Raw genomic sequence first — 72,089 nt, 5'->3', positions numbered from 1 at the left:
ACCCCCAACCCCCCCACACCACCCCCACCCCCCCACACACATACCTAAACCAAAAATAACAAAAACTACATTAAAACATAGACATAAAATAATAAAAACGCAGACGGACTGCAGAGGCCGCTGCAGACGAGAGTCGCGCCGCCTACCGGATGGTAGGGCAAGATGGTAGGGCAACAGGGCAAGATTAGCAAGTTTGCTGATGATACAGATGTGAGTGGTTTTGCATATAGTGAAGATGGTTGTGAAAGATTGCAGCAGGATCTGGATCAATTAGCCAGGTGGGCAGAGGAATGGTTGATGGTTGCATGGTTCCTTGAAGGTCGTGTCGCAGGTATATCAGGTGGTCAAAACGTATTTTGGCACTTTGGCCTTCATCAGTCAGAGTATTGAGTATAGAAGTTGTGAGGTCATGTTGCAGTTGTATAAGATGTTGGTGAGACTGCATTTAGAATATTGTGTTCAGTTCTGGGCACCATGTTATAGGAAAGATGTCAAATTGAAAAGAGTACAGATATCCCCATCCTGGATTAGTCCAATCAGGGTTGTGTCATCCGCAAACTTGAGAAGCTTGACAGAGGTGTCTGTGGAGGTGCAGTCATTGGTAAAATCAACAAACAAAATCCTCACATAGGTCCACTGGTGGTCTAGGTGCTGGAGGATGAAGTGTAGGCCCAGATTGACTGCATCATCCACAGATCTATTGGCACCAATATGCAAAATGCAGTGGGTCCAGCAGAAGGATTGTGATATTTTTCAGCTTGGCCAGCACAAGCCTTTCAATGGTCTCCATGACTACAGAGGTCAGTGCAACAAGCCTGTAGTCTTTAAGATCAGTAATCCTTACCTTTTTGGGTACAGGGACAATAGTGGAGACTTTGAAGCAGGCAGAGACAGTGCATCTTTGCAGGGACTGGTTAAAAATGAGTAATTGGGTGTGAAGTGTTGGTGAGGGTGGGAAGGGGTCCACTCTTTTCATTACTGGAGTCTTGCCTTAAGTAGGTGTGAGGTGGTGAATGGGAAGGAGAGGGTGCAGGGTTCATTCTTTGCAGACTGGGGTCTGGCTGTGTTTGTTGGGGAGCGGGTACCAGGGTTACGTTTCTGATTTTCAAACCTGTAGTAAAACTCATTCAGGTTGTTCGTCAGCTGACGATTGTCCAAAGAGCGGGGGGGCTTTCCTCTTATAGCTGGTGATTTCTTGCATGTCCTTCCAAACTGAAGAAGAGTCACTAGCTGAGAACTTGCTCCTCAACTTCTCAGAGTACCTTTCCTTGGCAGCTCCGATTCCTCTTCTCAGCTCTTTATCAATTAGGCTATCTTTTAACTCTTTAACGATTAGGCTAATGGCATGATGCATATTTGACACCCCCCCCCCGATCTCGAAATGGAAATGTTACGTCTGTATATAATGATCCCATTAAAATGTATATTTATGTCACAAACTATGGAATTCATAGTTTTCAGTATTATTATCAAGGAAAAGAAAGCAGTTCCAATTGTTTGATATTATTTGATATTGTTTAAAATTATTCATATAGAGGAGAAAATATAATAGCTCTAAAACCTACCTTAATTTTGCAATCTGACTAAAGATAATCCCCCTTTCCCTCTTCCCTCCCCATCTCTCTCTCCCCCTCCCACATCCCCCCTCTTTCTGGCGGGGGGGGGACGAAGATGAAGGTGGCGTGGGCCCAGCGGGGGTGGCGTGGGCCCAGTGGGGGTCAGCGAGGGTGGCGTGGGCCCATTGGGGTCAGCGGCGGTGGCATGGGCCCAGTGGGGGTCCGCGGGGGTGGTGTGGGCCCAGCGGGGGTCCGCGGGGGTTGTGTGGGCCCAGCGGGGGTGGCGTGGGCCCAGCGGGGGTGGTGTGGGCCCAGCGGGGGTGGTTTGGGCCCAGTGGGGGTGGCTGGGTCCAGCGGGGGTGGCGTGGGCCCAGCGGGGGTGGAGTGGGCCCAGCCGGGGTGGCGTGGGCCGAGCGGGGGGTCAGCGGGGGTGGCATGGGACCAGTGGGGGTGGCGTGGGCCCAGAGGGGGTGGCTTGAGCCCAGCGGGGATGGCGTGGGCCCAGCGGAGGTGGTGTGGGCCCAGCAGGGGTGGTGTGGGCCCAGCGGGGGTGGCTTGGGTCCAGCGGGGGTGGCATGGGCCCAGCGGGGGGTGATGTGGGCCCAGCGGGGGTGATGTGGGCCAAGCAGGTGTGGCGTGGGCCCAGCAGGTGTCAGCAGGGGTGGCATGGGCCCAGCGGGGGTGGCTTGGGTCCAGTGGGGGTGGCTTGGGCCCAGTGGGGGTGGCTTGGGCCCAGCACGGGTGGCTTGGGCCCAGTGGGGGTGGTGTGGGCCCAGCGGGGATGGCTTGGGCCCAGTGGGGGAGGCTTGGGCCCAGCGGGGATGGCGTGGGCCCAGCGGGGGTGGAGTGGGCCCCGCAGGGTTGGTGTGGGCCCAGCGGGGGTGGCTTGGGCCCAGCGGGGGTGGCTTGGGCCCAGTGGGGGTGGCGTGGGCGCAGCAGGGGTCAGCTGGGGTGGCGGGGGTCAGCGGGGGTGGCGTGGGCCCAGCGGGGGTGGCATGGGCCCAGCAGGGGTGGCGTGGACCCAGCGGGGGTGGCGTGGGCCCAGCGGGGGTGGCTTGGGCCCAGTGGGGGTGGCTTGGGCCCAGCGGGGGTGGCTTGGGCCCAGCGGGGGTGGCGAGGGCCCAGCGGGGGTGGCTTGGGCCCAGCGGGGGTGGCTTGGGCCCAGTGGGGGTGGCTTGGGCCCAGTGGGGATGGCGTGGGCCCAGCGGGGGTGGTGTGGGCCCCGCGGGGGTGGTGTGGGCCCAGCGGGGGTGGTTTGGGCCCAGTGGGGGTGGCTTGGGCCCAGTGGGGGTGGCGTGGGCGCAGCAGGGGTCAGCGGGGGTGGCGGGGGTCAGCGGGGGTGGCGTGGGCCCAGCGGGGGTGGCATGGGGGGAAGATGGCTTGGGCCCCGGTGGCAGGGAGAGGCGAGGGGAGCGGGCCCTGCCGCAATGGCGGATGGTGTTGGGGTCACAGCCGCTGGGTTCATATTCAGCCACTACCGCCCGGCGACGGGAGGACGGTGTCCGTTGGTGAGGCTCCGTTGGTGAGGCTCCGACGTCGCGGTGAGCCGTTGGTGAGGATCCGACGCCACGGTTGGAGACGCTGGACCGGGCGCCCCCCCCCTGGGCCCAGAGAAATGGGCACTCCCTTATCCCGCGGCCCAGATTTCTTTCCGATTTTCTTTATTTACCGATATTTTTTTTTCCCTCGAGATTTTTTCTTACTCTGGGGGTAAAAAGTGGGTGCGGTTGCACCCAACGCACCCCCCTTCGGACGGCCATGTTACATTTATAAAATTATTCTTGTTTGTCTAATTTACAAGTTAATTTACTTAAGAGGAGAGTAGTGTATATAATGGTAACTAACTTTAAGAACAAAGTACTAGAATGGTATGATATGTGTCATGTGATATATTCAATGTCTGATCAGTCTCGTGAATATGTGTGAGTATGCGCAGCGTGCATTTGAAAAATAAAGACCCACACTGGCAACAGCGTGTACCTGTGCTTGTTTCTATCTACATGCTGAAGCCGTAATATCTTACAACCATATTTACAAGCATCTGCGGAGAATATGAATAGGCGACGTTTCACAGAATGCTGGAGTAACTCAGCGGGTCAGGCAGCATCTCTGGAGAACATGGATAGATGACATGTCACAGAGTGCTGGAGTAACTCAGTGAGTCAGGCAGTATCTCTGGAGATTATATTTCGGATCAAGACCGTTCTTCAGTAAAATTCATGATGTGACATGCATAGACATTCCTGAATGTTACCCAAACTATCGTGAGCCACTTTGTTACGGTGCTTGCCCTCTCCTATAAAGTCTCTACTGCCTTGGGTGATGCAGGACAGGACACGAGCTTTGGGACATGGTGTGAAGCTGTTGCAGTCTGTCCCAGCCTGGTAAAAACCTGGATGGAGTGGATGTGGAGAGGATGTTTCCACTAGTGGGAGAGTCTAGGACCAGTGGCCGCAGCCTCGGAATTAAAAGACATTCCTTTAGGAAGGAGATGAGCAGGAATTTCTTAAGTCAGACGGTGCTGAACTGTGGAATTCATTGCCACAGACTGCTGTGGAGGTCAAGTCAATGGAAAATTTTCAGGAGGAGATTGATAGATTCTTGATTGATACGGGTGTCAGAGGTAATGGGGAGAAGGCAGGAGAATGGGTTTGAGAGGGAAAGATAGATAGAGCCATAGAGTGATACAATGTGGAAACAGGCCCTTCGGCCCATCATGTCCCATCTGCACTAATCCCGCCTGCCCACGTTTGATCCATATCCCCCAACTACCTCCTCTGGCAGCTTGTTCCATACACCTACCACCCTTTGTGTGAAAAACATACCCCACAGATTCCTATTAAATCTTTTGCCGTTCACCTTAAACTTATATCCTCTGCTCCTCGATTCACCTACTCTGGGCAAAAGACTCATCCATATCTATTCAAATCATGATTTTATACACCTCTATTAGATCATCACTCATCCTCCTGTGCTCCATGAAATAGAGTCCCAGCCTACTCAACCTCTCCCTATAGCTCTGGCCCTCTAGTGCTGGCAACATCCTCGTAAATCTTCACTGTAGCCTTTCCAGTTTGATGACATCTTTCCTATAACATGGTGCCCAGAACTGAATACAATACTCTGAATGCGGCCTCACCACCTTCTTATGCAACTGCAACATGAACTCCCAAACTCCATACTCAGCCTGACCCGCTGAGTTACTCCAGCACTCTGTGAAACGTCACAGAACAGGGCAAGATTAGCAAATTTGCTGATGATACAGATGTGAGTGGTTTTGCATATAGTGAAGATGGTTGTGAAAGAGTGCAGCAGGATCTGGATCAATTAGCCAGGTGGGCAGAGGAATGGTTGATGGTTGCATGGTTCCTTGAAGGTCGTGTCGCAGGTATATCAGGTGGTCAAACGTATTTTGGCACTTTGGCCTTCATCAGTCAGAGTATTGAGTATAGAAGTTGTGAGGTCATGTTGCAGTTGTATAAGATGTTGGTGAGACTGCATTTAGAATATTGTGTTCAGTTCTGGGCACCATGTTATAGGAAAGATGTCAAATTGAAAAGAGTACAGAGATCCCCATCCTGGATTAGTCCAATCAGGGTTGTGTCATCCGCAAACTTGAGAAGCTTGACAGAGGTGTCTGTGGAGGTGCAGTCATTGGTAAAATCAACAAACAAAATCCTCACATAGGTCCACTGGTGGTCTAGGTGCTGGAGGATGAAGTGTAGGCCCAGATTGACTGCATTATCCACAGATCTATTGGCCCAATATGCAAAATGCAGTGGGTCCAGCAGAAGGATTGTGATATTTTTCAGCTTGGCCAGCACAAGCCTTTCAATGGTCTCCATGACTACAGAGGTCAGTGCAACTAGCCTGTAGTCTTTAAGATCAGTAATCCTTACCTTTTTGGGTACAGGGACAATAGTGGAGACTTTGAAGCAGGCAGAGACAGTGCATCTTTGCAGGGACTGGTTAAAAATGAGTAATTGGGTGTGAAGTGTTGGTGAGGGTGGGAAGGGGTCCACTCTTTTCATTACTGGAGTCTTGCCTTAAGTAGGTGTGAGGTGGTGAATGGGAAGGAGAGGGTGCAGGGTTCATTCTTTGCAGACTGGGGTCTGGCTGTGTTTGTTGGGTAGGGGGTACCAGGGTTACGTTTCTGATTTTCAAACCTGTAGCAAAACTCATTCAGGTTGTTCGTCAGCTGACGATTGTCCAAAGAGCGGGGGGGACTTTCCTCTTATAGCTGGTGATTTCTTGCATGTCCTTCCAAACTGAAGAAGAGTCACTAGCTGAGAACTTGCTCCTCAACTTCTCAGAGTACCTTTCCTTGGCAGCTCCGATTCCTCTTCTCAGCTCTTTATCAATTAGGCTATCTTTTAACTCTTTAACGATTAGGCTAATGGCATGATGCATATTTGACACCCCCCCCCCGATCTCGAAATGGAAATGTTACGTCTGTATATAATGATCTCATTAAAATGTATATTTATGTCACAAACTATGGAATTCATAGTTTTCAGTATTATTATCAAGGAAAAGAAAGCAGTTCCAATTGTTTGATATTATTTGATATTGTTTAAAATTATTCATATAGAGGAGAAAATATAATAGCTCTAAAACCTACCTTAATTTTGCAATCTGACTAAAGATAATCCCCCTTTCCCTCTTCCCTCCCCATCTCTCTCTCCCCCTCCCACATCCCCCCTCTTTCTGGCGGGGGGTGGACGAAGATGAAGGTGGCGTGGGCCCAGTGGGTGTGGCGTGGGCCCAGTGGGGGTCAGCGAGGGTGGCATGGGCCCAGCGGGGGTGGCTTGGGTCCAGCGGGGGTGGCGTGGGCCCAGCGGGGGTGGTGTGGGCCCAGCAGGGGTGGTTTGGGCCCAGTGGGGGTGGCTTGGGTCCAGCGGGGGTGGCGTGGGCCCAGCGGGGGTGGAGTGGGCCCAGCAGGGGTGGCGTGGCCGAGCGGGGGGACAGCGGGGGTGGAATGGGATCAGTGGGCGTGGCGTGGGCCCAGCGGGGGTGGCTTGGGCCCAGTGGGGGTGGCTTGAGCCCAGCGGGGATGGCGTGGGCCCAGCGGAGGTGGTGTGGGCCCAGCAGGGGTGGTATGGGCCCAGCGGGGGGGGCTTGGGTCCAGCGGGGGTGGCATGGGCCCAGCGGGGGTGGTGTGGGCCCAGCAGGTGTGGTGTAGGCCCAGCGGGGGTCAGCGGGGGTGGCATGGGCCCAGCGGGGGTGGCTTGGGCCCAGTGGGGGTGGCTTGGGCCCAGCGGGGGTGGTGTGGGCCCAGCGGGTGTGGCGTGGGCCCAGCGGGGGTCAGCGGGGGCGGCATGGGCCCAGCGGGGGTGGCATGGGCCGAGCGGAGGTGGCGTGGGCCCAGCGGGGGTGGCATGTGCCCAGCGGGGGTGGCTTGGGCCCAGCGGGGGTGGCTTGGGCCCAGTGGGGGTGGCGAGGGCCCAGCGGGGGTGGCTTGGGCCCAGTGGGGGTGGCTTGGGCCCAGCGGGGGTGGCGTGGGCCCAGCGGGGGTGGTGTGGGCCCAGCGGGGGTGGTGTGGGCCCCGCGGGAGTGGTGTGGGCCCAGCGGGTGTGGTTTGGGCCCAGTGGGGGTGGCTTGGGCCCAGTGGGGGAGTAGTGGGCGCAGCAGGAGTCAGCGGGGGTGGCGGGGGTCAGCAGGGGTGGCGTGGGCCCAGCGGGGGTGGCATGGGGGGAAGATGGCTTGGGCCCCGGTGGCAGGGAGAGGCGAGGGGAGCGGGCCCTGCCGCAACGGCGGATGGTGTTGGGGTCACAGCCGCTGGGTTCATATTCAGCCACTACCGCCCGGCGACGGGAGGATGGTGTCCGTTGGTGAGGCTCCGTTGGTGAGGCTCCGACGTCGCGGTGAGCCGTTGGTGAGGATCCGACGCCACGGTTGGAGACGCTGGACCGGGCGCCACCCCCGGGCCCAGAGAAATGGGCACTCCCTTATCCCGCAGCCCAGATTTTTTCCCGATTTTCTTTATTTCCGATTTTTTTTTCCCTCGGGATTTTTTCTTACTCTGGGGGTAAAAAGTGGGTGCGGTTGCACCCAACGCACCCCCCTTCGGACGGCCATGTTACATTTATAAAATTATTCTTGTTTGTCTAATTTACAAGTTAATTTACTTAAGGGGAGAGTAGTGTATATAATGGTAACTAACTTTAAGAACGAAGTACTAGAATGGTATGATATGTGTCATGTGATATATTCAATGTCTGATCAGTCTCGTGAATATGTGTGAGTATGCGCAGTGTGCATTTGAAAAATAAAGACCCACACTGGCAACAGCGTGTACCTGTGCTTGTTTCTATCTACATGCTGAAGCCGTAATATCTTACAACCATATTTAATGGTTTAAAACTAACCAGATGACAGCAGTGCTGTGAGACATCAGCCCCCACATGCTGGATTGGCCAAGGGTCAAATATTGTAATCATGATCCCCAGATAATACTCCTGCAGGAAATTGAAATCTTTAAACACAGGGCCTTTTATTCTGGTATCTTATGACTGTCTTTATGAGAACACAATCCATTCTTCCAGTGCATGGAGACAGCTCAGTGGATCATAGGCAAATCTACATACCGAGTCATAGCGTTTCATACAGTGTGAAAACAGCCACATCTGCCAAACTTGCCCACACCAACCATTATGTCCCATCTACACTCTACCCATATCCCCCCAAACCTATCCATATACGTCTATATGATAAGAGGTAAGAGGCTGCACAATTTAGCCAGGATTAACATTTTGATCCACTGACATTCGCCTACTGCCACAACAGGTCCACAGCTGGTGACATTTCTCAGCCACTGTGCTCATAGAAACATAGAAAGTAGGTGCAGGAGGAGGCCATTCGGCCCTTGGAGCCAGCACCGCCATTCATTGTGATCAAGGCTGATCATCCCCTATCAATAACCCATGCCTGCCTTCTCCCCATATCCCTTGACTCCACTAGCCCCTAGAGCTCTATCTAACTCTCTCTTAAATCCATCCAGTGATTTGGCCTCCACTGCCCTCTGTGGCAGGGAATTCCATAAATTCACAACTCTCTGGGTGAAAATTTTTTTCTCACCTCAGTCTTAAATGACCTCCCCTTTATTCTAAGACCGGGGCCCCTGGTTCTGGACTCGCCCAATATTGGGAACATTTTTCCTGCATTTAGCTTGTCCAGTCCTTTTATAATTTTATATGTTTCTATAAGATATCCCCTCATCCTTCTAAACTCCAGTGAATACAAGTCTAGTCTTTTCAATCTTTCCTCATATGACAGTCCCGCCATCCCCGGGATCAATTTCGTGAACCTACGCTGCACTGTCTCAATCACAAGGATATCCTTCCTCAAATTAGGAGACCAAAACTGTACACAATACTCCAGATGTGGTCTCACCAGAGCCCTATACAACTGCAGAAGAAAGAACTGCTCATCGCTAGAAGGATAAGAAGGACATCTATGTCAAACCACTATTCTTACACTGCAGCACTACTTTCAACACCATTATCCAATCCAAGCTCATCTCCAAACTCTTGAAACTTGGAGTCAGCACCTCTCTGCAACTGGATCCTCACCAACAGACCTCAATCAGTGAGGATAGGTGACAAATCATTGTCCATGGTGAACACTCGGCACTTGTGCCTCACAAGGATGCGGTTTCACTCCCCTATTATTCTCCTTATACACTACGGACTGTGCAGCTAAATATTAATATAACTCAATTTGGAAATTGATACCAGGCAAATGAACCGTCCTCTCACCAGCTAGAGAGCAGTCCTAACCTCCCATCTATCTAACTGGAGACCCTCGAACTATCTTTAATCAAACATTGGACTTTACCTGAAAATAATTTTCTTAACAATATAAACAATAACTGCTGTTATTACTCTGAAGATCAATTCAACATGAATATAAAATCAGATCATGGAATGTCAATAATTCATTTCAATAGCAGAAGTTTATATGCAAATTTTCACAACATCAAAGATTACTTAAGTCATCTAAACAAACCATTCAATGTGATAGCCATATCTGAGACCTGGCTTAGTACTGAAAAGGGTGTGGATTTTGAGTTAAATGGATATGAACTGAATTACATAAATAGGAAAAATAAAAAAGGAGGAGGGGTGGCTTTGTATGTAGATAAAAGATTAAATTATAAAATAGTGGAAAATATGACAACTAATATTGATGATGTGATGGAGATTATTACTGTAGAAATCTACCTGGAAAAAAAGAAAAATGTAATTGTAAGTTGTGTATACAGAGCACCTGGTTCCAATATTGAAATATTCAAGAATAGTATGGAAAGATTGTTTGCCAAGAAAGATCACAGAGTTGTGTTCATTTGTGGGGATTTTAATTTAGATCTCTTAAATCCCAACAAGCACAAACAGACTGATGAATTTATCGATGTATTGTTCAGTATGAGTTTTTTTCCACTTATCACCAAACCAAGTAGAATAACATCTCACTGTGCAACTCTAATAGACAACATATTAGGAGAGGGGAAGGTTGTGGATTTGTTAGACAGCAACCCAAACTCAATGTTTTTGAAAGCAGCTGATGAAAAGGAGATTATTGACATTGTTAGTAATTGTAAGAATAAAAGGTCTACAGACTGGAATTACATTGATATGGCTTTAATCAAGGTAGTCATTGGTGTAATTGGAAAACCCTTAACTTATATTTGCAATTTATCTTTCAAAACTGGTGTATTTCCAAATGAAAACTGCCAAAGTCATCCCACTATACAAAGCTGGAGACAGAAATCAATTTACAAATTACAGGCCGGTGTCGTTACTCTCTCAGTTCTCAAAAATATTAGAAAAACTGTATGTAAGTAGATTAGATAACTTTATCGAGAAGCACAAATTGCTAGTTGATAGTCAATATGGATTCAGGTCAAACAGATCGACATCCATGGCATTAATGGAGTTAATTGAAGACATTACCGGTTCTATAGATAACAAGAAATATGCAGTGGGTGTATTTATAGATTTGAAAAAAGCATTCGATACAATTGATCATCATTTGCTAATCAAAAAACTGGAAAAGTATGGAATCAGAGGGGTTGTACTAGAGTGGATGAGAAGCTACATAAGTAAAAGACATCAGTTTGTGCAAATAGGGGACTGCAAATCAACATGCTTAGAAATAACTTGTGGAGTCCCACAGGGGTCGGTTTTGGGCCCCAAATTATTTATTTTGTATGTTAATGATATATGTAGGGTGTCAAACCTCTTGAAATTTGTGTTATTTGCAGATGACACTAATATTTTCTGTGATGGGGACAATTTGCAGCAGCTTTTGGAGGTGGTCACAGCAGAAATGAGTAAACTAAAAACATGGTTTGATTTGAATAAATTATCATTAAATTTAAACAAAACCAAACTTATGCTGTTTGGAAAACGCAAAATAAATACACAAGTAAAAGTAATGATAAATAATGTTGAAATAGAAAGAGTGTATGAAAATAAATTTCTGGGTGTGATTCTTGATCACAAAATCTGCTGGAAACCCCATATAAAACATGTGAGAGCAAAAGTAGCACAGAGTATTGGAGTGATGGGGAAAGCAAGGCATGTTTTGAATGAGAGAGCACTGTATATTCTGTACAGCTCACTTGTGTTACCGTATTTAAATTACTGTGTGGAAGTATGGGGCAACACCTACAAAACCACCTTACTAGATTAAGCACACTACAAAAAAGAGCTATCGTATAGTAAACAATGTAGGATATCATGAACACACCAATATACTGTATTTAAAATTACACACCTTAAAGATTAAGGATCTGGTAGAATTTAAGACTGCACAAATAATTTATAAAGCAAAAAATAAACTGCTACCTGTAAACATACAAAAACTGTTCAAAGACAGAGAGGGTGGTTATAACTTTAGAGGGAAACTAAACTTGAAACAGCATTATGCTCGGACCAATTTAAAAAGTATGCGTATTTCCATTTGTGGGGTGGTTTTGTGGAATGGTCTTGACGAAACGATTAAACAAAGTATGAATATAATGCAATTTTAAAAAATGTACAAAAGATATATCTTTGAAAAGTACAGTAATGAGGAAGGAGAATATAAATCTCACAGATGTTAATGGTGCTTGTTCTTTTTGTTCTTTTTCTTTTTTTGTTCTTTTTTTCTTAATAGCTTGATTGGAGTAGTTTTATTTGAATTGTCTGTTTAGTTTATTTTATTGAATTTTGCATTTGTTAATGGTGAAGAATGGGGGTAGGACTTGACAAGCATAGGCTTCTTCCTATCCCTTTTCGAACGAGTCTAATGTGTATTATGTTGAAATTGGCTTTTGATTTTTTTAATTTATGTATGTACATATATGTTATGTATATGTGTATGTGTGTATATGTGTATATGTATGTATGTATGTATATATGTACATGTATATGTATGTATGTGTGTATGTATTATGTATATATATATATATACTAGACCAAGTGCAGACCCGTTGGGTCTGTGCCCCCAACGTGCGGTTGTGGGGGGGAGGCGGCATGCAGCATCACACACTAACTACCCCCCCCCCCCTCCCGCACTCACGCTAATGGAGGGGAGGAGGGGGGGAGAGAGAGAGAGGGGGGGGAGGAGAGGGGGGGGGGGGGGAGAGGGGGGGGGAGGAGAGGGGGGGAGGAGAGGGGGAGGAGAGGGGGGGAGGAGAGGAGGAGAGGGAGGGGGGAGAGGAGAGGGAGGGGGAGAGGAGAGGGAGGGGGGAGAGGAGGGGGGAGAGGAGAGGGAGGAGAGGAGAGGGGGGGAGAGGAGAGGGGGGGAGAGGAGAGGGGGGAGGAGAGGAGAGGAGGAGAGGGGGAGAGAAGAGGAGGAGAGGGGGGTGGGGGAGAGGAGAGGGAGGGGAGAGAGGAAAGGGAGGGGTAGAGGAGAGGGAGGGGGGAGAGGAGAGGGAGGGGGGAGAGGAGAGGGAGGGGGGGAGAGGAGAGGGAGGGGTGGAGGGGGGGGGGGGGGGGAGAGAGTGCCTTTTTACTTCAACCCAAACAACCATTTGCAGGCAGTGCTTTTTTACCTCTAACCATATTTTCATTTTCAAACCAAATTAAGGGTACTCATAGTGCTGTAGACATTTGTCAGTGTCATTCAAAGCTCTGATTGAGGCACACCACTTGCAGCGACTGATTGAGGCACACCACTTGCAGAGACTGATTGAGGCACACCACTTGCAGAGACTGATTGAGGCACACCACTTGCAGAGACTGATTGAGGCACACCACTTCCTGGTTTTATAGTCCATCTCCCTCCCTCCAGCAGGGGCAGCAGAGAGAATGGGGAATGTTGTAAAAACATTAATATCTCTGTCAATTTTCATCGACGGGAAAAATCCTCGGCACACATGCGGCGGAGGGGGGCTCTGAGCGAGGTGGCCAAAAATGACGGCCGTAGGTGGCGGCGTACTCTCGGAAACCGCAGCACAGAAAGCCAAAACCGGTCAAGAACAGAGTTTTAGTAATATAGATATAATTTTCCTTTTATTTATTCATTTTCATCTTTTGTTTTCTTCTTTTTTTTTTTAATCGTTCGAAATAAAGATATAATTCATTTAAATAAAGATATCATTCATTCATATCTGGCATTATACCCTATACCATTTATCGTATCTGTACACTGTGGACAGCTTGATTGTAATTATGCCTTTTCACTAATTGGATAGCATTAAACAAAAAGCTTTTCACTGTATCACAATACACAGTAAAAATAATAAACTAAACTAACTCAGCAGGTCAGGCAGCATCCCGGGAGAACATGAAAAGGTAACATTTGGGATCAGTGCCCTTCTTCAGACTGATTGTGGGGGCTGGGGGGAGGTAAAGAAAACCAGAAGAGAGGAGAGAAGGGAAATAACAAATAACAAATAACAAGGAGAGACGGGAAATAACACTCGTTCCCCAGCCCCGCACGGCCCGTTTTTACCTTCTCCCCAAAATCCACAAACCCGGCTCTCCCGGCAGACCCATTGTCTCTGCTTGTTCGTGCCCCACCGAACTCATCTCCACATACCTTGACTCCATACTATCCCCCCTGGTCAAATCCCTTCCCACCTATGTTCTAGACACCTCAGACACCCTCCGCAGCCTCCGCGCATTCCACTCTCTAGGCCCTCACCCCCTCATCTTCACCATGGATGTCCAGTCACTCTACACCTCCATCCCCCACCACGATGGCCTCAAAGCCCTCCGGTTCTTCCTCGACCAGAGGAGCAACCTATACCCAGCCACTGACACCCTCCTCCGCCTAGCGTAGTTGGTACTCACCCTCAACAACTTTACGTTTGACTCCTCCCATTTCCTCCAAACACAAGGCGTAGCTAAGGGCACACGCATGGGCCCCAGCTATGCCTGCCTCTTTGTCGGGTACGTTGAACAATCCTTGTTCGAGACGTACCAGGGCCCCATCCCTGACCTCTACCTCCGTTACATTGACGACTGCTTTGGGGCCACCTCCTGCACCCACACACAACTGACTGACTTCATCCACTTCACCACCAACTTCCATCCGGCACTCCAATACACCTGGACCATTTACGACACTTCCCTACCATTCCTCGACCTCACCATCTCCATCGCAGGGGACAGACTTCTGACCGACATACACTACAAACCAACTGACTCACATGGCTATCTGGACTACACGTCTTCCCACCCTGCCCCCTGTAAAGACTCCATCCCCTACTCCCAATTCCTCCGCCTACGCCGTATCTGCTCCCAGGATGAGACGTTCCACACCAGGGCATCGGAAATGTCCTCGTTCTTCAGGGAACGGGGATTCCCCACCGCCACCATAGATGATGCTTGCACCAGGGTCTCATCCATACCCCGCAACACTGCTCTCTCTCCCCATCCCCGCACTCGCAACAAAGGGCAGAGTCCCCCTAGTCCTCACCTTTCACCCCACCAGCCGGCAAATACAACACATAATCCTTCGCCATTTCCGCCACCTCCAACATGACCCCACCACTCGCCACATCTTCCCATCTCCCCCTATGTCTGCCTTCTGCAAAGACCGCTCCCTCCGCAACTCCCTTGTCAATTCTTCCCTTCCCTCCCATACCACCCCCTCCCCGGGCACTTTCCGTTGCAACTGCTAGAAATGCAACACCTGTCCCTTCACTTCCCCCCTCGACTCCATTCAAGGACCCAAGCAGTCGTTCCAGGTGCGACAAAGGTTCACCTGCATCTCCTCCAACCTCATCTACTGCATCCGCTGCTCTAGATGTCAGCTGATTTACATCGGGGAGACTAAGCGGAGGTTGGGCGATCGTTTCGCCGAACACCTCCGCTCAGTCCGCAATAACCTACCTGAACTCCCGGTGGCTCAGCACTTCAACTCCCCCTCCCATTCCCAATCCGACCTCTCTGTCCTGGGTCTCCTCCATTGCCAGAGTGAGCAACACCGGAAATTGGAGGAACAGCACCTCATATTCCGCCTGGGTTGCTTGCGCCCGATGGCATGAACGTTGAATTCTCCCAGTTTTGCTAGCCCTTGCTGTCTCCTCCCCTTCCTTAACCCTCGAGCTGTCTCCTCCCATCCCATTGAGAAATAGGGGGTCGAAGGAGCCACCCACGGTGTCCTTCGACACGGTCGCAGCCATTGGTGGTGGGTGGCTACTGGGCAGAAGGCTGGCTGCTCCGACCCGGGCTCTCCTCTCTCTCTCTCCCCGTTATGTGATCTCCCTGAGCCAGGAAGTTCCCGTCCCTCACACCCTGAACCGCGCATTGCATTGCATTGCATTGCAGAAATAAATAAATATATAAACATGTCAAGGTTTATTAAATAAACTTTATTTGATGCGGCCCTCCAGACATGGGATCCACCCCTTATGCACAACACGGTTGCCGACCAGTGTCCGAGTCGGTCGCGCCCGGTTTAAAACTAACCGCTACTGAAAGAAACACTGGAAACCAAAGATCTTACAGCTCTGCTCTATAGCTCTGCTCTATAGCTCTGCTCTATAGCTCTGCTCTATAGCTCTGCTCTAAGATCTTTGCTGGAAACTCCCGAGAGCTTAGCTCTCAGCCAATCACCGAAGCAAGGAATCGCAGCCATCATTGAAGAAAATCACCCAGAAGCGACAAGTGCTGGAGCAACTCAACAGGTCAGATCAAAGATCTACAGAGCGATGTGAGTGTAAAGAAGTGTCATCAACACACTGTAGCTTTACTTCATTTATTCATTCTGTAACATTACAGATAGCACGAGCTGTATGTGGTCTGTCACGGAAACTAGAGAGTGATCAGTGGGTGGGGAGGTTGTAATTATACTTGTGATATGGGGAGTGGTTAGTAGTGATGAGGTAACTATATTAAAGGTACATGCGATATTTCTGGCTGGGACCCTCCAGTGTAGCCGTGACCGCTGTTTAGAAGCAGGGCGTTTTGAGAAACAAACGAAGTGAACCACAACGTGGTGGAAGCAGCGAGAGATTTCCTGGTTTATCAGCGAGTGCATCTATTCACGGTAAAACAAACATGCTGGAGAAACCCAGCGGGTGAGGGCAGCATCTATGGAGCGAACGAAATTGGCGATGTTTCGGGTCGAGGCCCTTCAAGTTACAAAAATGTCAATGGCATGAAATACAATGCGGTTGGGGTTTCAGTGTAGAATATAATTTGAGAACTTGCCAGTCGATTATATAATTTCTTACATTGTCGTATATCATAGACTGAGATGTTAACTTTTTCACTCTGGGCAGCAGAAGGTTTGCCTGGATGGTATTGTGAAATACACACACAGTGCATCCACACACAGTGCTGACAGTATCCACTCCCCTTCATTTAGTTGTGTCCCAAGATTATGTTCAGCTCATTCACATTGCCCTCGTCACTCCTCAAACTTAACCCGTGGTGCTTGCAGCGTAAGAGGCTTTCCTTTCACGGTAAGATGTTACTCGTGTGACTCCGGCACTTTGCCTGCATTGATCACCGTGGATAAATAACCGATAGTTGTTAACCCGTACTAGAATCGGGGCGATGCGGTGGAGGTGAGCCTGGTCCCTGCCCATCCTCGGGAAGCAAAGAAAAGACCGCACCAGGAAAGGAGAACCCAGATTGCCATTCAACGCATGCTTATACTTGGGAAAAAACACTACTTTGATACTGTTTTGATAACACTATCGTATTGTCAAAACACGATAACTATCGTTTTGATAACTATATCAGGCAGGTCACACTGAAACAGGGGGCGGGGGCGGGGGCGGGGGTCACGGTGGCTCAGCGCTAGAGTTGCTGCCGTAGCGACGGAAATTCAGGTTCGATCCCGACTACGCGTGTTGTCTGTACGGACCTGTCTCCCCGTGACCTTCAGTGTCCTCCCACACTCCAAAGGTTTGTAGTTTAATTGATTGGCAAAATGTATAAATTGTCCCGAGTGGGTAGGGTAGTGTTTAATGTGCGGGGCGGACATTTTTTCCGCGCTGTTTCTCTAAAAAAATGAACTAAAACTAGCTTTCTCTTTCGTCCTATATTATTATTTATTTTAATATCGTTTTCTTTTAATTCCGCTAAAGAAGGTGAACGGCACAAGTCGCAGCGGTACCATGGAAATCTCAGTGCCATCGAACTTCAACATCCTTAAACTACCTTATGGTAAGAATAACACTGTGACTTACTTTAAATATATTTTTTTTTTATGAGAAGCATGTATACAAATAATAGTAAGCGACAATTTAATTACAAGTTTCTTACATAGCTTCAGGTTTATTTTAAAGAATAAAGATCATGGCCGTCCGAAGGGGGGGTGCGTTGGGTGCGAACGCACCCCCTCTCCCCCCCCCCCCCCCCTCCCCCCCTAAGAAAAATATCACACAAAAAAAATCGTGGGGGAAAATTTGCGTTTCCACTTTGGAAACAGCCAGTTTTCTGTTCTCACGTCGCCGGGCGAGAGTGGCTGAATCTGAACCCAGCGGCTGTAACATGTAATCAAGAATCTATCAATCTCCTCCTGAAAAATGTCCATTGACTTGACCTCCACAGCTGTCTGTGGCAATGAATTCCACAGTTCACCACCCTCTGACTTAAGAAATTACTGCTCATCTCCTTCCTAAAGGAATGTCTTTTAATTCTGAGGCTGTGGGCACTGGTCCTAGACTCTCCCACTAGTGGAACCATCCTCTCCAAATCCACTCCATCCAGGTTTTTACCAGGCTGGGACAGACGGCAACAGCTTCACACCGTGCCCTAAAGCTTGTGTCCTGTCCTGCATCACCCAAGGCAGCAGAGATGTTATAGGAGAGGGCAAGCACCATAACAAAGTAGCTCACCATGGTTTGGATAACATTCAGGAATGTCTATGCATGTCACATCATGAATATTACTGAAGAACGGTCTTGACCCGAAATATAATCTATACCTTTTCTCCAGAGATGCTGCCTGACCCACTGAGTTACTCCAGCACTCTGTGATATGTCACCTATCTATGTTCCCCACAGATGCTGACTGACTCACTGAGTTACTCCAGCACTCTGTGAAACGTCGCCTATTCATATTCTCCGCAGATGCCGCCTGACCCACTGAGTTACTCCAGCCCTTTGTGACTATTTTCCCTTCACCCATCTGCCCAAGCCCACTCTCCCCCCTCCTTTCCTATATTCCTTTCCACCCATAAACCTCTCTCTGCCTTTACATTTCACTCCTCTTTCAAACCTGTTCTACTCATCTACATGCATTTTTCTTCTTCACTTTTTAGTCATAGAATGATGCAGTGTGGAAACAGGCCCTTCAGCCCAACTTGCCCACACCGACCGACATGTCCCATCTAAACTAGTCCCACTCGCATGCCTTTGGCCCATATCCATCTAAATCTGTCCTATCCATGTATGTGTCCAAATGTCTCTTAAACATTAGGATAATCCGAGCCTTAACTACCTCCTCTGGCAGCTGATTACATACACCCAGCACCCTTTGTGTGAAAAAGCTACCTCTCAGGTTCCTGTTAATTTCTGAAATATTGGTCATAAATTTGGTGCAAAAATGCTCCAAAATAAGGCTCAGAATGCATCAGAGAGCATCTAAAACCTCTGAGCTTCCAGGGCCCGCTTAAGGGACAATGGCATCGAGTGACTTCACGCTTCGCGCTCGTGATGTGCGCAGCGTGCACATTATTTCACATTAAGTTTTTTGTAATCCTGTCATGCCACCCCCCTTTTTGGAAAGCTTTGTTCGGGCCTGAAGATAAAGGTAGAAAAAGGTGAGAGAAAGTAATAGAGAGAGAAGAAGAAGAGAGAGAAAAGGAGACGCAGAGAGAAACTACCAATGACAAGATTATGGAGATAGATCCGGGAAATATTGAGTGTAACTATTCATCCAATCCCAAACTCAGGTTTCAACCCTGATTCTGTGTTAAACCAATTTACCTTTTCAAATATTTAATTAATGGAGACCATATTCTAACAAAAAGTTCTGGTTTGTCAATTAAGACAAGTCTTATTTTTTCCAAATACAAGGTCTCGGTCATTTCCGTAACCCACATTTTAATTGTGGGGGCTGCTGGTTTTTTCCAAAATGTTAGTATTCATTTTTTCGCAGTTATTAGACTGTAATCAAGAAATTGTCACTTTGACTTGTCATTAAAGTTTGTAGTATGTTCTGATAATCCTAATATTATTAATTTTGGTTCTGGGTCCAGTTGGGTATTGATAACTTCAGAAATAATTTTTAAAATGTCCACCCAAAAATGTTGAATTTTTATACAAGCTATAAAGGTATGCGTTACATTGGCTTCTTGAAATTGCCATCTATCACAGAGAGGGGAAATATTTGGAAAAATCCTATTTAATTTTACCTTCGAATAATGTAGTCTGTATAATATTTTGAATTGTATCAAGGAGTGCCTAGCGTTTAGCGAACAGTGATTTATATATTGTCCCATGTATCTTTTATTATACATTTCCCATGTATCTTATTATTATGAATATATATCATCCCATGTGTCTTTTATTATGGAATGAGCCAACTCGTCTTCCCATGCTCGTCTATATGATTCTGAAGACGGAACCTCGGTATCTAAGAGGATATTGTAAATATAAGATATTAATTTATGTGTGTTGGGATGTCTATTCAAACATTCATCAGGGGTTTCTGGACCCCTAAGTCTGTAGTCTGGCGTATGTAGTTTTCCATAGTCTCTAAGTTGCAGATATCTAAAAAAATGATTAGTGTGTAGCTCGGATTTCTGCTGTAGTTCCTGAAATGAGAGAAAAATGCCATTTTGGTAAAGGTCTCCCACCGTTTTAATTCCAGAGGTTTTCCATTGAACGAATCCTCTATCTAAAACAGACGGTTTAAAAGAAGGGTTATTTGCAATTGGGCTTACATAAATAAAATAATTCCCTCGTATTATAAATAAATAACCACTTATGCTGCATGGGTAGCTTACAGCCCAACAGTATGAACAATGACTTCTCAAAGTTTTGATGACCTCTAACAACCAAAGATCCGATAGACCACTCCTGCTAAATGCAATGGGCTGACGTGTAGTACGCAACGGAGTAGTAAGCCTTTTTTTCGTCCATTTCAGTAACCCGACCCGACTTTGTAAATCCCTTTCGGCGTTGCGGGGGAACAGGTTTTAGTGTGTGATATAGGGTTAGATTCATAATTCTGTTCATTCATAATTCTGTTAAATTTTGTTAGATTAATATGTTAACAAATTATGATTCTGTTAATTGTCCTTTTTAATGTTTTTTTTTAAACTTTTCTTTTTAAATGGCTCATAGAAACATAGAAAATAGGTGCTGGAGAAGGCCATTCGGCCTTTTGAGCCAACACTGCCATTCATTGTGATCATGGCTGATCGTCCCCAATCAATAACCCGTGCCTGCCTTCTCCCCATATCCCTTGATTCCACTAACTCCTAGAGCTCTATCTAACTCTCGCTTAAATCCATCCGGTGACTTGGCCTCCACTGCCCTCTGTGGCAGGGAATTCCACAAATTCACAACTCTGGGTGAAAACGTTTTTTCTCACCTCAGTCTTAAATGGCTTCCCCTTTATTCTAAGTGTGCCCCCTGGTTCTGGACCTGCCCCACATTGGGAACATTTTTCCTGCATCTAGCTTGTCCAGTCATTTTATAATTTTATATGTTTCAATAAGATCCCCCCTCATCATTCTAAACTCCAATGAATACAAGCCTAGTCTTTTCAATCTTTCCTCTTATGACAGTCCCGCCATCCCCGGGATCAATCTCGTGAACCTACGCTGCACTGCCTCAATCACATGGATGTCCTTCCTCAAATTCGGAGACCAAAACGGGACACAATACTCCAGATGTGGTCTCACCAGAGCCCTATACAACTGCAGAAGAACCTCTTTACTCCTATACTGAAATTGTCTTGTTATGAAGGCCAACATTTCATTAGCTTTCTTCATTTCCTGTGGAAGGAACATGGGCATCTTTTCGCTTTTTATTGTGGCATAGAGGCAGAATGAAAATGAGGAGACGATTTTTACATAAGATGTTTGATTTTTACGAGGATGTTTCTGAAACCGGCTTCTGTCTCCGTACTAGTATCTTTGCTCCGCTATGGCGGACAAAGATGGCGGAGATGGAAGCTGGTTACGGAAATGGGGCCGAGGATTACCCATGAATCTGCCCATGACCGTACTACGTCGAGTGGGCTATCTTGCTCGCTATAGGATCTTTGCTAAACTCTTCAACGTGGGCTTGCACCAATTTATTCCCTCCCCCTACATTCCTTCCCTGGCTTCACAATGCACCACATCTTTTTTTAAATCTCTGTCGAACTCTCTGCCTTTATTTCGATTCATTCAAACCGGGGATGGGGAACCTTTTCATGTTGGACCTTAAGGGCATTTTGATTTGGGTTAGGTAGGAGAATGTAGATTTGCAGCAATAAGTGGTTGATAAGCAAGAAAGCATTTTTCGAGCATGTTGCCGAAGATGTGGGTATTCTATTGAATTTTTCCATATTTCAATCGGATCTTTCTCAGTGTCAAATTAGGACTTTAAAATGTCATCCTCTGAGAGCTCAATCAATTCCATCTGTAGTTCTTTAGGAGCCTTGGAGACATCAAGTAGGTGAGGTTTGAATGCTAAAAAATGCTAATTTCGTTGAATCTTCTTTTACTCTTTGTTATTTTAAATACGTTCATTTTAAGATTAAAATTAAAATAATAAAAGACGAACAAAAACATATTAATAAAAATAATAGGATTGTTCTACAAAATTTGGATTCATTCAAAAGGCCGCACTTAATGGCCTAGAAGGCCGCAGGTTCCCCACCCCTGATTCAAACCCTCCAGATCTCCTTCCCTTGCATTGATCCTGACCCCCCGCAACCTTCCATTGTATGTGTCTCTCTCTATTACCGAGCCTATTACTAGTGGTCAGAGGATCTGGGGTGACACAGGAACTGAAGGAAATCCACTTTAGGCAGGAAATAGTGTTGGGTAGACTGATGGGACTGAAGGCTGATAAATTCTCAGGGCCTGATGGTCTGCATCCCAGGGTACTTAAGGAAGTGGCTCTAGAAATCGTGGATGCATTGGTGATTACTTTCCAATGTTATATAGACTCAGGAACAGTTCCTGTAGATTGGAGGGTAGCTAATGTTATCCCAATTTTTAAGAAAGGCGGAAGAAAGAAAACAGGTAATTATAGACCAGTTAGCCTGACATCGGTGGTGGGGAAGATGCTGGAGTCAATCATAAAAGATGAATTAGCTGCACATTTGGATAGCAGTAACAGGTTCGGTCCGAGTCAGCATGGATTTACGAAGGGAAATCATGCTTGACTAATTTTCTGGAATTTTTTGAGGCTGTAACTAGGAAAATGGACAAGGGAGAGCCTGTGGATGTAGTGTACCTGGACTTTCAGAAAGCATTTGATAAGGTCCCACATAGGAGATTAGTGGGCAAAATTAGGGCATATGGTATTGGGGGTAGAGTGCTAACATGGATAGAAAATTGGTTGGCAGACAGGAAACAAAGAGTAGGGATTAACGGGTCCCTTTCAGAATGGTAGGCAGTGACTAATGGGGTACCGCAAGGCTCAGTGTTGGGACCGCAGCTATTTACAATATACATCAATGATTTAGATGAAGGGATTCAAAGTAACATTAGCAAATTTGCAGATGACACAAAGCTGGGTCGCAGTGTGAACTATGAAGAGGATGCTATGAGAATGCAGGGTGACTTGGACAGGTTGGGCGAGTGGGCAGATGCAGTTTAATGTGGATAAATGTAAAGTTATCCACTTTGGTAGCAAAAACAGGAAGGCAGATTATTATCTAAATGGTGTCAAGTTAGGAAAAGGGTGTTCAGTCAATGAAAGTAAGCATGCAGGTACAGCAGGCAGTGAAGAAAGCGAATGGCGTGTTTGCTTTCATAACAAGAGGAGTTGAGTATAGGAGCAAAGAGGTCCTTCTGCAGTTGTACAGGGTAATTTACTCTTCGTGTATTTCAGTTTTGAGAAGAGTTGCTCGCACATGTAAGTACTGCCGAACATTGATGCCGTTTTTTTCGCGTGATCTTCCAAGTTAGTGTACATACCAGATTCAAGAAGATATTTCTTGTAGAACTCTAGTAGAAACATGTACAAACACTGCAAGCTGACTGTACTCTCTGTAATCTGTAATCTTTGGTATCTGTACTCTCATCGAATGCTAATGAAAAGAACTGGAAATCTTTGCAATAGTCCTTTAAACAGTGTTTCACATCCACTGACATTTCTTCTATTTGTCGTGCAATTGTTCTTGCAGAGAGACTGACATTTAAAAATAAAATCTTTTTCTCGGGACACAGAATGTCCACAACGGCCATCAAACATTCTTTCACGAAATCTCTGTCAGTGAAGGGCTTCATTTTTTCTGCTATAAACTTAGAAACCATGAAGCTAGCACGCGTGTTCCTTTCTGATTCTACAAATTGTTTCTTGAACATCAGACTTTGATTTGTCAGGCTCCATTTAAGGTTCTGAACCTCATGCTTCCTTGCTTGCCCACTAATTTCGCAGAATGTTGGGTGTTTTGATTCATAGTGCTGCCTGATGTTGAGCTCCTTGTTGGCACTAACACGTGCAGGGCAGATAAGGCATGTGGGCATGCCGAACTGCTGTATAAATAAGTACTTATCTGTCCAAGTGTCTTGGAGGACTCGGCACTCAGCATCCACCTTCCTGCGTTTTGTAGCCATTGGAGAGAGAGAGAGAATCGCTTCCTGCCACAGCTAAGTGTAGTTTTGACGCGCTCACTGTCTGCGCTTGTTCTAGGTCCGCCTTTTGCTGATAAAATAAATTAGTGGCACAGCGCCCACCAATCCAACAATGTGCGGGGGGAAAAAATACGCCTGCTGGCCGACCCCTGCTCTAAACAATGAGTGAGCGAATGAGTGCTCAGTGCTCTATGCTCTTCTCTAACCATTCACTGATTATTGTGGCTGTGTGGATGAGGATGGTGGTGGGGAGAGAAGGCAGATGGGAATGTTTCCACCAGCCGAACATGCCTACAGACATGAAGCGACTGATAAATTAATTCCTGCTGTTCTCTTAAATGCTTTGTTTTGGATGTACGGATATCCATTAGTCGGGTATTTATTTTGGGGGTGGGCCTGTATTGACCGGTCGCGAGGCTAGAAGGCTGTGGACTGGGAATGCGGCCGGAGGGCTTTATCGAGACGCCGCCGCATAGCCCACCCGCGGCTGGGGCCCGGGTCAACACCACAAAGGCCTCAGGGCATTGTGGAGATGTCAGTGCGGCGGCCGATCATGGCGCCGACCGAAATATGACACGGACACATGAAGTGGGGCGTCGGCAGTGGTGAGGCCTCGGTGGCGGTGAAGCCTCGCGGGTCGATCCATGGTTGACCGTCGAAAGTGTGGGGGGGCCGCCATGAGGGGGAGAACAATGGGGACCTAGCGTGGGGAGGGAGAGAACAAAAGGAGGATCCGGCGTGCTTTGTCAATGCCATCGGTGGTCGCTATTTGTATACATTGGGTATCCAAGCAAAGAATTTCTCTGTGCCTAGTCACATGTGACAATAAAGTATTCTATTTGATTGAAACAATAATTTGCATGTTAAAGCAGTGTCTTATGGTAAGGGCAACTTTACATTAACATCCAGTTAATCTCTTGCAGTGACAAGCACTGAAAATCCTAGATTTCCAGCCTCTGAGTATTTTGCAATTGAATTTATGCTTGTTTTCCAGCATTACATTTGATCGTGGCATGTGGAGATGCATTAATTTCCAGACCTGAAACCATCACTAATACTACTACGGGAGAAGATGTAATGTTTCCCATTGAGCACCAAGGCAAAGATGAGCAGTACATTGTTAATTTTAGGTTTAAATATCCATGCAACGTAAAGATTTTAACATGGCATTCCAATGATCTGGGAAAGCTGCATTTTGTGCACTCATTATACGAACAAAGAGCTACAATCAAACATGGTTTAGTGGTGCTGAATGATGTACAAGTCAATGACAGTGGAGAGTATCAAATGCGAATTGACTACTATGGATCCAAATTGAAAAATCATGATCAAAGCACTTTTGGAATTCAAGTATTTAGTAAGTGTTCATTCCTGTTACTTTTTATAATTTTTGCACCTTTAGAAAAGTCAGCTTTTTCATGCAAAATTGACATCATATTAAAAGTGTGATCTTGTACGTGTGTGTATATATATGTGTGTGTCTATGTGGTTGTCTTTACATCTTCGCAAAAACACTACGTGGTAACGATCACATTTTTATATATTCCGATTGACATCTTTCCCCTCGAGGCCGGGAACACCTTATCAGAACATTTTATGCTTTATTTCTCGACATATTCTCGACTCATTACTGATTAAAAGTCTAAAAAGGTCAAAAGACTTTCAAATTGAAACGCCCAGCTTTAACTGATGACGTCACAATGGCGCAGCTAGCAGAGATCAGTCTCAATGAAGATTTCATCCTATATTTGACACGTTATTCGCAATTAAAGCTTTAAAAACGCCAACTTTCACAATTTTTACATATTCTGATTCACATTTTTCCCCTCCAGGCAGAGATCACATTCACTGAACATTTTTTGCTTTATTTCTTGACATTACTGATTAAAGTTTTTAAAAAAAAATCTAAATACCTTGAATTTTAAACCGACCAGCTTCAAATGATGATGTCACAATGGCAGCTTCAACTGATGATGTCACAATGGATAGACGAGCAGGGGGAAGGTGAATTGCTATTGCAACACGCAGGGCACTTCTGAGGGAGGCAAGGGAGGTGCTGGAATCTTATGTTTGGGAACGGCTTGAGTTGAAGGACCACGCCTCCCATGGGGGCTACGGGTAGGCAACAGGTGCGTTGGGGGAGCAGACCCAGCGGGTCTGCACTTGGTCTAGTAAAACATAAAAATCTGCAGGTGTGTAATAATGAATCAGATTTTGCCAAAACAACACCACAATAAATCAAATAATTGCAAATGCATTTAAAAATCCACTTACATAAGTATCTGTATTTCAGATCCAGTTTCTAAACCTGTGGCGAAGACATTTATACACGCTCAGAAAGCGTCTAATATCACTTTGAGTTGCCTTGTCTCCAATGAAAAGAGAGCCACGATTTACTGGGAAAAGATATCATTGTCTGGAAGCGTCATCGAGACCTATGTTCAGACAATACTGGTGATAGGCTGTGCTACGGAAGAAGAACAATACAAATACAGATGCATCGTAAAGAATCCAGTCAGTAATGCGTCCAGCAATGAAGTATCTGTCAACCAATGTAACGTCGGAAATTGGAGTGGTGAGAAATTAGACATTGATCTTTCTCACAGTAGTAGCACTTTACCTCCACAGGAATTCAGCTGAAATTGAGAAGTAATGATGTTATAATCTATGAATTCCTTATAACCATAAACAATACTGCAAACCACCCGACAGCCCTGTTTGTATGATGACATATTTTATATTTAAAGCTCCCAATATAAAATTAAAATGTATATTTGGCCAGAATTAAATTAAACAAAATAATTTGATCGGTCATTCTTTTATAATCCTTTTCACGTACAACATTTTTAACTGCTCCATCATTATGATTTGAATCAATAGTCAGTCCTTCCCTATGCACTGGGCATCATGTAAATCTAAGTTTTAAAACCAGATTGTATGATTTACGTGACCATGAGAAGCTCATCTATTTATTTCATTAACTTTTATAAACATTTTTCAGGTGAAAGAAATTATCTCATGATCCTGGTCCCTCTGGCTATGATGGTTACATTGGTTTATATCTGAAACTACTTTGTAAAAGTGGTGAGTGTTGCTACATAGTGTATACGTTTATTTATAAATTACATAAGTGATGAGAAAATTTACTGGCTGATTGACATGTGATCCTGCGAAGACAATAATCTGCTGGGGGAACTCCAAGGTTGAGGTGTGTCTGTGGGGGGGGAGGGGGGGTCAGAAGGTCATAAGTGATAGGAGCAGAATGAAGTCATTCAACCCATCAAGTCCACTCCGCCATTTAATTACGGCTGATCTGTCTCTCCCTCCTAACCCCATTCTCCTGCCTTCTCCCCATAACCCCAGACACCCGTATTAATCAAAAATCTATCTCTGCCATAAAAATATACATTGACATCCTTAACAGCCTTCTGTGGCAATGAATTCCACAGATTCACCACCCTCTAACTAAAGAAATTCCTCCTGATATCCTCTCCGCATCCACTTTCACTATTCAGTACGTTTCACTAAGGTTCCCCCTCATTCTTCTAAACTGCAGCAAGTACAGGCCCACTGCCATCAAATGCTCATCATATGTTAACCCACTCATTCCTGGGATCATTCTTGTAAACCTCTGGACCCTCTCCAGAGCCAGCACATCCCTCCTCAGATATGGTGCCCATAATTGCTCACAATACTCCAAATGCGGCCTGACCAGCACCTTATAGAGCCTCAGCATTACATCACTGTTTCTGTATTCTAACCCTCCTGAAATAAATGCTAGCATTGCGTTTGCCTTCTTGACTACCGATTCGACTTGCAGATTAACTTTTAGGGAATCCTGCACCAGCACTCCCAAGTCCCGTTTCACCTACGATTTCTGGATTCTCCACCTGTTTTCGTATCATCTGCACACTTGGCCACAAAGCCTTCAATCCCCTCATCCAAATCATTAATATACAATGTGAAGATTAGCGGCTCCATCACCAAGCCCTGTGGAACTACGCTAATCATTGCAAACCAACCAGAAAAAGCCCCCTTTATTGCCACTCTGCCTTCTGCCATCCAGCCATCTGCTATCCTTGCTAGTACCTGCCCTTTGGTACTATGTGCACTCACCTTCCTTAGCAGCCTCACATGTGGCACCTTATCAAAGTCTTTTTGAAAATCTAGGTAAAGAAACATCCACTGACATCCATTGCCTGTTCTGCTTTTTACTTCTTCAATGAATTCCAGCAAGATCTCCCCTTCACAAAACCATGCTGACTTTGCCCTATTTTATCATGAACTTCTAAGTACTCTAAGGAGGAATGAAATTGATGACATTTCAAGTAAAAACCCTGCACCGGAGCTCCCAGAGAAAACCCATGCAGATCCAGGGGGAGGACGTACAAACTCCATTGAGACAGCACACATAGTCAGGTTCGATCCCGGGTCTCTGGCGCTGTAAGGCAGCAACTCTACTGCTGTGCCACTGTGCCGCTTGGAAATGTTCTTGAAGTCACACGTTTCTAATTCGGCATCAGGCTGCTTATACCTCGTGATGTGTTCATGATGACTCCTGCAGTATCTTTTGTATTTCATAAGATGGAAAATTCCACAAGGAGAGAAAATGAATGCAATTAATTTGCAACTGACATTATTCTGCAAATGTGACAGTCAAACATGTGATTAGAATTTATTAACAAACCACCTTCATCTTTTTTACTCTGATTAAAATCAAAGAAATATTTATAGTCATGCAGCATGGAAACAGGCCCTTTGGCTCAAGTTGCCCATGCTGACCAAGATGCCCCACCTCTGCTAGACCCACCTGCCACTGGTGGCCAATATACCTCTAAATCTTTCCTATCCATGTATTTGTCCAAATGTGTTTGTAATATAGTTATAGTAACTGCCTCAATTATCTTCTCTGGGACCTAATTCCATACACCACCAGCTTCCTATTAAACCTTTCTCCTCCCACCTTAAACCTATGTCGTCTAGTTTTTGGATCGCCTACCCTGTGAATAGACTGTATGCATTCATCATATCTATTCCCTTCACTATTTTATACACCTCTAAGAGCACCACCCGGCCTCCTGCTTTCCAAGTAATTAAGTTTTAGCCTGCTCAATCTCTCCCTATAGCTCAGGGGATCAAGTCCCGGCAACATCTTTGTAAACCTTTTCTGCACTCATACCAGCTTAACAACATCCTTTCAATAGCATGGTGATGAAAAGTGACCACCATACTCCAAATGCAGCCTCACCAATGTCTTGTGCAACTGTATAATAGCATCCCAACAACTAACGTACGTGTTGGAACCAAATTGAGCATGGCCATTTTTTAGAGCCGCCTCTTGTTATCGATGGAATTGCCCGCGGCATCTCTCAAAGAAATGAAATAAGTTTTGACAGACTGAGGGATTGAAATGGAGAAATCTGTCAGGTCTAGCGTTTGATCTAGTTTCTGTTTCTTATTGGGTTTTAGTATTAGAGTTTGCATTCTTGTTTTAGTTTGGTGTCTCACATCTCCTCTTGTTTCAGGTCCCATTTCCTGTCAGGTCGTTTACCCTCATGTGATTGTTGGCCACGCCCTGATGTGTTTCACCTGTGTCTCGTTATCCCCTGCTAGTCTGTTGGCCACGCCCTGATGTGTTTCACCTGTGTCTCGTTATCCCCTGCTAGTCTGTATTTAAGCCTTTTGTGTTTTAGTTCCCATTGCCAGTTCGTGGTGTATGCTACTTGGTATCACCTCGTTCCTGCTCTCGAAATCTTGTGATCTCGACCTTTGCCTGTATTTTCGACCACTGTTTCTTGCCTGCTCCTATATGGTACTGTTGCCTCTGTTTTGCCTACCTGTGTACTGACTTGGACCGATTAAACGCCGAAGACTGATCTGCCCTGTGTCTGAGCCTGCATTTGTGTCCTCCTCCTCGTTCAGTTCTGACATTACGAACTGGCCAACAATGGACTCAGCGGGCTCTGATCCTTTTCGTGCAGCGCTCCAGAAGCAAGAGGAGCGCATCTAGCATTACGAGGGTCAACTCTCCTCGATCGTCGCCGGGTTCCGGGATCTCGGCGAGCGTCAGCAGGGGTTCCAGGCAGACATCGGTTCACAGGTGAACACTTTAAGTTCTCGGTTTGAAGACCTGGTTACTCGGCTGAATTCTTTGTTTCCTGCTGCTGCTCCCGTGCCTGCCAAGTCTGTTTCCTTGTCTGTGTCTCCAGGAGCTCCGATGGCCGTGGCTGCTGCAGCATCTCCATTCGTCCACCTGGCAAGACCGGAACACTTTTCGGGGGAATCGGAGAAATGTAGACCTTTTTTGATTCAGTGTGGACTGCATTTCGAACTTCAAGCGGCTTCCTTTTCATCAGAACGCTCAAGGGTAGCCTTTATCATCACGCACCTGTCGGGTAGGGCGGAGGCTTGGGCCACGGCGGAGTGGTCTAAGAATTCTCCTGTTTGCCAGACATCGGTCCTGTTCATGGAAGCTCTGTCCCGCACGTTTGATCACTCCAATCCTGGCCGAGAGGCTTCACAGAACCTGATCTCCATGAAACAAGATAATCGCTCTGTTATGGATTTTGCTATTGACTTTCGAACTGTTGCTGCTAAGGGTGGATGGAATGAGGCTGCTTTGTTGGATGCTTTTCGCAATGGATTGTCTGAAGCTATCAAAGATCAATTGGCTCCACTAACCCTGCCTTCCGACGTCGAGTCTATGATTTCCCTGGCTATCCAAATTGACGCTAGGCTCAGAGAAAGAGATCGAGAGAGGAGATCGGCTGCAGTTCGGTCCTCCTCCCAGCAGTGGCGGCAGCGTCGCCCTTCACCTTCCAGTCGGGACTTCTTCCCTCTCGGCCGGTCCAGTCAGCCTACAGCGCCACCTGCATCTTCGGAGGAGCCCATGCAGGTGGGACGAGCCAAACTCAGTCCGGAGGAACGGCAGCGCCGCCTAAGGGAAATGAGGTGTTTTTACTGTGGTGAACTGGGACATTTGTTGAATAGCTGTTCAGTAAAAGACAAAGCTCACCAATGAAAGAGAGGACATTGGTGAGTTGTACCACTCCTATGAGCCGTTCCTCTCGTCCATTGTCGACGGTACAATTGTTGGTGCATTCCCAGTGGCACTCCCTGCAGGCTTTGGTTGATTCTGGGGCAGATGAGAACTTCATGGACATTCGCTTGGCTGATGAATTGAAGCTGGAACGTGAACAGCTTCAAGATCCTATGGAGGCTAGTGCACTGGATGGGCGCCTACTGTACAGAGTAATTCCCCGAACTCAACCTGTTCAACTCATCGTGGCAGGTAATCACCTTGAGACCATCAGTTTTCATCTCCTCGACTGTCCTCTTCATCCTCTGGTTTTGGGGCTCCCTTGGCTGTCTTACCATAATCCTCACATGAACTGGGGTACTGGGGAAGTAATTTCTTGGGGGAATAACTGTAAACTCATCTATCTGCATGATTCTTCTCCTGAGTCTATGAAGGATCCGTCAAGGAGCAGTTTGCTGGGATCTTCCAGGACCACCCTCCGGCAACCTCCCCGTTCAAGGGAGGAGGATTTTCCAGATCTCACCAAGGTTCCCTCATATTATCTAGACCTAAAGGAGGTGTTCAACAAGGCCAAGGCCACATCTCTTCCGCCGCATAGACCGTACGACTGCTGCATCGACCTTCTGCCAGGTACAGCGCCTCCTAAGGGCCATCTCTACTCCTTGTCTTCACCTGAGCGGCTCGCCATGGAAAAGTACATTGACGATGCCCTTGCTGCTGGGATAATCAGACCTTCTTCTTCACCTGCAGGAGCTGGATTCTTCTTTGTGGATAAGAAGGATGGAACACTTCGGCCCTGCATTGACTACAGAGGACTCAATGACATTACTATTAAGAACAGATACCCTCTTCCTCTTATCTCCTCTGCATTTGAACTGTTAAAAGACGCTGCAGTATTTACTAAGTTAGATCTTAGAAATGCGTATCATCTGGTGAGGATAAGGGACGGGGATGAATGGAAAACTGCGTTTAACACACCCAGTGGTCATTATGAATATCTGGTCATGCCGTTTGGTCTTACTAATGCTCCAGCAGTTTTTCAAGGCATGGTTAATGAGGTATTACGGGACATGCTGAACCGATTTGTGTTTGTGTACCTTGATGACATTTTGATTTTTTCTCCAGACGAGACTTCCCATGTGCAGGATGTACACCAGGTGCTAGAACGTTTGCTCCTGAATGATCTGTTTGTGAAAGCTGAGAAATGTGAATTTCATGTTAACACTGTTCAATTCCTTGGTTATGTTGTATCACCTGCTGGTATACAGATGGACCCGAGCAAGGTCAGTGCTGTGGCCACCTGGCCTACACCCTCCAGTCGTAAGCGACTTCAGGGGTTCCTTGGGTTTGCTAATTTTTATAGGAAGTTTATCCGGAACTTTAGTGTCACTGCTGCACCACTCCATGCTCTTGCCTCACCCCACGTGCCTTTCTCTTGGTCCTCTCAAGCAGAAACTGCATTTCTGAGACTCAAGAGGAGCTTCTCCTCAGCCCCCATCCTGGTTCACCCTGACCCGTCACTCCAGTTCGTGGTTGAGGTGGACGCCTCGGGTGTGGGCATCGGGGCCGTACTCTCACAGAAATCCCCCACAGATGGTCGATTACATCCCTGCGCTTTCCTCTCAAAGAAGCTTTCTCCTGCTGAGAGAAATTACGATGTGGGTAACCGTGAACGGTTAGCGGTTAAAACAGCCTTGGAGGAATGGAGACATTGGTTGGAGGGTACCAAGCAGCCGTTTCTAGTTTGGACAGACCACAAAAACCTGGAATACATCAAGTCAGCCAAACGCCTCAACTCGCGCCAAGCAAGGTGGGCTCTCTTCTTTAATCGATTTGATTTTGTACTGTCTTACCGCCCTGGTGCCAAGAATGGCAAACCTGATGCTCTCTCCAGACAGTTTGATCCTGACCCATCCCCTAAGGTTTCAACTCCCATTCTGCCTGCTTCCTGTTTTGTTGGGGCGGTTACTTGGGAGATTGAGAAGAGAGTTTCCGAGGCAACTGCTGGTGTTCAGTCTCCGCTAGGGTGTCCTTCTAATCGTCTGTTTGTTCCCGAGTCTCTTCGTTCACAGGTGATTCACTGGGCTCATACGTCTCGGATCTCATGTCATCCCGGTGTCCGCCGAACCCTGTTTGTGGCCAAACAACGGTTTTGGTGGCCTTCCATGGAGAGGGGGATTAAGGAGTACGTCGCCGCCTGCAGTGTTTGTGCTCAGAACAAGACCTCCCGTCGGGCCGCCTTTGGCCTCCTGAATCTGCTGCCTGTCCCCTCACGCCCCTGGTCAGACATCTCCATGGACTTTGTCACGGGCTTGCCCTCTTCTGAAGGTAACACCTCAGTCATGACTGTAGTGGACAGATTTTCTAAGATGGTCCATTTCATTGCGTTGCACAAGCTTCCCTCCGCCAAGAAGACGGCAGAGGTCATGCTGTCTCGTGTTTTTCGCATTCATGGATTTCCCAGAGACATTGTGTCTGACCGGGGGCCTCAGTTCGTGTCCAGGTTTTGGAAGGAGTTTTGTTCTCTGTTGGACGCCACGGTCAGCCTTACATCTGGTTATCACCCGGAATCCAATGGACAGACTGAACGCCTTAACCAGGAATTGGAGACAGGACTGCGGTGCTTGGTGGCACAGAACCCTTCAACTTGGAACAAACACCTTATTTGGGTGGAGTATGCACACAACACACTTCCTTGCTCATCCTCTGGTCTCTCTCCATTCCAGTGTGCCTATGGTTATCGACCGCCATTGTTCCCTGCTGTGGAGAAGGAGTCCAGTGTGCCCTCCGCTCAGGCTCTCGTCCGTCGCTGTCGCAAGGTTTGGAATGGGGCTCGTCAGATGCTGTTGCGCAGTTCTGCGCGTTACAAGAGGATGGCTGACCGTGGAAGAACGCCGGCTCCAGTATACTCGCCTGGTCAAAGGGTGTGGCTCTCCACTCGAGACTTACCGCTGAGGGTGGAATCCCGGAAGCTGGCTCCTTGTTTTGTTGGTCCTTTCCCCATATCGAAGGTCATTAATCCTGTGGCGGTTCGTCTCAAACTCCCCCGTGCCATGAGGGTCCACCCTACTTTCCATGTCTCCCGTCTGAAGCCATTTAAGGAGAGTCCTCTGGTCCCTGCCTCCACACCTCCTCCGCCCCCCCCCCGGTTCCTTGATGGGGGTCCAGTGTTTACGGTCAGCCGGTTGCTGGGGATGTGCCGGCGTGGTCGTGGTTGTCAGTATCTTGTGGATTGGGAGGGGTATGGACCTGAGGAGCGGTCTTGGGTGCCAGCTCGCAACATATGCGACCCGGAACTTATCAGGGACTATCGGCACCAACATCCTGAAGATCCTGGGCCGTCAGGAGCCGGCCGTGGAGGGGGGGGTACTGTCAGGTCTCGCGTTTGATCTAGTTTCTGTTTCTTATTGGGTTTTAGTATTAGAGTTTGCATTCTTGTTTTATTTTGGTGTCTCACATCTCCTCTTGTTTCAGGTCCCATTTCCTGTCAGGTCGTTTACCCTCATGTGATTGTTGGCCACGCCCTGATGTGTTTCACCTGTGTCTCGTTATCCCCTGCTAGTCTGTTGGCCACGCCCTGATGTGTTTCACCTGTGTCTCGTTATCCCCTGCTAGTCTGTATTTAAGCCTTTTGTGTTTTAGTTCCCATTGCCAGTTCGTGGTGTATGCTACTTGGTATCGAGGAGGAGGAGCCATCTTGGTGAACGGCTGCTAGCCAGCAGCCGTCCGTTTTAAATCCGTTTTTTTAATAGTTTTTAGTGAGTCCTGTTTTTTGTTTGTAGGGGATATGGTCTTTTTAATGTGGGGGGTAGGTGTAAACTTAATTTCTAGGTCCCTACCTGGTCGGTGAGGCAGCTTCTTCTCCGGGCTGCCCGTCGATCCGTCCTCGTGGCCTACCTGCGGGCTTGGAGCGCCGTTTCCTGGCGGGAACCGCCCAGCACCTCGGCCTCGGCGGCGGCACAGCATTGGAGCGCTGGAGCGGAGCGGGCGATCCCTTGCCTGGGTCGCCGCGCTGGAGCGACGCGCTGGAGCTCTGGCGAGCTGGACCGCCGAGAGCAACAACTCCGGGCTGCGGGTTTGCGGAGCGGAGAGGCGGCGCCGACTTTTTCATCTGGAGCCTGGGAGCTCCAAACCGGCGCGGCCTTGTCGGCTTCGGCAGCCGCGGGCTCCAACCAAGAAGCGGCCGTTCCAGGTGGCCCAGCCGCCGAAAGGACTCTCCCGACGCCGGGGCAAGACCACCCGGTGAGAACGGCCAGGGACATCGGGCCTCCGTAGAGGCAATTGCGGTGGCCTCAATAGGCCTGACTTTGGGGTGAACATGGGGTGGGGACTGGACATTGTGCCTTCCCCCACAGTGCTATCCACTGTGGGGGGATGATTTTTTTGTCTATTTGTAGTCTTGTAGGTCTGTGTCCAAGATGGCTGCCGTGAAGAGAGAGTGGACGCTGGCGCGCTTTGGCTGCCGCTGCTCCCTCTTCACACTGTGTTTTTGATTTTCTGTTTTTGGATTGAATCCTGTTTTTAATTTGTGTCTCTGTGATGGTTTTATTGTTATATTCCGATTATATGTTATTCCGATATACTATGTAAGGTGTCCTTGAGATGTTTGAAAGGCGCCCATTAAATAAAATTTATTATTATTATTATTATCACCTCGTTCCTGCTCTCGAAATCTTGTGACCTTGTGATCTCGACCTTTGCCTGTATTTTCGACCACTGTTTCTTGCCGGCTCCTATATGGTACTGTTGCCTCTGTTTTGCCTACCTGTGTACTGACTTGGACCGATTAAACGCCGAAGGATGATCTGCCCTGTGTCTGAGCCTGCATTTGTGTCCTCCTCCTCGTTCAGTTCTGACAAAATCTGGCATATTATCTATAAGATATGATATGGAGGGGAACTGTGTCAATTGTTGCCTGGGAGAGTGCTCTCAATGTTGACAGACTTCCCAGGCATTTATGAGGAAGACTTTACAAGAAAGACAGGCCTGGGTATGGCTTTATTGAGTTTGAATTCATTGTGGAGGGTGATGCTGGGTGACCTATAGAGTTTAAAGAGTTTAGAGTAAAAAAAGTTTAATTAATTTTTCAAAAATCCGATATATTGTAAAAACAAAACAAAGCCGAAATTCCATGGTGCAACCCAGGCATTTTGCAGTTCTGAGTTTAGTTGGAGTTCGTAGTGTTCAATAGCCCAGTGATTGTCGGAAAGAAGCATTTCAGAACCTGGACTTCCTGATCCTGAATCTAGCATCACAGCAGTTATGTAAGTTTTTTGTAATGGTTTATCAATGTTACAAAAACTGTGAATAATGCAGTACTTTTATCTTAACATCAGTGTCCTATTTTCTAGGTTCCAAATGACTGATCCAGTTGCACATACCATGGAATTTGCTGACCATCTCTTAACAGTCCAAAATCTAGCACTATAAAGTAATGCACTTGAAGCTTTTTGTGCAGCTTTTTGCTCCCCCTAGGTCCAAGCTCCCCCTTCAGCCGGTCAATGCTGCAGGGGCTGACATTGAGGTGGTGCATACATATAAATACCTTGGAGTGCACCTTGATAACAAACTGGACTGGTCTGTCAACTCTGACTCCCTCTACAAAAAAGGCCAGAGCAGACTCTTTTTCCTCAGAAGGCTCAAATCCTTCAATGTGTGTAATGCTATGCTGCACATGTTTTACAACACTGTAGTTGCAAGTGTTATTTTCTACGCTGTTGTCTGCTGGGGCAACAGCATTAGTGCAAAAAACAACAAGAAGCTGGACAAACTGGTTAAACGAGCTAGCTCAGTGCTGGAGGGGAGAGTAGACTCTGGGATGGATGTGCTTGAGAGGCGTATGAGGCACAAGGTGCAGGTCATCCTGAAAAACCCCGGGCAACCCCTCCATGTAATTCTGGAGAGTCAAAAGAGCACTCGGAACAACAACCGGCTCCTCTCCCTGCCCTGTAGAACGAAGCGGTTCAGGAGATCCTTCACCCCTGCAGCCATTAGATTTTATAAATCGGACCGGGCTGTAGGGGGATGCATTTCGCAATTTTTAATTTTTAACTGTTAATTATTGGTCTTTTTAAGTATTTATTGCTCTCAGGTAGTGTCCACATTGTATTCTATGTATTTTCTGTCTGCGTTCGTTTTGAATCTGTGGGTTTGTTGGTTGGGGGCTTCTGGACATCTGAATTTCCCTGAGGGGATCAATAAAGTATTTATTATTATTATTATTATTATTAGATAACTTATTTTCTTAACTGTGATCCACATTCCTTCAGAATAAACTTTCAAAAATGCCAGATGTTGATTATTTATTTCATCTGAATGTGAATGAGGAGCAGGTGGAGGCAGCTTGAACTCTTCAATCTGTTCTGCCATTCAATATAATCTTGGCCGATCTGATTGAGTCCTCAGTTCTGTGTTCCCACTTCCTGTTTGTTTGCATTCTTCGAAACTCCATAGTTACAAGTTAAAATAATTTCTGCAAGGTATGAGACATGTGCTTGATAATTGCCCGTTTCTAAGCTTCCTCCCAGTCTAGTTTCAGTAAAAAACATTGAATCAAGCACTTGAAACAGCTAAATTTTATTTTACCAAAAGCGCGTCACAGATCACACAGCGGGTTCGATCCTTGCGCCTGCCTGTTCAAGCCCTCTAGGCCTCGCTCAGACAGAGGCACTCCAGAAGGGTACGCGGTCCTGAGCGCTCTTCCAGAAGATCGACACTGAGCCTTGTAATCACGGACTTTTATATGTCCCAGGATCTCGAGGGACCGAACCACATGGGGGTGGACTCTTAATCACCCAATTACAGATATCGATTAACCCCCATACATAACAGGTATTTCCCTAACCCAATGATACAACAGTTCAATACATTGTATTCACAACGGACTTTGAGATTAAGTCAACTTGGAAACATTTACCCTGATAACAGAAAACTCAGACAAGGCTCAACACCCCATCCAAGCAACTCTTAGCGAAGTCAGACTCTGCAACATTATTTACAACAATTTACAAGGTGTATGTCTGGTTTGCAGCTATCCAATCCATTCTATGCATTTTAACGTCAAGCTTGAGCCCCTCCGGCAGTGGCCACTGCCCCTCCCCCTCCCCGCGGGATTTAAATAGAAAAATATGCTTCTGGGGCCCTTCCGGGATTAGGGGCCTTGAAGTTTAAACTTCATTAGTTTCACGGTGGATCTGCCCCTGCATATAATGATGGTAAATATCAATGAATTCCACCACAAAATCATTATACTGCAGTTGGCCCTTCTTAGATCTTCAAAATCATGGCACAGACTTTACAAAATGGGAAATGACAACCATCAACACATGTTAGTTGTGTGTGGCGCGGCGATGCGGCAGTTAATGTTGCAATCCCTGGTTTCAGTGCTGTCTGTGTGGAGATTACACGTTCTCCCTGTGACTGCATGGGTTTCCAGTTTCCATCTGGAGGGTTTGAATCGGGTGGGGAACCTGCGGCCTTCTAGGCCATTAAGTGCGGCCTTTTGAATGAATCCAAATTTTGTAGAACAAATCCTTTTTTTTTTGTTAATATGTTTTTGTTCGTCTTTTATTATTTTAATTTTAATCTTAAAATGAACGTATTTAAAATACCAAAGAGTAAAAGAAGATTCAACGAAATTAGCATTTTTTAGCATTCAAATTAGCATTTCAACCTCACCTAGTTGATGTCTCCAAGGCTCCTAAAGAACTACAGATGGAATTGATTGAGCTCTCAGAAGATGACATTTTAAAGTCCTTATTTGACACTGAGAAAGATCCGATTGAAATATGGAAAAATTCAATAGAATACCCACGTCTTCGGCAACATGCACGAAAAATGCTTTCTTGCTTTTCAACCACTTATTGCTGCCAATCTACGTTCTCCTACCTAGCCCATATCAAGATGCCCTTGAGGTCACAAATGACGGACACCCATCTAGAAGATCAGTTGAAACTGCGTACCAAATATTCAAATGCTTTCCCACAAAAAGCAGTCTCAACAAATTCATTAAAAGGTTAGTTAACTTTAGAATTTTGAAGTATATCTAATTGAAGTTTCTTGGATGCGGCCTTATTAGATTACAGCTAACTTAACACGGCTTTCCAACATGAAAAAGTTCCCCATCCCTGGGCAAACCTTATTTTGTATTTATTTTTTGCTCGTGGTTCAGATTTAAATGAAATAAGCAAATATTCAGACAGCAACATTGTGGCCACCGATAAGCTTCAACACATGGCTAAAACTCTTGGTTACGGAGAGCTGAGCAGCCAAACAGAGAGAAGGGAAACTTCCAGCAGATCCTGCAGAGAGAGAGACCGAAGTCAGTGAACATTGGAGAAGCCTCTAGCCGCCCTCAGCTAAGGACCACATACTTCGCCCCATGAGGTTTTCATCATAGTCATTGCAGGGGAATGTTCGCACCTTTAGTCACTTCACTATGGTGTGGCAAATGTCCACAGATCCAGAAAACGCATAGGGATAAACTGCAGATACTGATTTTAACCGAAGACAGACACAAAAAGCTGGAGTAACTCAACGGGTCAGGCAGCATCTCGAGAGAAAAGGAAAGGTGATATTTCAGTCATAGGTGGAAATCCCGGAGGGGGGGGAGGGGAGGGAACGGGACACATGTTCCTTCCATGTTTGAGAGGTGGGAGACAACCCCCCCCCCCCCCCCTCCCCATGTTTTGTAATCCGGATTTTGAAATTTGGTGAAAAAATCTATTAAAAATCTCCCCTTTCCGTGAGACAGTGGGGGTGGGACTGATGATCGAGGGCGCCGATTGGACGAGAGAGACGTCGGTCAGCAGGCAGTGGGGGGGGGGGGGGAGATGGACATGATGATTCAGCGCGATGATTGGAGGAGAGAGGTGTTGGTCCGAGCAGAAGTAGAGGGGTGGGAGTGAGGATAGAGCGCGGTGATTGGAGAAGGGAGACGTCCTGGTGGAGCAAAGATCATAGAGCGGGGCTTGAATCGGCCCATTCGCTGGGCCTTTCATCGCCCCGCGCGGCTTAAAATCGGCCGCGGGCTCTGGGTCGATCGCCTTGCTGCATCAAGGCGATCGAGGCTCCCGATGTTGAAGCCCCCGCCGAGGGATGGAAGATCCTGCGGCTGATTTTAAGCTACTTCGAGCAATGAAAGGCCCTGCGAACGGTCCGATTCAAGCCCCACAATTTGCGGCAGATGAAGCTGAAGTTGCTGGAGTTTGGAGTCGATCAACAACCAGGTCAGCTCCTGATGTTACCGTCCACAGGGCCCACGGCCGAAGCCTCGCGTGTGTGTGTGTGCATGCGTATGCGGCACAAAATAATTGTGTCCATCGAGAATTTCTATGCTTCCTGTGGTATCGTAACAACAATCCAGAGAGTGACAACATCACTTGCCACACGGACAGCAAAGTGGCGCTGGGGTACACCTGTAACTGGTCAAGGCGGTTTTACACATACGTCCACAACCGTATCCAATGTATCCATCAGTTTTCATCACCTCATCAGAGGAGGTTTGTTCACACCAGCCGACCACGGATCACGGTCTGTCCCAGCAGCCCTACTCCGCACTACCACCTAGCTGTCAGGTCCAGCGTTTCTCAAGAGACCACGTACCTGCAATGCCTTTCCTCAAGAGACCTTTGAGGTCATTGAGCCAGATCTAGATAGCGAGATCCGTCCTCTTGCAACTAACACCACACGTCCTTACTGTGCAGAATCCCTCAAGGAATGAGCGTTTCTCCAAGTGGAGCACCCTGGTCCTCACAATGGTATGCTTATTCCACATTGCTCAAACCTTCTATAAGCCTAACCAGAGCGACAGCTGCCAAGGTTGGCACATTCGTCGTTCAGGCCCTACTGTAGAAGAGTTGCAGAAGGCAGAGATGCTCATCATTAGAGCCAGGATTTTGCATTAATGCCATGTGCCATTTCATGCCTTTTTTTGATGATTTCAGGAAGATAATGCCTTTTTCACGATTGAGTGCCTAAATCAGCCTTTTCTTTGCCATTTTAACGTAACTTACAAGAAAATTTACACCACCGGGGCGAAACCCGGCTGTAAGTGGGTGTTAAGTGGTGATTGGAGAGGGGTGCGTGGGAAAGGGTCCAGTCTATGCAGACTGGAGTCATGCTTTAAGTAGGTGTGAAATGGTGATTGGGGATGAGTAGGTGGGGAAGGATCTCGTCTTTTCAAACTGGAGTTAAGCTGTGAATAGGTGTGATGGTGAAATGGTGGTTGGGGATGGGGTGTGGGGTACCAGGGTTAAGTTCCTGTTTATCGAACCTGCAGTTGAACTCGTTCAGGTCGTTGGTCAGCTGATGATTGTCCAAGGAGCGGGGGTTTTTCTTCTTGTAGCTTGTGATTTCTTGCAAGCACTTCCACACTGAAGAAGAGTCATTTGCTGAGAACTTGCTCCTCAACTTCTCAGAGTGCCTTTCCGTGGCAGCTCTGATTCCTCTTCTCAGCTTGTACTTGGCCTGCCTGTCGAGGTCTGCATCCCCGCTCCTGTAGGATCTACCCCTGCAAGCGTCAAAATGCCTAAAGTCAAGTCAACGCCTTGTAAAAAACTGAACGATTTGGTGAGAGTGTACGGAAGTGACATATTCTCTACAGGCGACTGTGTGCTGTTTTGCAAAGTATGTGAGTGAATCATGAGAATAAATATTTCGTCCCCCAGCATGTACAGACAGCTAAACACAAGTCGGCGGCAGAGAAACTGAAGGTAGGAAATACGCAAGCTTGTCTCCTCACAACATTTACTGCTGGCTCCAGTCGCAAATCTGAGTTTTCGAGTGATATGTGCAACTCATTCATTGATGCTGGAATTCCACTGTGGAAATTGGAAAACAAATCTTTCAGAGGTTTTTTAGGGAAATACACAGAGGAACATATACCAAGCGAGTCATCATTACGGAAAAATTATGACAGCAATTATGACAGCAACTTCAACATTGTTGTGCAGAAAATTAGAGATGAAGTTGCATGCAACAAAATATGGATTTTGCCTGAAAACAGCCACCATAGTGCCGGTGCCGAAAAAGTACAAAATCACCAACCTCAACGACTACCGGCCGGTTGCCCTGACTCCAATCCCTATGAAGTGCTTCGAAAGGCTGATCCTCTCCCATATTAAATCCAGCATCCCTGCCTCACTGGACTCCCATCAATTTGCATACAGGGCAAATAGATCGACAGAGGATACCATCTCTCTGGCCCTTCACACTGTCCTGACTCACCTGGACAGACAGGGCACGTATGTGAGGATGCTCTTCATTGACTATAGCTCTGCATTCAATACGGTCATCCCCACCAAGCTCACCACCAAACTCCACCAGCTAGGCCTCAGCTCACCGATATGCGTTTGGATCCTGAACTTTCTCACGGAGCGACCGCAGGCAGTGAGACTGGGCCCGCACCTGTCCTCCACCATCACCCTGAGCACCGGCACACCACAGGGTTGTGTACTAAGCCCCATGCTCTACTCCCTCTTCACTCACGACTGTGTCCCTGCATTCGACACCAACACCATCGTGAAGTTTGCAGACGACACAACAGTGATTGGGCTGATCACCAACGGTGATGAAACAAACTACAGAGCGGAGGTGCAGAACCTGGCGGATTGGTGCGCCAATAACAACTTGGCACTAAACACCTCCAAGACCAAGGAGCTGATTATTGACTTCAGGAGGTCCCATTCTGGAGAATACGCCCCAATCTCCATTTACGGGGAAAGTGTGGAGGGAGTGTCCAGCTTTAAGTTTCTGGGCACTCACATTTCAGAAGACCTCACATGGTCCACAAACACCGCCGCGCTGGTCAAGAAGGCACAGCAACGACTGTTCTTCCTGAGGACATTAAAAAAGACTGGTCTGCCCCAACAGCTGCTGACAACGTTCTACCGCTGCACCACAGAGAGCATACTAACGTATGGCATCTCTGTGTGGTATCTCAGCTGCACGGAGGCGGAGAGGAGAGCTCTTCAGCGCGTCGTCAACAGAGCGCAGCGGATCATCGGGACAGAGCTACCAGCCTTGGAGGGCATCTACCACACGCGGTGCCTCAGGAAGGCCCTCAGCATCCATAAGGACTCATCACACCCCTGCCACGGTCTGTTTCAACTACTTCCCTCCGGCAGACGTTACAAGGCCTTCTACGCCCGAACCTCTAGACTCAGGAACAGTTTTATCCCAAGAGCTATAGCGGCTCTGAACCGGCCCTAATGAGTGCCCCCCCACCCACGCCCGTTGGACAGTCTCCCTCAGATGGTCACGTCAATCAATTCAGCTTGCTTATTTATGTATTGTATTTATTTACCTTTCTTGTACATCAGTGGAGCTGCACACTAAATCTCGTTGCCCTGACGTGCAATGACAATAAAAGATATATTGTTATTATATTATTATTATGGATCTCAATAGACGGGACAACCGATGCTGTGGGGCCATATGTTGCCAGTGTGGTCATTGGTACACTTGCGGCAGGTCAACCATCAAAGGAGTATTTCTTGACATCGGAAGTATTGGAGAAGTCAAAGAGCACAACTATTGCTCAGTTGTTTACATCTTCACTTGCTGTACTTTGTACTTAAAGTTCCTGGCGATGTAGGTGAAGACATACAAGGAAAATATGAGAGAGTGATTTTAGCTAACAAAGATCTTGAAGAAATACAAAACATAGCTAAAGTTCTCAAAAAGTAGTTCTAATGCACAAGATATCAACATGAATGTAGAGGTTGTAGCTTGTTTCAGGTATGCACCAGTGACCTTAGCTGGGGTAGAAATAAGTTTTTCACAACTGAAGCATATTCTGTCTGACAGACGGCATAGTTTAACACCAGATAATTGTTAAAAAATGCTAGTAATTATGTGCAACCAGGCATCTTTGGTCATTTAATGAGGTATACCTTTATAATTATCATTTTTAACCATATTTTGATGGTGGGAAAAATGCCTTTTTTTGTCAATAAATGCATTTTCATGCCTTTTTTGTAATTTTATTTTGCCTTTTTGCCTGCCTATTTCAGAGATTTTTAGTGCCTAAACATCCTGGCTCTACTCATCATAAAGGGTGCGCAACAACAGTGTTATTCGCTAGAGTTGGAGTGCACCACTGCAGCACGTAACCTGCCCTCACACAGCCCTTTGTGCAAGCTGTGTCCAATATTGTGTGGCAGTGGATTGCTATGAGTGGGAGGCCGCATCACTCAGGCAAAGCTGGGAGCAGAGGAAACCAACCCAATAATCATCCCAGGATGTCATCATCTGGCTACCCTACTTGTGGGTCATTATCATGAAGCTGTGAAACATAAAGGTAGGCACTTCACTGAGGGTGCTGTGAGACAGGCTGGCTACTGGTTGGTTGGAGTGAAGAGGTGCATAAGTGGTTTCCTCTTCAGGTGCGTCATCTGCAGGAGACTCCGCGGTAAGAATGAGTACCAGCAGATGGCTGACCTTCCAGCCGAACGACTACAAGTGGCACCACCCTTCACTTACGTGGGTGTCGACGTGTTTGGCCCTTTGGAGGTGGCATCACGCCGGACCAGAGGAGGACACAGCAACAGCAAGAGATGGGCTGTGTTGTTCCCCTGCATGTGTACCAGAGCTGTGCACATCGAAGTGATAGAGAGCATGAGTGCTAGCAGCTTTATCAATGCCATGAAGAGTTTTTTTTCCATCATAGGGCCAGCAAAGCAGATACGATCAGACTGCGGCACTAACTTTGTTGGTGCGAGTCATGAGCTGAAGATGGGTGATTCAAGCACCAGCTCCGACAGCGTCGAGAAATACCTCCAGGATCAGAAGTGTACATGGGTATTCAATCCGCCCCATTCCTCCAACATGGGTGGTACGTGGGAGCGGATGATCGGTATCGCCCGTAGTATCATCGACTACATGCTCCTCCAGAATGGAGTAGCCCGCCTCACACATGAGGTCTTAACGACATTTATGGCAGAGATCACAGCCGTGATTAATGCAAGACCCCTCATCCCTGTGTCCTCGGACCGGAGTCACCTTTCATTCTGACTCCAGCTACACTCTTGACTCAGAAGACAGGCGTTCCCCTTCCTCCTCCTGGTGACTTTGGGAAAGGAGTTCTTCTCAACGAAGAGTGGAAGCGTGTTCAGAGCCTAGCCGAAACCGTTTGGAACAGATAGCGTCAGGAGTATCTTGTTACTCTGCAAAGCCGACGCAATTGGTGGGACGCAAGGCAAAATCTGAAAGAAGGAGACATCGTCCTCCTGAAGGACTAACAGGCCAGAAGAAATGAGTGGCCCATGGCAATCATCTCAAAGACTTTTCCAAGTCAGGATGGGAAGGTTCGGAGAGTGGAAGTCAGAATATTCAAGGATGGAGGCCAGAAGCTCTACATCTGCCCAATCACTGAAGTGGTCCTCCTCCTGTCTCCCGAGGACTCTGGGGTTAAATGGGGTCTGGGAGACCCCAGGCAGGGAGTGTACTGGACTGTATTTTGTTTAAATGCATTAGTGCCACCTGCTGGAAGTTCTGGTACAGCAGCTTTAAGTTTCATTTCCTGTTAGACAGGAAGTTGTCATCAAACAAGGAAGTCCAGCTCAGAAAGGGTACCTCATGGTGTTTAGACAGTTTAATTTGCAGTGTGTTTAATCCATTGCCATCCTTCCCCACAGAATTTGTTAGACGCAATGCCTTTTCATAGTTGAATACAGTAAAGCATCAACCGACAGCCCGTCTCTACTGGTCTTTATTGGATTAATTGCAGGGCTGCCAACATTGGGTGAGAGTTGGGAGTGAGAAATTGCGAGAGACCAAGCCCAAGGGAGTATAGCGACCGGGAGGGGGGAGGAGAGTGTCCCCCTCTCATTGGTACGGAACATTTGCATTTTTCAGCTTGAAATTGTGCAATATGGTGCACAGTTGTCATGATAACTGCTGTGTACATACCACCGGATGCTAATGCTAACTCGGCTATCGGATATTTGTATGGTAGCACTAGCAGTCAACAGAGCATATATCCTGACGGTGTTCACATCATAGCAGGGGACTTTAACCACGCGGACTTGAAGAAAATGCTCCCCAAATTCTACCAGCATGTTAAATGTGCTACAAGAGGAGCTAACACACTGGACAAGGTCTACTCCAACATCAAGCTGGGCTACAGGGCTAGACCACTACCACACCTGCGTCAGTCGGACCATATGTCCCTGTTTTTAATTCCTGCATATGCCCCCCTCAGGAAAACCACTCCTACCATCACAAAGACCATCACAACCTGGCCTGATGGTGCATCTCAGCAGCTGCAGGACTGCTTCGACAGGACCAACTGGGATGTGTTTGAACACCGGGACCTGGAGGTGTTCACAGACAGTGTACTGTGTTACATTAAAAACTGCATGGACACGGTCACAGTGGACAAACGCATCCGGGTCTACCCCAACCAGAAGCCCTGGATGACCCGGGAGGTCCAGCAGCTGTTAAAAGAGAGGAACACCGCTTTTAGGTCTGGCGATAGGGCTTTATACAGCACGGCCCGAGCTAACCTGAAGAGAGGCATCAGAGAGGCCAAATCAGACTACAGGAGGAAGACAGAGGACCACCTGGACAGTAACAACAGCAGGCAGGTGTGGCAGGGGATCCAGTATCTCACCAACTACAAGACCAACCTGGGAGCTGCTGAAGGTGACGCCTCGTTGGCAGAGGAGCTGAACCTCTTCTTTGCTCGCTTTGAAGTGGAGCCACCCGAGACAGCCACATCACACCACATGGTCCACAGCAGCCTAACCCTCAAGATAGAGGAGCATGAGGTGAGGCGCACGCTGCGGGCCATCAATCCAAGGAAGGCTACTGGACCCGACGGCGTCTCTGGACGCGTGCTGAAGGACTGCGCTGACCAGCTGGCTGGAGTCTGTACGAGGATTTTCAACCAGTCTCTGGCCCAGTCCACTGTTCCACCCTGTCTGAAGTCCGCAACCATAGTCCCCTTGCCCAAAAAAACCCACATTTCCAGCCTCAACGACTACCGGCCAGTCGCACTCACACCAGTGGTGATGAAGTGTTTTGAAAAACTGGTCCGGGGTCACATCACATCACTCCTGCCCCGAAGCTTTGACCCCCACCAGTTTGCGTACAGAGCGAATAGATCTACAGAGGACGCTGTAGCCACAGCTCTCCATGCTGCACTGTCCCACCTGGAGCAGCGGGGGAGCTACGTGCGGATGCTCTTTGTGGACTACAGCTCTGCCTTTAATACCATCCTTCCCCACAAACTGGTGGACAAACTGGGGGACTTGGGACTTCCACACTCCACCTGCATGTGGATAAATAGCTTCCTGTCGGGTCGCAGCCAGAGAGTCAGAGTGGGCCATCACACATCCACGGCCCTCAGCCTCAGTACCGGCTCTCCACAGGGCTGCGTGCTGAGCCCCCTGCTCTACACCATCTACACACATGACTGCACCCCCGCCCACCACAGCAACACCATTGTCAAATTTGCGGATGACACTACGGTGGTGGGACTCATCTCCGCGGGGGGACGAGTACGCCTACCGGGATGAGGTGGAGCAGCTGACAGTGTGGTGTGGAGAAAATAACCTGCTCCTCAACACCTTAAAGCCAAAGGAAATAATAATAGACTTCAGAAAGAATAAAACGGACATGGTACCATTAATTATCAGAGGGGACTGTGTGGAGAGGGTGGCGGATTTCCGCTTCCTGGGAATCCATATTGAGGAGGACCTGACGTGGAGCGTGAACACCTCTGCGCTGCTGAAAAAGGTCCAGCAGAGACTGCACTTCCTGAGGGTGCTCAGGAAGAATAACATCACTCAGAGACTGCTGCTGTCCTTTTATCGGTGCTCCATTGAGAGCATCCTAACATATTGTGTATGCGTATGGTACACCAGCTGCACAGCGGCTCAGAGGAAAGCGCTCCAGAGGGCCATTGACAACGCCCAGAGGATTGTCGGCTGCCCTCTCCTTACCTTGGAGGACTTACACAGTTCCCGCTGCATCAAAAAATCCCAGAGTATTATAAAGGACATTTCCCACCCCGGACACTCCCTGTTTGAACTGTTACCGTCAGGCAGACGGTACAGATCTACAAGGACAAGGACAAACAGACTTAAAAACAGTTTTTACCCCACTGCTATAAAGGCACTAAATGTAGCCGCCAAGGAACGCAGGGGCGATACATACTAAGAGACTGTGAAATCGACAGAAGGATGTAGGGCTGGGTGTTTATGCGTGCTATTTTTATGATATTTATTTTAGTTGTTTATCTTTTTTTTAATATTTTACCTTGTATGTATCGTTAGCTTTTAGAAATGTTTGAATGGTGCACTGACTGGCTGACATTTTACAATTTCGTTGTACATGGTTCATGTTACAATGACAATAAAGAAACTATTCTATTCTATTCTATACTGGAGCGAGTCTTTTAACTTACACTTGAATGCAATATATATGCTTTAAATTGGATTGGAGCGTTTTTGAAAGGGGGCTTACCATGGCACCTCCGAGCCTGACATCATTTGCTGCCGGCCTTGTTTGGTCCTGGTCTTTTCTCGCCTCCAGCTCTTCCCCCCCTAACTTTCAGTCTGAAGAAGGGCCCCGACCCGAAACGCCAACTGCCGGTTTTCCTGGAGATGCTACCTGACACGTTGAGGTAATCTGCTGCTATCTTTGACGTTTCCTTGCTGTATCTCCAAACTAAACTGTGCATCTAATTTTTAATCGGAGTACGTTTGGAAAAGGCTAACCCAGGGGTGGGGAACCTGCGGCCTTCTTGGCCATTAAGTGCGGCCTTTTGAATGAATCCAAATTTTGTAGAACAAATCCTTTTATTTTTATTAATATGTTTTTGTTCGTCTTTTATTATTTTAATTTTAATCCAAAAATGAACGTATTTAAAATACCAAAGAGTAAAAGAAGATTCAACGAAATTAGCATTTTTTAGCATTCAAATTAGCATTTCAACCTCACCTAGTTGATGTCTCCAAGGCTCCTAAAGAACTACAGATGGAATTGATCTCAGAAGATGACATTCTCAGAAGAGCTCTCAGAAGATGACATTTTAAAGTCCTTATTTGACACTGAGAAAGATCCGAATGAAATATGGAAAAATTCAATAGAATAGTTGTTTAGCTTGCCGGATAGCTGGATAGGGACATTCAGCGAGTCCAGTATGGCTACCAACAAGATTTTAATTGCACCTTTACCTCACTGTACGTGCATATGACAATAAACCCACTCTCCCAAACCCCTATCACTACTCAAACCAAAGAATGCCTCCTCACACACTTCTTTATTAAATTTCAAAATAGACTTTATTCGAGAAATAAATATATACAATACATGATCCTTACAAAACTCCATCCAACATTCTCGGAGGCTGTACATGCATTCAATACAGTTTCCCAAATCACAATTTTACCCCACACCCTTGCCATATATGTGGCCCACTGGCGTGGAATCCCTTCCCTTATTTTGAGAGGCGTCTCCACCACACCCTGCCCCCCCATGTCCAGCAGCAGAAGGACCCTAGACTTTGGTCCTCCCCCACAGAGCCTTGGCATTGGCTGCACCGAGCTTCAGTGTGTCCCTCAGCATGTACTCCTGCAGTCTGCAGCGGGCCACTCGGCAACATTTCCCCGCGGACATCTCGCATTGCTGGGAGCTCTTTTTAAAAATATTTCAAAATAGACTTTATTCAGTTAATAAATATATACAATACACGAATCCTGCAAAAAATTCATCCGACATTTTCAGAGGCTATACAAAACATTCAATCCTGTTTACATACATTGCTCAGTTTTCACCAATTTATCCCCCACCCTTGCCACTCATTTGGCCCACTGGCGGGGAACCTCTTCCCTTATTTTGAGGGGCGTCTCCTCCACACCCTACCACCCATGTCCAGCAGCGGCAACATTCCCCGACGGTTATCTCGCTCCGCTGGGTGGTCAACAACGCTCAGGCAGACCAAAGAGCATCTTTCACTGAGTTGATGACCTTCCAGCAGCAATCGATGTCAGTGTCAAGAAAGCTGTGGCTAGAACTTTTGTCACCTGTCTGGGTGATAAATCATTTCTTTAGTTCGTCTGGTTAGATATTCAAGACACTTTTGTTCCGGTGTGGGCTGATTTGATGTCCACAGTACAGTAATACCAATTCTATTTGCAGTGGAAAATAGCAACACAAGACCACAGAAATTTTGTTAAAAAGTAAAGGCATATATCATGAAGTAAGATGTATTGTCTTTCTAGCGTCTTCCTGTTGTACAACCGCACTATCCAATGGTTGTAGTAACTTTACCTTCCCACACATTTTCCATTCAGCTGTTGGAAAGCAATATGTTAATTCCCCTGCACTAACACAATGCATTGGTGCAGATTATGCTTAGGACAGCCATTGACTTTCTGTTGTTTTAATGAAGACTTGTGTTTAATTTTACGCAAAGTTGTAAATAATTTTCAGAATAGCCAATGTGAGAATCTACATATTTCTTGCAAACTGTTGTTAATCAGCACCATTTTTAGTGGAATTCATAATTTAGTTATTGTGAGACTTTAGGTCTTGTGTTGCCAGGTTCTTTGGGATTTGGAAAATAGGAATGATATACAATACGTTATTGCTTGGCTGATTGAGGGTATTACTTCCTTTTCTGTTGTCAAGAATCTGCTGATTGGAACAGTGTAGGGTCATTCAATTCCCAATGATTTGCTGAGTTCAGTAGCAATGTTTGAAACTCTTTATTCAGGCACAATGGTTATATGGCATCAGAGCAAAGCATTAAAATATCTGCTGTTCTTAATTCAAAATTGAAAATATAATACCTAACAAAACCAAAAAAAAACTATGGAATTGCAACCAAAAGACCAACATACACATAACTAGCAGACAAAAGACACTGGACATTCAACTAACACCTTTCACACAGAACACACTGCTGGAAAACAGACTCCCTTCCCTACATAGGGTGATTAGGATGTATCAAGCACCTCGCCTTATGAAGGGACCATTGTTCACAGGCTCCTATCTGTGAGCTCACAATTTGCTCTTTGTCACTTAAATGGACAATGAATTTGCATTTAACTGGTAGATCCATGTCCTTTTTTGCCACTTCCACGATATCTAGCCATGTGCAAGAAGCGTTCTTGCAGAAAACGTCCACCCCAGCATAGTTTAGAAAGAGCCATTAACTGCTGGAAGACAAGTCTAATGAACACAGTTAATGGTTTTTGACAAACCAACCCCATCAGTTCTAAACTATGCTGGGGTGGAAGTTCTATTCAAGAAGGCTTCTTGCACATAGCTAGGTGTTGAGGAAGTGGCAAAAAAGGACATGGGTCTACCAGTTAAATGCAAATTCATTGTCCACTTAAGGAAGCCAAAGTGTTCAACTAAAGCACCACTAGGGGGTGCAATATCACAAACTATCGTCTTTTAGAATTTTCCAACCTGTTGCACAGATTCAAATATGAGTGCAAATATTTTCCATTCATAGAAAAATTATTAAATTATAACTCCGAGAGTGACTATTCTTTCTTTAATTATCTGCTGTTATAGGTACTTATTAAGGTCATTCTGACCACAACAGAGAATTGCAGGGCAACCTCAGGACACCAGCATGCAGTGGACGGGCTGAACGATTTTTTACCAGTCACAGCTTTGCAAGTATTTGTCTACTGGGGACATATGAAGAGGTCTGTGAATCTATCAACGGTGGGTGACAAATTTTTATTCAGTGTAATCTTGTCCATGCTTTAGCTGTGAGAAATTGAGTTTTACACAAAATGCTGAAGCAAATCCGCAGGACAGGCAGCGTCTCTGGAAAGAAGGAATGGGTGATGTTTTGGATCAGAGTCTCCATTATTTTGTGTCTGTCTCTTCAGTGTAAACGAGCATCTGCCGTTTCTTCCTACCAAATTGAGTTTTGTACTCTTTTGCTAAATTTTATAGATATAATATTTATGGTGCAATAGTCAGAAAGCCTACTGAGTGTAAGCTTTCTACAGTGGTTGATATATATGTATGCAAATTTAAATTGAGTTGCTACTCTTGAAGTAAGTCTTAATATTAATATTTTCGATTTATCCAATCTAAAGGATAGGAAATACCAATTTAACATTATAAATTAAGATGTATATAAGGTATATTCAATTGGAATTGTATTTTTTCTTTCAAGATATTTCCATTCAACTTAATCAACTTGATTAAAATGTATAAGCAGAGTGAAAAAACCTCACATATACAAAGTATATATAGGGTGGTACAGTGGCACAGCAGTAGAGTTGCTGCCTTTCAGCAAAAGAGAACTGGGTTCGATCCTGACTACAGAGGCTGACTATGCAGAGTTTGTTTGTTCCCCCTGTGATCGTGTGGGTTTTCTCCGGGTGCTTAAGTTTCCTCCAAAGACGTGCAGATTTGTAGGTTAATTGGCTTCCGTAAATTGTCCCTAATATGTAGGATAGATCTAATGTAAGGGTGGTCGCAGGTCAAAGTGGACTCAGCAGCCGAAGCTTGTTTTAATGCCGTATTCCTGTACTAAACAACACTAAGTTCGGCACGGACTAGAAGGGTCGAGATGGCCTGTTTCCGTGCTGTAATTGTTATATGTTATATGTTATAAGCTATATGAATTCCATTGTAAATTGAAGAAAATCACTCATCGGAGCCTGAGGACAATGAGAATAATTTGACAGTGGGAGAGCAGCAATCTCCAAGGGAAAGCATGTTAAAGAAGACAGTGAACAATGGAAATCTGTGTTTTGCCAAAGACCCAGAGTGGATCAGGGCCCACAGAACAAAGGTGAACATTTCAGACCTACTTTATGTTTGGAGCCAACACCAGTGGTTGACCTTGAATGGGTAGTAGATTTATATCACGCAGATATAACTTTATATCTAGATATTCTAGATAGATATCCAGATATAACTTTATATCTAGATATTCTAGATAGATATCCAGATATAACTTTATATCTAGGTATACCTTATAAAAGATAGTAGACTTTTCCTATCCATCCCTTTCTACCTTTTCTCCGGGCTTTCTTTACTATCTCACGAACTAACACTATCATCACTGCTTATGATACTTTTTTCCTCTCTATCTTTGCTTGTCTCATTTTCTGTTCTATTCTGTTAAATTTGAAACAAGAAGTTGTACATGAACTGTAATATCTCATTATGTATTAGGTACTTATGTACTACATTATTGTACTTACTTCTAATAATTTTTTTTAAAAAGATAGTAGACTTTAGGAGAGCACACCCTCCCCTCACCACACTTACCATCAACAACACCACAGTCACATCTGTGGAGGCTTTTAAGTTCCTGGGAACCATCATCTTAATGGGGGGCTATCATCGACTCCACAGTCAAAAAGGCACAACAGAGGATGTACTTCCTGCGGCAGCTGAGGAAGCACAATCTGCCACAGGCAATGATGGGTTCAATTCTACACGGCCATCGTAAAGTCTGTTCTCACCTTCTCCATCATGGTCTGGTTTGGCTCAGCCACCAAGCACGACACCTGGAGGCTGCAGCGAATCGTCCGTTCAGCAGAGAAGGTTATTGGCAGCAACCTTCCCTCCATTGATGAACTGTACACTGCAAGGGCCAGGAAGCGAGCGGGCAAGATCATCTCTGACCCCTCTCACCCTGGCCACAAACTCTTTGAATCACTTCCCTCTGGAAGGCGACTCCAGGTTGTCAAAGCTGCCACAGCCAGACATAAAAACAGGTTTTATCCACGGGTAGTTGCTCTACTCACCAGCCAAAAATCTGTAGCCTCCCTTTGATCTGGTATTTTGTTGGTTCACATGCTTGATCAATGGTTTTTTTTATCATTAATGTCTTATTATTATTGTTTAGTGTTTTCTGAGTCATTCGTAACTATCACTGTATGTCATGTTGTTACTTGTGGGCGGAGCACCAAGACAAATTCCTTGTATGTGAATACTTGGCCAATAAACTTACTTAGTGATGCGTGATCTTAGTGGCCTCTGTGCCATAATTCATAATATGCATGCATGTGAGCAACAATTGTGATTTATGGTCTGATCTAACTTGCAAGCTATCCTTTGAACACAATAGTTGGCTTCCCCTGTTATACAAGTTCTGCTGTTCTAATTTATGTTTTGATCACCATGGCTCTTCACTGCAAATGCTTTGGACATGATACGTGAGACTTCACACTTTTCTATTTACTGCGACTTTGAATAGCCCTGCTCAGCTTTTGTAGTCACCACCAGCTACATGGTGTTGCTCAAAGTTCATAGTATCTTTGTTGCTTGCCTTTAGCAGAATCTGTTGCTTTGTATTATGCATGCATGACCATATGCAACTTTACTGGAGCAACTGACCTGAACGCAGTGGTAGATTCAATGATTCAATGGTTTATATTTCTGCAGAGTTTAGTTCCTGTGACTATGCATCAGCCTCTGCGGTTTATATTTAGGAATTCAGACCAGAGAAGTGAAGAAGATAAGCCTGCATTTGGCTCTGTCTGTTTAACATTATACAGTAAGTACATCAGTTATCCAAAGGTTCAAAGGTCTGTTTATTGTCATGTGTACCAATTAAGGTAGAGTGAAACTCAAATTACAATAGTCATACAACATAAAAGTTAACATAAACTTCCACCAGAGCGGATTCCCCACATCCTCACTGTGATGGAAGGTAATAAAGTCTAATCTTCCTCTTTATTCTCCCGCGGTGGGGGCAGTCAAACCGCCCGCAGTCAGGACGATCGAAGCTCCCGCGTCGGGCAGTCGAAGCACCTGCTCCTTGGAGCTCCCGAAGTTGGTTCCTAACCAGGGACCGCCAGCTCAACGATGTTAGGCTCAAAGGCTCCAACGGTTGGAGCTGCCGAAGTTGGTGTCCAGCAAAGGCCGCCAGCTCCACGATGTTAGGCCGCAGTGCGTACGGAGATAGGATACGGAAAAAAATTACAACTGTCGAGATAAGTGATTAAAAAAAGTTTCCCCCAACCCCCCACCCCTCACATAAAACAAGCTAAAAACACTAAATCATACATTTAACACATACTAAAAAACAACAAAGAAAGGGACGAAACAGACTGTTGGCGAGGCAGCCATTGTGGGCGCCAACTGGTGGTGATATTGAGTAGCAACAGCAGAATTGAGAAAATTGTGATCGGCAGCAAAATATAGTTTCATTACATTTGAAATTTACAGCCATGTTCACAGTCCACCATTATCTGTGAAGAGAAATGGACAGATGATATTTTGAACCTGGACCCTTCATGCAATTACAGACGATGCGTCCTGTCCTGAAACATCAACTGTCCATTTCCCTTTACCTTTACAGATGCTGCTCGACGGTAGACAACAAATCCACGAGGGCTATCTGTGCACAGAAACAGTGATGTTTTCATGTCAGGAACATCCAGGTCCATACACAAACTTCACAGCTGTGAAATTATTGGGGAGAAAGTTGAAAGAATCATTGAGCAAATGTCTACTTATGTAAAGTAGATATTTTTATTAGCAGGCCTCCACTTCTGAATCTGAACCTTTGAGAATTATTGGGAACAGACACACACACACACACACACATCACCAGTGGGACATGGTACATGTACAACATGCTAGTCTAAAATAATCAAACACATGCCTTCTCTTTCAACCAACCCCTCATTTATTATTGAATAAAACGTGGTGGGAAGAGATATTATATTTTCTGAGTACCTTACTTCCTTCATACCACTTGGGGGAAATGTCAAGCAGAATTCTATTGTGAACAAAAATGCTGGAGAAACTCAGTAGGAAATAGGCAACGTTGCCTATTTCCTTCGCTCCATAGATGCTGCCTCACCTGCTGAGTTTCTCCAGCATTTTTGTCTACCTTCAATTTTCCAACATCTGCAGTTCCTTCTTAAACACTATGACAATTAACTGTTTGGTTTACGTATGTTAGTGTCACGTGTGCGAGGTGCAGTGAAAAGATTTGTTTTGCATGCTGTCCAAAAAAATCTTATAGAAACGTATAAAATTGTAAAAGGTAAAAGGACTGGACAAGAGAGATGCAAGAAAAATGTTCCCAATGTTGGGGGAGTCCAGAACCAGGGGCCACAGTCTGAGATTAAAGGGGAGGCCATTTAAAACTGAAATGAGATAAATCGTTTTCACCCAGAGAGTTCTGAATTTGAGGAATTCTCTGCCACAAAATGCAGTAGAGGCCAATTCACTGGTTGAATTTTTTAAAAGTTAGATGGAGCTCGAGGGGCTAGCGGAATCAAGGGATATGGGGAGAAGACAAGTACAGGTTACCGGTTGTGGATGATCAGCCATGATTACAATGAATGGCGGTGCAGGCTCGAAGGGCCAAATGGCCTCCTCCTGCACCTATTTTTTATGTTTCTAAATCAGATAATACCATATATAAATGCAATCAAGCCAAATTCTCATACACTAGATAGAGCGAGGGGAAAGATACAGATTACAGTATATAGTTCTCGGCACAAGTTCCAGAGACAAAGTCCAATGGACCCAATTTAGAGGTAAATCGAACAGTACCCTAGTTTATGAAAGGACTGTTCAGTAGTCTGATAACAGAGGGGAAGAAGCTGTTCCTGGGATTATAGAGGAGAAGAAGCTGTTCCTGAGAGCAGCATTACAAGAAGTGTAGATTTACGGTGGACACAAAATGCTGCAGTAACTCAGCGGGTGAGGCAGCATCTCTGACGAGAAGGAATGGGCGACATTTCGGTTAGAGACGCTTCTTCAGACTGATGTCAGGGAGGGGGCGAGACAAAGATAGAATGTAGTCGGAGACCGTAAGACTAGTGCGAGAACTGGGAAGGGGATGGAGGGAGAAAGCAAGGGCTATCTGAAGTTAGAGAAGTCGATGTTCATACCACCGGGGTATAAACTACCCAAGTGAAATATGAGTGCTGTCCCTCTCATTTGCGCTGGGCTTCACTCTGACAATGGAGGAGGCCGAGGACAGAAAGGTCAGATTGGGAATGGGAGGGGGAGTTAAAGTGCTGAACCACCGAGAAATTAGATAGGTTGACGGACTGAGCGGAGGTGCTCAACGAAACAATCAGCGAGCCTGCGCTTGGTCTCGCCGATGTAGAGAAGTTGACACCTGGAACAGCGGATGCAGTAGATGAGGTTGGAGGAGATGCAAGTGAACGTCTGCCTCACCTGAAAAGACTGTTTGAGTCCTTGGATGGAGTCGAGGGGGGAAGTAAAGGGACAGGCGTTGCATCTCCTGTGATTGCAGGGGAAAGTACCTGGGGAGGGGGTGGTTTGGGTGGGAAGGGATGAGTTGACCAGGGAGTTTCAGAGAGAACGGTCTCTGTGGAAAGCAGAAAGGGGTGGAGATGGGAAGATGTGGCCAGTAGTGGGATCTCGTTCGAGGTGGCGAAAATGTTGGAGGATTATATGCTGTATGCAACGGATGATGGGGTGGAAGGTGAGGACAAGAGGGACTCTATCCTTGTTACAAATGGGGGGGAGGGGGAGTAAGAGCGGAGCTGCGGGATATCGAGGAGACAGAAGAGCAGAGCTGTGGGATATCGAGGAGAAAGCGTAGAATTACATTTTATTATCAAACTTGAGAGAGTTGGGCGGCATGGTGGTGCAGCGGTAGAGTTGCTGCCTTACAGCGAATGCAGAGTCGGAGACCCGGGTTCAATCCCGACTACGGGTGCTATCTGTACGGAGTTTGTACATTCTCCCCGTGACCTGCGTGGGTTTTCTCCAAGATCTTCGGTTTCATACCACACTCCAAAGACGTACAAGTATGTAGGTTAAATGGCTTGGTAAATGTAAAAAGTTGTCCCTAGTGGCTGTAGGATAGTGTTAATGTGTGGGGATCGCTGGTCGACGTGGACTCGGTGGGCCGAACGGGCCTGTTTCCGCTCTGTATCTCTAAACTAAACGAAAGCAAAATGAAAAACACATCAAGACAGAGCTGTACATTTTAGATCAAAATTAGGCTCAATTGTTAAGGAAAATATTTTGAACAATATACATGAGAAATACATATATTTCCAAGGGAGCACATGATTCATGAACATTGTTGGATGAAGTTAGATTATCCAATTTTGCACACATTGAAATGAATCTAGGACCACTTTGTAGTGATTTAGCCAGTATTTCCACCAAATTCCAGCTTCTCAGTAAGAAATGTCAGACACCAGCCCCTTTTATGGGACTTTTTTCCTTACAGTTTACCTAATAGCTTACCAATGAAAACATTGTGCTCACAATCAAACAAAAAATATCAATGAAATATCATTGTCTAATCTTACTGTGTGTATAATACTGAATTTCAAAAATGTCGTTTTATTATGCCGGATTAATTTTGTTCTCACATAAGATTGCAAGAAGATTCATGTTCTTATATATGGAGCAGAAGCAGTCCTGGTGAAGCAGCCTACATGTCTGGGCTGTCTCTCGAACTTCTGCCTCTCTGTCTTTGCAGGATGCCAGCCAATGTGTGGCAAGGTTGTGTGCAGGGCTGTTCTTGTGTGTACATGAACTGCGCCTACACATGAGAAGACCATGTTCCAGCTTGGAGCTATCAACCCAAAAATACCTTCAATGGTTCTTTATTGTCATGCATGCACAGCACAGTGGGATTCTTTTGCACAAATTACAATTGGCATAGAATGAAAAGTACTGATTGTGAGGACTGAGCAGCTATCCCTTATGTTTGGACAGATGAATGGATGTGAAATGTTTTGGGGGATATGGACCTAATGCAGGCAAATTGGATTAGCTTGGATGAGGCATCTTGGTCGGCATGAACAAATTGGGCTGAAGGGTCTATTTTAATGTATTACTCTTATGACTTTACGCCTTTAATAGCCTGACTGCTCGCATTCAGAATAATGCTACACAGGGCATTTAGTCACCCAGCACTGCTTGCCCGGGTAGGGGTTGGAGACAGGGGCGGGGGAAAGGATCGCATGAATGCCTCTGGAACATTGACCTTGTCACTTCTCTCCCTTTCAGCATGTGCATCAGGGAAAGTCATAGCATCATTCTTGAGCAGATTGGCTTGCAAAGATCTTGCAGTGGGGCAGGTCCAGGATGGTGTAGACCAGTGTAAAAACAATCCTAACATAAGACAGCTCTCTGTGAAGATTACGTCTTATTTCACTCAGACAGTGGCGTAGAAAGAATGCAAACATCTTGTGGCTGAATTAAGGAGCATATAAGCTTTCAAGAAGAAGCCCCAATTCAGTAAGTCAGAGGAAAACTTAAGCTAACTTTTGAAGGTAAGATGCAATTAAGTCGGCTAAGAGATTTGTGTGGTGTTAACGCCAGTAGAGGCTGGCTTGTCAGGGCGGCCTATTTCTGAGCTCTAATTTCAATGTAATTCTTCAAAATAAAAAGTGGTGTTTTGATCAACCTTGTTGAAATATCCTTGCTAACTTGTCTCCACTGAGGTTTTGTAGAGCAAGAAAAGACTTGTCTGATATGTATGGTGCTGTGGGGTGTCGACAGGTTGGATGTGGAGAGGATGTTTCCCCATGTGGGATAATCTAAAGCTGATGATTACTGTTACAAAACAACTAATGTTTATCCTTTTAAAACAAATGTGGTATATATTTTTTTGTTCCAAGGATTGCACTTCTTTGGTACTTTCCTCTTCAAAGTCTCCAATATTGATAAGGCTGAGTAAATTGGTAATTTATAAGCAAGGGGCTTGAGCATGGGAATCTGGCTAGGTAAGAAACTGAAAAAAAGTTTCCCCTCCCCCTCCCCCTCCCCCCTCATAAAACAAACCGGAGAACATATACACAGAGTTTTAACACACTCTAAAAATAAAAAAACTAGACCATGTGGGACCCGTCACACGGGAGACCTGGTCCCCCAATGCAACCCATTCCCCAACACAATATTCCAGAACTCACCCGTTCTCCCAACGCAATATTCCCCATCTCCCTCTACCACCCCACTCCCCACACTCCAATTCCCTGCCCCAGCACCTACCCAGGTCGTAGAGCAGCGCCAGGGCCTGGAACTCGGCCTGGTTCTCATACTGGGCCCGGCCAACAGATCACAGCACTCGCAGAGCCGGGCTCACTGTGCCGATGGCTGGGTGATAGTGGCACGCAGCCGAGCAAGAGCTGCCCGCAGAGCAGGAAACTGAGACTGTGCTCCAGGATGGCGGCGGCTGGGCAGCACCCGAGGCGCTGGCACACCTTGACCCAAGCTCCGGGCTTGGGCACGATTCCAGCCCTCAGCTCGGCCGCCGCCTGAGCTCCAGTCTAGGCCCAACTTAATCTCCGGGCTCGTCCCTGACCCCGGCCCAGGTCATGGTCCCATCTCAATCCCCGGGCTCGGCCCTCACTCCAGCTCCAGCCCAGGCCCCGCGGCACCACCCTCCCCACCATGTATCGCATTGCCCGCAGCAACACACCGAGCGGCCGCAGCTCATCAGCATCAGCTCGACCCAGCGACGCCCTTTCCTGACTGGCAGACCAATCTGCGTGGCAGCAACTGACAGGAGAGGAGACCAATCTGCATATGCCGTTTTTTTAATGATTTTTAAACCTTAATAACTTTTACAATATACCATCAATCAGAACCAAACATGTTGCACTTGAGCACAGGAGAATGGTAAGGTGACGAAAAATCATAGCGCTATCCTGTACCGTTTATGCGCAAATAGAAAAACTACGCAAACCGGATGAGCATAAGATCGGTTTTGGTTATGTAGTAGACCAAGTGGGACCCGTTGGACCCCCTCCCCAGGTGCCCCCAGAGCCAATCACCCCCCACAAGTAAAGTTATGGAATTTATGGAGGGAATCAATTGTCCCCACGTTGGGGGGAGGGGTGCGGGCCGAGGGGTGGGGGGCGGTCACACACTCTCCCCCACCCTTGTGCAGCCCAGTCAGTCTGAAGGTTGTGGTGCGCAGCATTCTCTTTCAAGCTGCTTTCAAACACACAGGTGGGGGGAGGGGGGATGTGAAGAGGGGAGGTGGAGGAAACAGGACAGATTTGGGAGGGAAAGGAGAGCGGGGTAGAGGGTGAGAGAGGGGAATGGGGATAGAGATGTGGGGGAGGGGGAGGTAGGGGAGGGGTGGGGGAGAGAGGGGAAAGAGTGGGGAGGGAGAGTGGAGGGGGAAGGGGGAGAGGTGGAAGAGTGGGGAGGGAGGTGGAGAGGAGGAGGGGGAGTGATGGAAGAGGGACAGAGGGGTGGGTGGAGAGAGGGAAGGGGGTGGGTGGAGAGAGGGAAGGGGGTGGGTGGAAGGGGGTGGGTGGAGAGAGGGGGTGGGTGGAGAGAGGGAAGGGGGTGGTGTAGAGAGAGGGAAGGGGGTGGGTGGAAGGGGGTGGGTGGGAGAGAGGGGAAAGAGGGGAGGGAGAGTGGAGGGGAAGGGGGAGAGTGGAGAGCGAGGAGGAGAGGGGTAGCGGGAGTGATGGAAGAGGCACAGAAGGATAGGGGTAAGGGGGTGGTGGTAGAGAGGGAAGGGGTGGGGGAGAGAGATGGGTGGGAGAGGGGTGAAGAGAGGGAAACATAGAAACAGAAAGTGCAGGAGTAGGCCATTCGGCCCTTCTATCCTGCACCACCATTCGATATGATCATGGCTGATCATCCAACTCAGTATCCTGTACCTGCCTTCTCTCCATACCCCCTGATCCCTTTAGCCACAAGGGCCACATCTAACTTCCTCTTAAATATAGCCAATGAACTGACCTCAACTATCTTCTGTGGCAGAGAATTCCAGAGATTCACCACTCTCTGTGTGAAAAATGTTTTTCTCATCTATGTCCTAAAGGATTTCCCCCTTATCCTTAAACTGTGACCCCTTGTTCTGGTCTTCCCCAACATCCGGAACAATCTTCCTGCATCTAGCCTGTCCAACCCCTTAAGAATGTTATACGTTTCTATAAGATACCCCCTCAATCTTCTAAAATCTAGCGAGTACAAGACGAGTCTATCCAGTCTTTCTTCATTTGAAAATCCTGACATTCCAGGAATCAGTCTGGTGAACCTTCTCTGTACTCCCTCTATGGCAACAATGTATTTGAGCATTGGGCATTGTGACATCACACGATGGAACGTTCACCATGGGCTGGGGCTCCTGCAAAGGTATATGTAAATGAATCCATTCCGATTGGACATCTGTGAGCATCAGGCATTGTGACATCATGGGCTGGTGCTGATTCTATGGGTGAGAAGCCAGTTTATTTTTGAAATATTGGGGGGGGGGGGGGGGGGGGAGGATTTGATTAAAACCGTGTACTTAAACACGACGAAATGTAATAAGGAGCGGATACTTAGAAAGAAAAGTGAAATCTCTACCGAAATGGAAAAGATGTCGGCGATTCTGCGTCTGGTTTCGGAGTTGCAGTGAATCAAAGGAAGAAATGCAGCCGGAAGCCGTACATGTAAATGAATCCATTCCGATTGGACATCTGCGAGCATTGGGCATTGTGATTGGACATCTGCGAGCATTGGGCATTGTGACATCACACGATGGAAACGAATCAAAAGGCAGAAAGGCAGCCGGACGGACGGCAGGCACAGGCTTTTATATAATAGATAGATAGACTAGACCAAGTGCAGACCCGTTGGGTCTGTTTCCCCAACGGCGTTTTGTGGGGGGGGGGGGGGGCTGCGACATCAAACAACATTAAAACCCACAAACACACCAGGGGGGGGAGGGGGGATGTGAAGAGGGGAGAGGAGGTGGAGAAAAACGGGACAGATTTTGGGAGGGAAAGGAGCGCGGGAGTAGGGGTGTGGAGAGAGTGGGATGGGGAGAGAGATGTGGGGGAGGATGGGTAGGTAGGGGAGGAGGGAGGGAGGGGGAGAGGGGAAAGAGTGGGGAGGGAGAGTGGAGGGGGAAGGGGGAGAGGTGGAAGAGTGGGGAGGGAGGTGGAGAGGGGTAGGGGGAGTGATGGAAGAGGGACAGAGGGGTAGGAGGAAGGGGGCGGGTGCAGAGAGGGAATCATAGAACCATTGAAATTAAATGCAGGAGTAGGCCATTTCATCATCCAACTCAGTATCCTGTACCTGCCTTCTCTCCATACCCCCTGATCCCTTTAGCCACAAGGGCCACATCTAACTCCCTCTTAAATACAGCCAATGAACAGGCCTCAACTACCTTCTGTGCCAGTGAATTCCAGAGATTCACCACTCTCTGTGTGACAAATGTTTTTCTCATCTCGGTCCTAAAAGATTTACCCCTTATCCTTAAACTGTGACCCCTTGTTCTGGACTTCCCCAACATCTGGAACAATCTTCCTGCATCTAGCCTGTCCAACCCCTTAAGAATTTTGTAAGTTTCTATAAGATACCCCCTCAATCTTCTAAAATCTTGCGAGTACAAACCGAGTCTGGGGCTGATTCTATGGGTGAGATGCCGGTTTTTTTAAAATATTTGATGGGTGGGGGGGGGGGGGAGGATTTGATTAAAAATGTGTACATAAACACGACAAAATGTAATCAGGAGTTTCTATAAGATCCCCCCCCAATCCTCTAAAATCTAGCTGGTACAAGCCGAGTCTATCCAGACTTTATTCATATGAAAGTCCTGACATCCCAGGAATCAGTCTGGTGAACCTTCTCTGTACTCCCTCTATGGCAACAATGTATTTGAACATTGGGTATTGTGACATCACACAATGGAACGTTCGCCAAGTGCTTGTGCTCCTGCAAAGGCATATGTAAATGAATCCATTCCGATTGGACATCTGTGAGCATCGGGCATTGTGACATCACACGATGGAACGTTCACCAGGGGCTGGGGCTGGTGCTGATTCTATGGGTGAGAAGCCAGTTTATTTTTGAAATATTGGGGGGGGGGGGGGTGAAGGATTTGATTAAAAACGTGCACTTAAACACGACGAAATGTAATGAGGAGCGGATACTTAGAAAGAAAAGTGAAATCTCTACCGAAATGGAAAACATGTCGGCGATTCTGCTTTCCCCCTTATCCTTAAACTTTGACCCCTTGTTCTGGTCTTCCCCAACATCCGGAACAATTTTTTTTGCATCTAGCCCGTCCAACCCCTTAAGAATTTTATACGTTTCCATAAGATACCCCCTTAATCTTCTAAAATCTAGCGAGTACAAGGCGAGTCTATCCAGTCTTTCTTCATATGAAAATCCTGACATCCCAGGAATCAGTCTGGTGAACCTTCTCTGTAATCCCTCTATGGCAACAATGTCTTTGAGCATTGGGCATTGTGACATCACACGATGGAACGTTCACCATTGGCTGGGGCTCCTGCATAGGCATATGTAAATGAATCCATTCCGATTGGACATATGTGAACATCGCGCATTGTGACATCACACAATGGAACGTTCAGCAGGGGCTGGGGCTGGTGCTGATTCTATGGGTGAGAAGCCCGTTTAGTTTTGAAATATTGGGGGGGGGGGGGGAAAGGGAAGGATTTGATTAAAAACGTGTACTTAAACACAACGAAATGTAATGAGATGCGGATACTTAGAAAGAAAAGTGAAATCTCTACCGAAATGGAAAAGATGTCGGCGATTCTGCATCTGGTTTCGGAGTTGCAGGGAATCAAAGGGAGAAATGCGGCCGGAAGCCGTCCATGTAAATGGATCCATTCCGATTGGACGTCTGCGAGCGTCGGGCATTGCGATTGGACATCTGCGAGCATCGGGCATTGTGACATCGCACGGCGGGAACGAATCGAAAGGCAGAAAGGGATCCGGACGCCAGCCGGACGGATGGGGCAACAGACAGACAGACAGACAGACAGACGGGTAAACAGATAGATAGATAACAAAAAAACAAACAAACTGTTGGCGGGGCTGCCAATCATTCGGCGCCCCTGGTGGATTGATAATTTATTATGAAATAATGTTGATAGTTGCCAACACGGAATAATTTATTTGTTAAAAAAAATCATGTTAAAAAAGCGATTTATCCTTTTTTCGTTTAAAAAATATGACATTGTAGTAAATTTCCTTTTTAGTTATCCAGTGTGAAAGCAAGATGATTACCCAGCCAAGAGACACCATTGAAAGGTAGGGTCTGTCATGTCGCAGCAGGGGCTGGGAATTTTGATCCTGGTTTCAGTCATCTTAGGAGAAGGTCATCAAATTCCATGGTACATGTGATAAGATCAATCACTTCGAACCTTAAAAAACCCCGCTGTTAAGATAAAAGCACCATGTTATCCAGAGTTTATTATATTGATAAATCTTACACAACTGCTGTGAAATCATTAACCTGTAATGGTCACACAGCATCAATCTCAGCAGTGAATTGAAACTCAAAGCTACTCCCAGCTTTGAAGAGGCCCAACTCGAAACATCATCCATCCTTTTTCTCCAGAGATGCTGCCTGACCCACTGAGTTACTCCAGCACTTTGTGTCTATCAAAGCTACTCCCAACCATGTCTATATTGTGAAGTCCTCCTCAGAAATGCATGGGGACTGTGTCGACCTTGAGAATGCTCTCGCAGGCAACATATTAACAGAGTTGTACTCTACATTATATTTTATGTACAACATGCCAAACTTCTCCATTACAATTCCTCAGTTTGTCAAAACTCAACTGTCCTGTCAAATCTTCTCATGTAGGATAGTGGATAATTAAGTGGATAACAGGATGAGGTTGCTCCAAAAATATCCTGATGCACAACATTAGTGGACCCAGCACGTGAGTCTCAAAGGTAATACTGAGGCACTTGCAACTATTTTCACCAGGAACTGCTGAGTGGATGATGCACACGAGTTCCTGTTCCCCACCATCACAAATTATTTAGCCAATTCATTCCAGGGATAAAAGCTATGGGACCAAACAGTATCCCAATGATGATACAGAAGATTTGCACACCAGATTTTGAGAAGCCTCCAGCCAAGCTGAGGTGTAGTTAAGCTGATGCTGAATTTGAAAGTTGTGGCTTCAAGAACATTTCCAAAGACTCTCAAGAGTTCTTACCAGTGAGTAAGCAATATGATACAAAAAATATTAACTATTATCACTATTATTATTATTATTAACCAATATTACAGAGCTCCAGATAAAGATTGGAGTGCACAATGCAGTTAAGGCAGGGCATAAAATATCAAAGCCTTTATACTTTCAATCACTAACCATGTCTTCTGGAATTCCATACCTATCTGTGCTTATCCAGAGTTTATTGTCTTTTTATTAACCATTTGCTATTTTTACATTGAATAAAGTTTATTTTGATTTTTTTAAATCATTATAACCAGAAGCATCCAGACTTAATCTCCAAGTAGATACTCTCCAAATAGTTCTGTTTTGTAAATAAAACTATTTGGAATCTAGAAAAGTGGTGTAAAATCTGTGCAATAAGCAATTCAATGAAAAAACACATTGCTGAAGGAGACATCATTCATAGCAGGAAAGCACAGTGGTGGAGACACAAGAGGCTGGAATCTGGAGCAACAACAAACCTCTGGAGAAGAAGCAAGGAACTGCTGATGGTGATTTACAAAATAAGACACAAAGTGCTGGAGTAACTCAGCGGGTCAGACAGCATCTCTGGAAATCATGGATTGGTGATGTTTTAGATCTGGACCCTTCTTCAAATTTCTGGAGGAACTCGGCCAGTTGAGCAGCATCTGTGGTCCTGGTACAGGATTTCTACTCGACATATTGACAATTACAATCCCCCTACAGAAACACCTTGACCTTTGAGTTTCTCCAGCAGATTGATTATTGAGCAGGATGAGATGCTCAATTAACCAGCCAGAGAATTTTCTCATCGTGTATTTAACTTATAAATAAGCCTACGGTAAAAATCATCTGGAACACTTTTGTTTTCCACGAGTTTGTACTAACCTGAACTGAACACTTACCACATTTGTAAAAGCAAATCAATAAACTTCCCACGACTATCCCCATAGGAATCAGAATTATCAGAGGATTCCTTTTACCTGAAAGATGTTTAAAGGAGTTAATTAAATAAATAGATCAATAAGTTTCTCTTGGTCATGAGAATCACACCTTTAGTTTAACAATCTGGCTCTTATCCAGACCCTATTAAATGTTTACTTTTCAATATTAGTCCAATTTTTATTTAAATCATTCTAGATTCTGGTTTCCCATTGGTCTAAAGAAGCTTTCCATATCCTAAAAGTTCACTGCATTTTAAAAAAACTGTCCCTTTGTATTTTCCGTGCTGACTCTTTGGTTGATTAATAAATAGTAAATGTTATTAAGCACAATTGGTCACTTCTGCAGGAAGAGAAGATAATATTTCAGATTATAAACTATTTGTCAGAACTGAAATGTTTACTGTTTCTCTTCCCACAGATGTGGTTTAACCTGCTGAGAATTATTTTATTTTAGAGTTCCAGCATCTACAGCTCTTTTGATTTTCAGATTATTAAAATTGATTTTGTGTTAAAATCACACATAATTTTACATTTCTGCCAAATTTTCCTACATATTTATTGTTCTAAAATAAACAATCTTTTTATGCAATAAAATCCATATCCCCAGTACCAACGTTAGTAAATAACACTTGCTCTTCCAACATAAAGTCAGACCAATGAATTGTATGTGCTACCCATTTTCACCTTGCTTATGAAATTTATGCTAACATTTATGATTAAAAAAAAACATTTTATTAACCAGTTCTTCACTAATAAAAACGTTTTATTAACTAGTTCTTCAAAAAATAACAATGGTGCTTTTTTGTAGTATTTAATGCAAATGGTAACATTGTCCTCCAGTGTTCAAAGCCATTGGTTCTTCTAATTACCAAACAGTAGAAGCTCTATTCCCCTATTAATACTTTAAACAAAATTGGTGCCATATGTGAAGACTATGTGGCAGTTTTACTGGGACAGGAACATGGTTCAGGACTCCAACAGAAACATTAAAGGCCACCAAGCTTTATTAAGCTTAATGTACCTTTGAATAATAACAGAATGATACAGTGCGTACAAGTCTCTGTAAAACCCATTTTGAGGTAGAAACAAGGAACTGCAGATGCTGGTTAGTCAAAAGGGAAAAATAAGGAAGATGGGTCTCAACATGAACCCCTGCCCCTCTCTTTTGGGGGATTCAGTTTTAAGAAATGTTATTTCCTGGGTTTAAAATAAATCTAACATGTTCCCTTTGGCAGATATGGGGGGGGAAATCTGATGTTGTGATTGATGAGAGCAATCCAACAGGGAGAGTGGAATGACAAGGAACTGTAGGTGCTGCTCAACAAAAAATGACCCAAAGTGTTGGAGTAACTCAGAAGATCAGGCAGCACCTCCAGAGACCACAGAAAGGTGGCGTTATGGGTCAGGACCCTTCCCGAGACTGATTGTAGTGGAGGAGATGTGGAAGAAAGCTAGAAGAGTAGTGGGGGAAAGCAGAACAAAGCCTGGCAAATGGCCAAGAAACACATCAACGCCTCTACTTCCATAGAAATCTTAGGAGGTTTGGCATGTCACAGACGTGTCGAAAGAAACAGTGGTGATTGTGGTAACGCTGGCCTGAGAGATGTTCAGCATACCTCCTGTGAATTGATTCAGAGGGAGTGGGCAAGAATGTAGGGGGAAGATGGTCACTAAGGATTTAAAAGTCGTCCAAACTCCCTCCTGACTGCACATCAGAATTGCCGGACCCTTACGACGGTCACCTCCCACGCTCCTTGGATAAGATCTAGAAACAACACAGTAATGGGCAAGTGCCCATGTGTATCTAGATCGTAAATTACCCATGTGGGTGGAGAATGCTGATAAAACATTAGAGGGCCGAAGAGCCTTTGGATTCTGGGTATTGGGACAAAAGCCAGGAAAAGTCAAACAAAGCAATTTTCTAAGCTTCATAAAGCTTGGTATGAGTGAGTAATGGGGAAAATAAATTGATAAATCAAAGTTAATCAAGGAATTAGAATTTGTAAAACAAGAACCATAAAACAATCAGCCTCAGATAAAGTAGGAATTAGAAGTTGTAAAAAGAGAAGTGAGTAGGTTATGTGAAAAAGGAGGAACAGAAGAATCGGCTGTGTATGCTGCACCCGAATCAATTTCAAATGCAGGCTTATCAGGAAAAAGAGAGGGCAATCAGAATGTGCAAGGCTGCTAAGCAGGAGAAAAATGCACAAACCGACAGGCAGCAATAAAAGCCCTCCACCAGGCAGGAAGGAAAGATAAGTACAAACCATCTGATCGGATCAAGTGCCAATGTGAAATTGACAAGTTAAAAGGTGCAGCTCTTAGTTTAAAAAGGAAACATACAGGGAGATTGGACAAGTGGTCAAAGTTATAGAAAACCATGCAAAAAACAATGAATCATACGGGAGATTAAAAGATAATGAGCTCCTGTTAAACAGGACCCTGGGTAGTATCTATGGGACATGGATGCTAGAACAACTGGGAGAAAATCTTGAGCAGGTCGGCCATGGAAGAGTTCTCTCTTTTCGATTAGTGATGGATAATTGTGGAATTTAACCAATAGATAAACACACCCAGGGATACCTGAATGTAAATTCTGCCAATTAATTAAAGTCTGTTTCAAGGAAGGTTGTTAGGGAGCCACTGGGAATCTGGGAATGATACTGGCACTTCCAATAATCTCTGGGGCACAGATGTACAAATTCATCGATGGGTAAGAATCGCCTTACACATAGCTATCATTTTACTGTCTTTAAATTTGATATATCAAATGTATTCTTGAATGATGTTTAAGCATCGGAAAGTAGGAATGGAGACATATAAGAGATGAAACATGGCCAAGGTTCAGTGTGACCCAATTCACTCAACGCTCAATGGATCAAATGGAGGGGGTGGGGGCACTATGTAGCTTGAGACTTAATGTAAATTATCCCAACTGGCTTTGAGAGGATGCTGCTGGCTAGAGAGAGACAGAAAAAAGTGCTGGGACCTCTAAAACAAAGAAGCACCGTGAAAATCGTCACATGATTGACGTCTGGTCAGAGCATAGCTGATGGTAACTTAATGGCGAAGATGGACACAGAAAAGCTGGAGTATCTCAGCGGAACAGGCGGCATCTCTGGAGAGAAGGAAAAATATGTATAGAAGAAGGCAATCCAAGGCAGCTTTGAATATAAAATATCTTATCAAATAAACAGAATTGGATATTCTTGCTGCATTGCTTATGGATATAATAAATTTACAGACTGAAATGTCATCACTTCTCAATTTCAGCTGAATTTCTGTGAAGTTGAAGTGCTATTATTGTGAAAAGATCAACGGTTAATTTCTCACCATTCCAATTTCTGGCGACACATTTGTTGAAAGATAATTCACTGCTAGATGCATTACTGACTGGGTTTTTTGCTATGCACCTGTATTCATATTGTTCTTCTTCAGTAGAACAGTCTATCACAATAATTGTCTTGGCATAGGTCTCAATGATTGCTCCAGACTGGGATATCTTTTCCCAGTAAATCGTAACGCTGCTTTCATTGGCGACTGAGCAATTCAGAGTGATATTGGATGCATTCTGATCATGTATAAGTGTCTCAGCTATAGGTTGAGCAACTGGATCTGAAATACAAAGGCAGATACTTATGTAAGTGGATTTTTAATTGCAGTTGCAATTATTTGATATTATGATACTATTTTTTTTTTTTTGAAATGTGAGACATTATGACACAATTGCAGATGTATCTTTCATGTGCAAGAAGGAACTGTAGATGCTGGTTTATACCGAAGATAGACACAAAAATGCTGGAGTAGCTCAATGGGACAGGCAGCATCTCTATCGAGAAGGGATAGGTCGGGTCAGTTTCGGGTCAGAACCAGACTGGAGTCTGATTTTTCTTTCATGTTTTGTATTATAAATTTATTAAACTTAAAGCCTGCAATACAAATCGTGGTATTGATAATTGGGAAAGGGATAATTCTTAATAATCAAAGTGTATATTTTTACACAATATGTTAAAAATTCAGGTAGTCCCTGTCACGAACTTGGATCACGAACCTGAACATAAAAGCTCCTCGGCCCAGCCTAATTTGTTTATTTGGCAAATTGAATGGGTGCTAAACAGGTCTTGCAGGAACATAGTTGAGACTGTTAGAGAACACAATGGTGAAAACTGATTAAAAACCAGTTTTTAATTCATTGTAAGTGAGAAATGGATCCAAAATGAACATACTAAACACTTATTTCATATTCTGACACCAAGTAGAAACTGTTTAAAATAATGAAATAGAATATATTTTCCGGTGACGGGCAAGACCAGCATTTATTGCCCTCTATAATTCACCCTCTATCGAAGGTGGTGGTGAGTTGCTGTGGTGCAAGTACCACCTACAATACTGTCAGGTATAGAGTAGCAGGCTTTAATATGAGGAACAAGGAAGGACTGGTGATATATTTCCAAGTGGAGTGTAACTTGCAGGAGCACCTGGTGTTGAGACATTCTATCTGCCAGGTGCTTTTAACCTTATTTTGGCAGAGATGTGGCTGTGGAAGGTGCTATCCCGCTTGGAAGGTGGAACTATGGCGCAGAGGCAGAGTTGCTGCCATACAGCACCAGAGACCCATATTCAATCCTGACCTCCACCAATGTAAAGCACTTTGGTCAACGAGAGTTGTTTTTTAATTGTGCTATAGAGATAAAAGTGACTTGACTTGACTGTGGGTGCGGTCTGCACGGAGTTTGTACATTCTCCCTGTGGGACTGCCCGAGTTTTCTATGGGTGCTCCGGTTTCCTCACACTCTCCAAAGACATACAGGTTTGCTTTGGTAAAATTGTAAATTGGTCATAGTGTATAGTATAATGCCAGTGTGTGGGTTGATTGCTGGTTGGCATGGATTTGGTGGGCTGAAGTCCTGCTTGAACACTGTATCTCTAAAGTCTAATGTAGCCTAGGTGAGTGACATCTTGCTACATCTTATACCCTGCAGACATAGAATACAGAATGCTCTGGGGAAATGAGTGTAAAATTTAATATTGCAGAATCAATTGCAAACTTTCTCATTTCTGATCTTGTACAAGCAAGGTTACTGATGAAGCATCTGAAGACAGTTGGCTCAAGGACACTGCCTGAGGAACTTGTGCAGTGTTATTCTAAAGCTGGGATGTTTGTCCACCAACAAATAAAATGACATTGGGAGCATTTTCCTGCTGCCATTCATCCATTTTTAATATTACGATCAAATGCTGCCGGTGTTAGGAGCAGTCACACTCAGCTCACATCTGGACTTCACGACTTTGATCCATACCTAGATCCAGGCTGTGTTGAGCACCGGAGCCAGTGGTGCTTTCTCCTTTCCATGCAATAACTGAGTTCTCTAAAGCTGCAGAAATTATACAAAGTAACCAGCAGTGATTACTTACCAAATACTTGAATTATGAAAGTACTTTGATCATGATTTTTCAGTTCTGAGCCATAGTAGTCAATTCGCATTTGATACTC

General features: G+C 45.8%; 2 protein-coding genes across 5 annotated transcripts in view; one reads left to right on the top strand and one right to left on the bottom strand.

Moving 5' to 3' along the window:
* The first annotated feature begins 15,640 nt into the window (after nt 1-15,640).
* LOC116979679 (hepatocyte cell adhesion molecule-like) lies at nt 15,641-36,250 on the top strand. Its single transcript, XM_033031374.1, has 6 exons — nt 15,641-15,704; nt 17,089-17,167; nt 24,745-25,107; nt 26,044-26,325; nt 26,752-26,834; nt 36,141-36,250. Exons 2-5 carry the CDS (start codon nt 17,119-17,121, stop codon nt 26,814-26,816), a joined length of 759 nt encoding a protein of 252 aa, XP_032887265.1. The 5' UTR covers nt 15,641-15,704; nt 17,089-17,118; the 3' UTR covers nt 26,817-26,834; nt 36,141-36,250.
* Nucleotides 36,251-64,555: 28,305 nt separating this feature from the next.
* LOC116979678 overlaps nt 64,556-72,089 on the bottom strand; it is a 28,183-nt gene continuing 20,649 nt past the window's right edge. For all 4 annotated transcript variants that reach the window (XM_033031373.1, XM_033031371.1, XM_033031369.1 and 1 more), the window contains 4 exons: nt 72,011-72,089; nt 69,929-70,210; nt 66,557-66,634; nt 64,556-64,876 (listed from right to left, as the gene is read on the bottom strand). The exon at nt 72,011-72,089 is cut by the window's right edge and continues 284 nt beyond it. In XM_033031373.1, the coding sequence (XP_032887264.1) occupies nt 64,848-64,876; nt 66,557-66,634; nt 69,929-70,210; nt 72,011-72,089 (468 nt within the window). In that variant the 3' untranslated portion in view covers nt 64,556-64,847. The remainder of the gene's footprint in view (nt 64,877-66,556; nt 66,635-69,928; nt 70,211-72,010) is intronic.

This window comes from Amblyraja radiata, chromosome 13 (assembly GCF_010909765.2).
Source record: "Amblyraja radiata isolate CabotCenter1 chromosome 13, sAmbRad1.1.pri, whole genome shotgun sequence".
Lineage (NCBI taxonomy): Eukaryota > Metazoa > Chordata > Chondrichthyes > Rajiformes > Rajidae > Amblyraja > Amblyraja radiata.
The sequence above is the reverse complement of the archived record's forward strand: the minus strand, read 5'-3'. Positions and strand labels throughout refer to the sequence as shown.

Bases quoted from the DNA above. Each gene is read 5' to 3' on its own strand.
- LOC116979679 (XM_033031374.1), top strand. From the start codon at position 17,119: ATGGAAATCTCAGTGCCATCGAACTTCAACATCCTTAAACTACCTTAT. The intron at 17,168-24,744 runs GTAAGAATAACA...CTTGTTTTCCAG, and splicing joins CATCCTTAAACTACCTTATG to CATTACATTTGATCGTGGCA. The intron at 25,108-26,043 runs GTAAGTGTTCAT...TCTGTATTTCAG, and splicing joins TTTTGGAATTCAAGTATTTA to ATCCAGTTTCTAAACCTGTG.